The following is a 72,089-nucleotide window of genomic DNA, read 5'->3' on the forward strand; positions in this document are numbered from 1 at the left end:
CTAGAACTCATGTTATTTGATAGTGAAAGGGGGAATTGCTGAAGATGGGAAGGAACATAGGAAGGAGTGTGGGCACAGGAGCTGGAGCAAAGTGGCTACTGAGAAGGCTAACCCCAAAGTAGGAGCCATGAAAATGCCACTAGGAAGCCTGTTGCTTTCTATGCTACAAGAAAAAAATTAAAATATGTTAAATATTTGAAAGGAATAGAAGTTTTATGACAGTGAATAAAATGTTAAGGGGAAGGAATCAAAATATTTACACACCATCTTAGTTACGGTTTCTATTGCTGAAGAGACACCATGACAACAGCAACTCTTATAAAGGAAACATTTAATTGAGGGTGGCTCACTTACAGTTCAGAGGTTCAGTCCATCATGGCAGGGAGCATGGCACACGCAGGCAGACGTGGTGCTGGAGAAATAGCCAAGTGTCCTACATCTTGCAGACAGCAGGAAGTTGACTGACACTGGGAAGTATCCTGAGCATAGGAAACCCAAACCCCGCCCTCCACAGTGACACACTTCCTCCAACAAGGTCACACCTCCGAATAGTGCCATTCCCTTTGGGGGCCATTTTCTTTCAAACTACCACACATACTGAAAACAAAATGTAAATTTCAGAATGTTTTGAAAAAGCAAAGTGAAAATCAAAATCTGAGTAAATATGTGCCATACAACAGCAGGCAAAAAGCTCACACCCTTTCCCTGAAAAGAGTACATACAAATTAAGAGTTTTGAAAATTCAATAGAAAAAGAGACACAACACTCAATAGACGCAATGTACAGAAGACAAACAAATAGTCCGTTGGTTGTTTTTCTCATGTGTGACAAAATTGACAGAAGCCCTTAAGGGAGGAAGGGTTGATTTTAGTTATAGTTGAGACGACACAGTTCATCTCAGCAACTGGTGCCCTGCAGCATGAGCAGGAAGCTGCAGAAGGTGAACGCTGGGGCTCAACCTGCACTCTTTTTGCAGCGCTGAGATCCGTGTGTATAGAATGGCACTGTTCACATTTAGGGGGGTCTTCCCACTTCAATTAACCTAATCTAGGCTGTCCCTCATAGACATGCTCAGAATCTTATCTTTTTGGTGATTCTAAGTCCTGTCAAGTTGGCAACCGATACTAATCATCATGATCAATGAATATGTATTCATCATTTTAGGAAGAATAAATATAAAAATGGTGATATGTATTTTACATATTAAATAATTTTTTGAAGATACTATCTTCAGTATTGGCATTAAGCATTTTCAAGTAATATTTCTGAAAGCAAAATTGAAAATGTATTTTAGGATATTTTTAATTTTTTATATTTAACCAAGGGATTTCACTTTTAGGCATCTCTCACTAATAATATAGGTATGTGTTTTGAAAGTTTAGCCAACCCAAGTACCACTTTGGATGAGAGAAAATAATCCAATGTCTAACCAGAGGAAATACGTAAAATAATTATGACCCTAAATACTTTTTATAACAACTGATGCCTATATACTATGCCTATGACAAATCCACTTGAAACTGTGACTTTGGTTACTTGAAATCCTATTACTCAGAAACTACCACAAAAAGTTAAGGGGGCATACATATCAAAGTCCACTTATAGCATAATTATATACAAATTTGGATTAACCCCATGCATAGAACAACATAGTCATATGTGATACTGATGTTTATTTTGTTTGGTGTCCACATTTCTAAGGCATGTAAGGATGTTAAAAAAAATTGGTGTATGCTTTGATTATTGATTATTTTAAACATTCACATAAATAAACCTACCCGTGGTTTATTCCTAATCGTTATATTAAGCACCCTCATACAAAGTACAAAATGCACAAATACACAACACAGATACATACTTTAGAAATATACCTTATTCAAGCCATAATTAACCTCCTTTTCATAATATAATGAAGAATACCCTTTTTTATTGCTATACATCCCCAATAGAGTATACCATCCTATTACTTGATAAGAAGTTCACTTCTTCTGAGTATTGTAACTTAGTAATTTATTTACTTAACTGAGAATTACCATAATTGAGTGTTAACTACACCAGATATTTCAAATAGACTAAAATCACAAAGATGAATATGAAATTCAGGAGCATTTGAGACAGAAATGAAGAGTGAGGTATGTTTAGCAAAAGCTAAATCCACAAGGCAGCATACTGCACTGCTTGGAGATGCCTCTGTGTACTGCAGCAGGGAAACGTCCATGCTGCAGGTCAAGCCCACACACCACAAACCCACCATACTGTAGCTCAAGCCCGCAGGCCGCGGCTGGCCTGAGAGACACACTAGGAAGCTGTTCTCAGCTCCATTTTAGAATCCTTTTTTAAGTTCTCTCAAGTTTTAGGTGGAAAATCAAGCCAATACGTTGGGTAGCCAAGTGTAGACGGAAGTTTTCCTGTGTCCTGCCCGGGCCCTGTGGTCAGGATGAATCTCTTCCACCCACATCCTGCAGGCGCTTGGTCCCAAATAAACACACAGAGGCTTATATCAATTACAAACTATATGGTCATGGCCTATGGCTCAAGATTATTGCTAGATGGCTCTTATAACTAAACTCAGCCCATTTCTGTTAATCTATATGTCACCACATGTTCCGTGGCTTTACCTATGTGCCATTCATTACACACCACTCCCTGAACAGGAGGATGGTATCTCCTCGACCTCTGCCTTTCCTCTTCCTTTCTATCTGCTTGTATTTCCTGCCTGCCTCTAAGCTGCCTTGCCATAGGCCAATACAACTTTATTTATTAACCAATCAGAGCAACACATATTCACAGCATGCAGAAAGACATCCCATAGCACTGGCTATAACCAATATTTCTCTAATTTGACTTAACACATGCTCAACTGGAGGAAAATCATGCTTAATACTGGAAAACCTAGCCAACTACTTGGGGCTAATAAAGTTAAGTATCTTGGAGGAGAACCTACAATTATTGATTTTACTAAACCAGGATAATACCTAAGTACATTCTCAGTACTTGCCTTTCTACCCAAAGATAAGTAGAGTCCTCACCTCTCACCAAGGAAAATTCTCTTTGCAACAGAGATTGCTACAGAAAACTACAACCAATCAAAACCCATACTGTGGAGCCCAGTCCCAATGAATATACCTACAAAACAAGTGCACCCTCAAGGCTCAGGGGTTGTTGCAGAGGAGGGGGGTGAAGAGATTGCAAGAACCATAGAAGAAAGACATTTGCTGTGAGATATATCTCCTAATAATGTCAGAAGCTATACCTGAGCTGCACAAATGTTACCTAAACATGAGCTATACAAAAACAACAATGGACATGCCAGAGGGGATGGCAGAAAGCCTGTGAAACCTCAACCTTACACCAATAACTACAGGCAGCTAAGCAATGCAGGAAATAGGAGAAACAGTCCTCCCTAGAGAAGAGCACACCAACTGGCTATCCAATATCAAATGGTTGGCCATGAAAATAAATGTATGAATAACATTACATAGACCGAGCAGGGTATATTTAGCAATACATATGTATATACATATGTATATATTGATGTAATAACAATTAATGAAAAAAGAGATCATGAATTTGAAAGAAAACAAGAAGGGGTATATGGAAAGGATTGGAGAGAGTAAAGGGAAGGGGTAAATTATGTAATTATTGCCTAATCTCAATAATAAAGAAAAAATTTAAAGATACGTGCACATTCACGTTAAAACCTGATTTACAAATAAAGGTATGGGAAAGGTTGGATATCTTCTCAAAAGTTACTCAAGTAAGGAGGTATGGTACTTAACCTGTTTGGGGTCATTTTATGATGCCTGATTAAGAGCTGACTTTCAAGTCTGGAAGCATAGCCTCAGTTCTGACTTGTACTTGCTGTCTAGCCTTGAGTAAGTGTCGTAATGCTGATAAGTTTCAATTTCTTCTTTGGGGTTATGATACTGCAGTAATATGGTTATGATGCAAATGAATTTAGATGATAAATATAAAATGCTTTGTACAGTGTTACTATTTTGTTAATTCTCTCAAAACTTATATGCTGTTCTTAAATATCTTTTAAAATTATCTTTATTTGAGTGTTTTCCTACATGTACATGTGTGCACCATGTGTGTGCCTGATGCAGGGGAAGCCAGAAGAAGGCTTCAAATGCCCTGCGGTTAGAGTTACATACTGTTGTGAGCCTCCGTTTCAGTGAACCCAGGTCCTCTGAAAGAACAGTGGTTTTAACCACTGAATCATCTCTTTGGCCTACATGATTTTCACTATTAAAAAAAATGTTTTAGTATAAGTTCAAACATAGAGGAGCACAGAGTATCTGCTTCTGAGTAGCACTGATGGAAGATGTTTCTGAGGGAAGGGAGGGGGAAGGAAGAGACTAAGTGGTCCACAGGTATGGTAGTTTTTATATAATTGGCCCCCATAATCTCACAGGGAGTGGCACTTTTAGGAGGTGCCACTTTGTTGAAGTGGGTGTGGCCTTGTTGGAGGAAATATGTCACTGTGGGGGTGGTCATTGAGGTTTCCTATACTCAGGATACTGTCCTGCCACACCAACTCCATGTCATCCATGTGACATAAACAATTATGTGAATAATAGCAGATGGGAGATACGTGTCCCACAGGACTAAGCTCCCTGGAGGTCCCTGGCAGAGTGCCCATGTTATGCCTCCTTCTTGAAGGAGACGTGCTTCACAGATCATGAGCTCTCTGGACTATGGGTTATGTATAACTGCTTTTCTGATAATGTTCTAATTAATCTATAAAACACAGCCAAAATTAATGAATGCTTGGGTTGTGAACTATGGAGGAGAGGGGAAGCTGGACATGGATCTTATTTAGATATAGCAGAATGAGCTATTCTTTAAAGACCCCAAGCCGCTAGATAATAAAAAGTATAATAGTTCAGGCACTTCTAGGGAATGAACACTCACCCACTAGGAATCCTTTAGGAATCCCAACTAAAGTGATTTATGGCAAAAAAAAAAATTATCTCATAGGAGGCAGATGGTGGGCCCCTCCATTGAGGAAGTTCAGCAAGGAAAACTTAAGGACTAGAGCAGAACTCCTTCCCCTTACAGGAGTAAAAGTACAAGAGTCCATATTCCAGCAGGTAAAAAGGTTTTATATCAAAAGAGATATATGGTAAAAAACTAAAGAACGACTTAGGGAGGATCTGCAGCATCCAAATTGGCTAAGTGGGTCATGAGAACCAGAAAAGTAGAAGTGCATAATAAACTAGTGAGCGGCTGAGATAAGATGACGGACACAGCTGCAAGAAGCCTACACAAGTCTAGGGACCGTACTAAGTTTAAGAAACACAGACTGCTCTTTGGGTCATAAAGTTCTTATGGGTCTAGCGTCGATTAATAATTGTGTGCTTGCTGTTTTTTTAAAGATGATGTAATTGAATTATTGCCAAGCTCTTGTTGTTCCTTGTATGACTTGATAGTTTTCTTTTCTGTATATAAACTACTGATTTGCAGAAGTAAAATTGCAGCAGACTCAAACCACTTCTGAGTGTGTTGTCTGTCTGTCATTCGCAGAAACCTCGCCTTCCTGACTACCCAAGCCCTGGTCCACCTATGGTCGTGGTACCCCTGATGGGCCAGTCCACGGCACTGTCCAGTGTCTCAGTCAAATTCTTGTTGCCTGCAAAATGTAGGAATCTCAGCTACTCCTCCAGCACTATGTCTGCCTGCATGCTGCCATGTTCCCTGCCAGGGTGGATAACGGACTGGACCTCTGACACTGGCAGTTATCACCTCACTTAAATGTTTTCCTTTATAAGAGTTGCAGTGGTCATGGTGTCTCTTCATAGCAATAGAAACCCTAAGACAGGATAGTTTGCTAGAGTAGAAGTATAAAGGATTCAGAGGATTAGGAATTGGTAAGATAAGGTTTACCTCCTGACCTACTCTGGTGATGGGATGACTAAACACCCTAATTGTCATGCTAGAAACCTCATCCAACTACTGAGGGATCTGGATGCAGAGATCCATGGCTAGGCCCCGGGTGGATCTCTGGGAGTCCAATTAGTGAGAATGAGGAGGGTTTATATGAGTGAGAATTGTTGAGACCAAGGTTGGATAAAGCACAGGGACAAATAGCCAAACGAATGGAAACACATGAACTATGAACCAAAGGCTGAGGGGTCACCAACTGGATCAGGCCCTCTGAATGGGTGAGACAGTTGATTGGCTTGATCTGTTTGGGAGGCATCCAGGCAGTGGGACCGGGTCCTGTGCTCATTGCATGAGTTGGCTGTTTGAAACCTGGGGCCTATGCAGGGTCACTTGGCTCGGCCTGGGAGGTGGGGACTGGACCTACCTGGACTGAGTCTACCAGATTGATCTCAGTCCGTGGGGAAGGCTTTGTCCTGAAGGAGATGGGAATAGGGGGTGGGCTGGGGGGAAGATGAGGGAGGCGGGAGGGGGGGGGAGAACAAGGAAATCCGTGGCTGATATGTAGAACTGAATTGTATTGCAAAATAAAAATTTAAAAAAAATTTAAAAAAGAAGGTTTACACATTACTGTGCAAATAACTCCATTAAATTTAATTGCTGCAGCATCTACTAAATGTTTGCATTCCTCAAAACAATGATAAATATAATTTCTTTTCTTAGCTTAGTGAACGGGATAGACATGCCAACTACTACTTGCTTGGACTTGAAGTGAAAGAGAGACATATGTGGTTATTGGCTTGGGGAAGTGCTTACTCTAGAAATAGTGTTATTAAAAACAAGAACAAGAAAAAGAGAAAGGTATAGTTTTACCTTCATACACAATAAAATAAAATAAAACCCTGAAGGAGAACTTTAACAATTGACGAAGCTAACAGAGTCAAAAGGAAGGGTTAAGTATCCAATGTGGAACAAGAAATTAGATAGAAGTCAGTGAATAGAAATGTGTTGAACATGATGATGGTTCACTGGGTGGGGTGGGAGAGGGAGACATGACTGTTTTTCATAGTTAATTGTGTGTGGGTGGCTTTTTGACAGTAATATAACATTTCTTAGTGCAATACAAATCTTTACTTTTTAAAATTACCAGTAACTTATTGGGTTAAATGAATAAATTGAAATGAATGAATGATTCATGAACAGGCATTCACAATCTCTCCCTGCCACCTCTGCTTCCCGTTAATCTTTATGCTTCAATCCTGTGGGAAGTCTATTGCTTCATGGACAACCTTCCAGGAAGAAGAGGCTGAGACGTATGTATGACAAGACAGAAACTAGGAATCATAGAGAAAACAGGCAGGTGCAATAAAGAGAGTCGGGAAAGAAGAAGAAATAAGACAATCAGGAGGAATCACAGAGGAGTGATTCACTTTGTGAGAGGAGTGTGAAAACAGAGAGGAAGGCCAGAGGGACAGGCAGAGGTCCTGTAGACTTGGCTGGTGCGTAGACAATTGGAGAATACTTCCAAAGGAATTTATAAGTAACTAATTTTCTTATTATCCAGGAGATGGGCATGAAAAATGGAATTGGGTTTTATTATTTTATTTGCTGGACTATCTGGACAAACACACTGTAAGTTACACATTTACATGGCTTTGGATAGTAGAGCTCAGGGGGGCTTTATTTAATGGGCACTAGGGGAATAGATAGCAACAGAAATATTGAAGAAAGGAAAGAATAAGATAACCTCTGGCTTTGGATGTACAAAAATCACTAACCCTTACAACTTTCCATTAATTCCTTCACTGTGGGGCGGGAGCATTCATGTTCCATGATCAGATGCACAAGGGTCATGAAACTGCTTCAAGTATCAGTCAGCAAATACCAAAACTGCAGTTGTTTCTGTTGGGGATTTCAGGCTGATAGAAAATTGTATTACTGGACATTATATACTAGATCTAAAGACTATGTTAATAATTATTTCAATATGCAAGATTGTCTATCTGTACATACAGAATTTAATCATATTAAAAGAGAAGTGCCCAATTTTGTTACTATACTAACCGTTTCATGGTTTATTATAAAGAATGAAATAAAATGTAAATGAACTAGGACAAGTCCATGATCAAATAAATTAGAAAATGAGAGAAAATTTTATGATAATCAATAATGCAAGCAGCAACTTAAAACACACAAGATAGAGTAATTTTCCATTCAAACTTATAGGAGAGTGTTAGCAAGTATCTTTTAAAAAAATAATTTCATTCTTTGAAAGACAAAATAAAATGCCTCAGATCTCCTCAGAAATGAAACTTGTTTCTTTTCTTTTCTTTTTGTTAAACAGGTTAAATTTTATTGACCTCCCAGGTTTTTTAAAAAAAAATTAAATGTACAGATTATGCAGAATGAGTATGAAGAGATACAAATTAGTCATGCCCAAAAGAATGACTAGAGTACAGAGTCATCTTAATAAATACATATAAAATTCTTATGAAGATAGAAGGGACTGCCAGGTTTTCTGAGACACTTTTTAAAGTTATTCAAGGCACAAAATATACATCACCACGTGTATACACATTCAAGATTTTGTGCCTCTGATACAGCCCAAAGATTTGGTTCCATGACTATTATAAAACTAAATATACTGAATGAGATTTTGTTTCTCAGGTGAAAAATTCAGACTTATAAACACCAAGTAAATAATTACTCCAAAATATGGAGAAAACAAATACAAGCATTTTATTTTAAAAGGCAAACACACAGATGGTGTAAATCCAAAAGTTAACATGCTTCCAAGCTTCCATTTTGGATCATTTGATACCTATACAAGTCTATTCCCAGGAGCTTATGCATCACTTGTCTCTACTAAGCAAAATGATTCTAAAAATTAACATGGTTTTCAGTATTTAAAATCTTACTATTTATATAATAGCCTAGAGAGACCAATAATATCCAATAGCTTCAAAAGATAAACTAAGATAAGACTCTTAGACCAATGTTTGTCCAGGTCTGTTTGATAGATATGCAAGGAAAATATACTCATTATAATTTCTTATAAAATAGCAAGTAGGGAGTAGATGTAGGAGATGCAGAAGTGGAAAGAGAATTCAAAAAGTCCTTCTCTTCTGTGACTTTTACTTCAGAGTCATCGAAGAACAACCACTTCCCCTCGTATTCCTTTGAGCTTTACACTGCATATGGAATTTTGTTCTCAAATCCATTCATGTTAATGCCTGTTTGGTTACTGGATTCCTTGTTCCTGAAAGATGAGGGGAAGCTGCAGAGAAGATCCTTTGGCAAGTTATGAACTTATGTGCAGTTAACAGTCGTGAAACTTGTTTCTTGATCAAAACTTACCTTTGCCTACTTTACATCTGTCAGAAGCTGCTGCATCTGTAATTGTATCATTTTATACGTGCAAATATGGATTACTGTATACATATCACTTTTCCTTCCATTTTTTAATATACTATACAATGATTTTAAGGGATTCATAAAAACAATGTTTTTTGTAAACATTTTCTTTAAAATGTTCTGTGTCTGCTCACTGTCTTTCGGATAATGAAACTTCTTCCGTGTGCCTGTGTGCTGGGCTTGTATTTCAAAATATGGTGCAAGAGTGTGTACATGGTTTAGTTGCCACACACTATGGCAGCTGAGTGATACGCTGACATGACAAAGAGGCAGGAAATAGGGTATGCGTGTGGAGTGGTCTTCCTGTCTTTCCTCACGATTAGATAAAGGCAGTGTTAGGTCAGCAGTTCTGTGCTGATTTGGCAATGACTGGATGCTCTGATGTTCCTTTCTGGAGCAGGAGTGGAGGGCAGGCCACAGGAAAGGGATGGGTGACTGCAGTTAATGCTGACAGCTCAGATCTCACTGTTAGAGAACTGGAACACAGATACATTTGCTAGTGACCTTTCCGTTCCTGCTGTCAACCCCACAGTAATACTGGATGGTTTAACAGTGAAGGAGGAGATGGGCCAGCCATGATTAGGTAGTGTCTGTGTGTAAGGAGGGCTCAGTTCTGCCTTAGTCCCATGAACAGAAAATTAAGCTAAGCTTTAAGTAAATGCTATTATGAAACTGGACTCCATTATTCAATCAGTCCTTCAGCCCAAACTGACAAAGTACACATTGTGACTCAGGAGCTAGTTTGAGTCTGGGAATCCACAGCACCTTTTCATAATGTGGAATATTCCTGCTGTTAATTTTCATCCATCATTCCATTTGACTCTAAGAATGACTTTGGAGACCACCTGATTCTGGTTGAGTTCTCTCAAAAATAAGGCCATTGGGATTCATGTGGTTCATACAGGAAGTGCCTTCATGACAAACAGGATGGATAGACAGGGGCAGAAGCCAGGAAGGAAGCAGAATGGAGAAGGAGGGAAACTCAACAAAATGAGCTTCAGGTAAGGGACAAACTTAGCTGATGCTCAGAGAACTCCAGAGGAAACTCCAGAATTTGTATCACATCAGAGCTAAGAAACTGGCTCCATGCATCCTGACACCATTAGGTATGGGCCAGGGGCTTTCCATGGGGAATATGGCAATTGCAGGCGTCTCTCATTCCCTTTACTGGGCACATGGCCCAAGCATCCAGTAGTAATTCTCTGAACACTGTAAGTTCAAGCCGTCAGCTATGATGCACACAGAAGTTGATGGATGAGTATGTCTGTGAGACACCAGCCACTGCATTCTACCAACTTGGAGGTTACAAGAGGATATTAAAAGGACAGAATGTACCTGGAGCCTTGCTACCCAGTGTTGGTTCTGAGACTAATGGCAAAGAGTTCAATGGAAATCTGTTATTGCCCAACTTTGCTTCTGTTGCTATGATGAAACACTGACTAATGCCATCTTGAGGAGGAAAGAGTTTATTTAGCTTTCAGGTTATAGTAAGTCTGTCATTAAGGGACCCAGATTAGGAGTTCAAGGCAGAGTTAGAGAATTAGAAACGGAAGCAGAGGTCATATTATTGACTTAACTATGTTTTTTTCAGAGCCTAGGCCTGTCTGCCTAGGGATAGCATTCACTACTCTACAGTGGACTGGATCCTCCTACATCAATTAACAACTAAGAAACTGCCCCACAGACATTCTCACAGTTCTGATGGAAGCAATTCTTCAGTTGAGGTTCCCTCTCCCTAGCTATGTCCAAGTTTGTGTCAGGTTGATAAAAACTGACTCTGACAATTAAGAACTTGTAGAATCTTAGCTCTCATCAAAGACCCACTTATTCAGAATCTGCATATTAATATGATCTCTAGCACTTTGGAGGCAGAGGCAGGCCAGTCAGGAGTTCAATGCTAACCTTAGTTACATAGTAAGCTTGAAGCCAACCTAGGCTACATGGAACACTGTCTTAAATAAAGAAATCCTTGTGATCTGCTTATACATTAACCATTATGAAACTTGACAATAGGATGTTAGAAAATGATTTACTGACTTCTTTCACTGGGAAGAATAAATGTTCAAATCAGAGCTGCAAAAATGATGGACATGGCAAGTTCATTGTTAAGACTCTCTGGCTTAGAAGGTGAAATCAAGAGACAGAAGACACATTTTAGGCGACAGTAGCATAGTGCTCATGTTCCTATGCAGTGATACCATTTAGGTTTGCAAATTTTCCAGACTGCTACTTCCTCTGGAACTGATAGATTTCAAGAGGGATGGCAGTGAGCTTTCAGAACAGAGATTGTTGATCGTGATGGTAAATACAAACCCAGCAAAAAACAAAAATTATAGCAACATTCATAGCTGACCCTAAAATTCATGCTTTCAAAGTGCTTTAAGAATTCATAGGTAGGTCACCCAACTTAGAACTACATCACCTCTGAAGTCATTGCTTAACTCAGAAGGAGTGGAAGCCTCTACATTGGTCACCAGAAGGCTCTCCACGGTATAACATTCATTTCATTAGTCATGATGTATTCAGTCAGCTAACGGGAAATGTCACTGTCTTGGGAAGGCTGCTGTGGAAATTTTGGAAACATAATTAAAGATGGGAGACTAAGCGTATTCATTAAAACTTAGGTTTCTCATAAAATTACTCAAGACAATAATGAGTCTTCTAATTGGCACTGTTGTTTTCTTAAAGTAATAGCTTAGAGAAGGGGAAATGGAAGAGAATATAGCAATAACTTTTGGATGGTGGGAAATAAGTTTAATGTAATAAATGATAGTGAATTTACCACTATCAAGAAAATTGAGTCCTAGAAAGTAATCTATAGAGGTAGTTAAATATCAGTGTAGTTTAGTGGAGAAGGGCCCTGGAAGCTGAAGAATTCTTGCCAGTTACCTTTGACATGGGGATAAAACAAAGCAAAAATGGGAAGATGAGTAATCTAATAATAAAGCAATTGGAATCTCAGCACCACCTCACACACCAGTCAGCATCCTGCCCCTGACACCCCAACACAGCTAACTGAAGGTTGATATTGGATACAGTGACAATGAGGGTAAACTTTTGAATTGCTGTAAGCCAGAGGTAAGACCAGAGATTCCACAGTGAAAAGGAACAACAAGCCAAAGGTTAAAATCTGAATTTTACAGATACTAAAGGAGTCCTGAAATTTATTAGTCACTATCCTCCAGAGAGAAGGTCAGTCCTCATAGCCAGTCCAGTGACAAGTGCACTCTAGATGTCACAAAGAAACAGCCCAGCGCCGGGTGGTGGTGACGCACGCCTTTAATCCCAGCACTCGGGAGGCAGAGGCAGGCGGATCTTTGTGAGTTCGAGGCCAGCCTGGTCTACAGAGTGAGATCCAGGAAAGACGCAAAGTAAAGCTACACAGAGAAATTCTTATCCTATATTCAATCCTTTCCCCTTCTCTTCTTGGGTTCCCTTCCAAAAGGAGCATCCAGTTACGTTTGGGGGACTTAATCTATGATGTGAGGAGACTGGAAAGTTTCCACAGACATTCAAGCTACTCAGCTAGAATAAAAGAATGACACTAAAACATTTTCCAAGTTAGAGATGCTTTTTCCAGAAGGTACATAGGGTTGCTAGTGATAACTACCCAGAAGCAAGCACAGATGAATTAATTTTATCAAACAAACTTGAGAGAATACATTTGTAGAAAATGTCTTCTGTTTTTTTAAGAATACTGTTTTAAGGTACCCTTTTCCACACAAGCAGTATGACATGTCTTGTACAAACCAACCTGTATGCATTCAAATGAGTGCTCACAACAGAGGAAATGCACATCATCACAATATTATGGAAGGATACCAGGTCTTAGCAGTCAAAGAAAAGAAAATTAAATTGTTGTATACATACCAGGTTGTTACAACTTTTAAAATATTGTTGATGGGAATGCACTTGAAAAACCACAGCAGAGCCAGGTCTGGTGTACACTTAATCACAGCACCTGGTAGGCAGAGGCAGATGGATCTCTGAGTTCAAGTCCAGGCTGGTCTACAGAATGAGTTCCATGACAGCCAGGGCTATATAGAGAAAAATATGTCTCAAAAAAATTAAATAAAAATAGGAAAGCCATATCAGATCATGAAAACTAGAAAGAACTCAAATATACATTGGCATGAGCATGTATACACAAATTGTGATCTTGTGGTTGTTTAGTGTATTCAATGGAGTAAAAATAAAAACATGAACTCTAACAAGAAGAGCTGGCTGAGAACTGTTAAAACAGTTCAGTAGAAATACTGCTCGTCACCAAACCTCAGGTCTCTGGTTTGCTCCCCACAGCCACATGGCAGAAGGAGAGAAAATAAATAAAAACGTTTTAAATTGGCTGCATTTTAGAATCATAAGGTAAAATGGAACTAACAAGTTCTCTTGGTAATTAATGGTTTCTGTGAGAAAGAGAACCTGTTTTCTTCAGGAAAGTGGTCCCTGGTAGGCTACTCATACTCCCGCAGATGGTCCTATGCTCCTGAACATACAGACAAAACTAAGTCTACCTGATAGTTAAAATAAAAAAGAACAATCAGGAGTGATGGTGCAAGCTTTTAATCCCAGCACTATGGAGACAGAAGCAGGTGGGTCTCTGTGAGTTTGTGGCCAATCTAGTCTACAGATTATGCTCTAGGCCGGCAGAGCTACATAGTGACATACCGTCTCAAAACCAAAACCAAACAAAAATCTTGCATGAGAACCTGGAAGGGAAAGTCCCTTGTGTGATAGATGACTTTGAGTGGAAGGAATAAGAAGAGGCAGATTTGATCAAAGCACACTACATATATATAAGAAATTCTCTAACAATAAAATTTTTAAAGATCCAGAATATTGTACCTTCAGCTTTTAATAAATAATTTTGTTATTGCATATATACCAGGAAAAATGTTTATGTTCAAAGCTTCCTTAGAACAGGAATCAGGGAAACTAAAGTATATAGGGAAAATTATACTAAATAGCTTATACACACATGATGTACACACATGTACACACACACACTCACACACACACACGAAAAAGCTGAAAAAAAACTCTAAACAGGTATAATATGCTTAAAAATGTGCTTAGATTCTGAAGAAAGAAAAGAAAATGGATACAGTAATAGAAAAATAAATAAATAGTTTTAAAGTAATAAAATAATGTCTTTAAAGAGAGAGTAAAGCAGTGTAAAAATAAGCCACATAAGGATAGAAAATGCATAGGGCATCTGGATCTTCTATGTAGCTTTGTTGGCTTTGAATTTTTAAATGCTAATGAATAAAAAATGGCAGCTGCTGAGAGATATTGGATTGTGGGGAAAAAACTACTAAATTAAATCAGCCTATGTATTTTAAGAATGTCTTAACTTTGGGATGGAAGTCAGAAAATGTGTTGTGTTGGGGGAGAGGTTATACTTTTGTTTCCATAGGAAACAAAAAGCTATGAATTTCTTTGAAATTAATAAAGATTAGATTTGACCAGGGGAAACCTCTTGAAAATCTTGGCTTTAGACATGAAGGGGGGAAAAGGAAGAAAAACTACAAGACAGGTAACATATATACTGATCCCTTTACTATGGGAACAGCTCTGAGACTGGATGAAACATGATAAATCTTGTTGGCCACAGAGTCCTTATGACTTATTACATGCCATCCTTTCATATGGAGTGGATGGAGATTTATATTAAAGTTTGGTTATGCAGTCCAAATGGACTTAAGAAGTTGACAGATGCCTTTTACCTGCTCAAATATAGAACAGAGAATCATCTTTAGTTGACTTGTGCATATTGCACATTCCATACTGTGTTAATGTAGATATGTATGCTACCTTTAACAGTTCATGTATTTTAAGAGGTAAAAGGATCAGAAATCAATGAAGACAAGTAGCCAAGATGATCCAGCCTCTCAGAATGCCTCTGTTACAGTTTCCTCAAAAATCTACATCCAGAACAACAGCAAAGCTGTGAGCTGAGAGGGTTCGGCTCACAGACTACTGCAGTCAAGACTTCAGATAAGCTCCACACTTTCCCATCACACAAATACTAAACAAAAAATAATACAGCTAGGTCTCCCAGGACTTGATCATTACCTCAATTTTCAGGGTCCCCTAAAGATTCCATCACCCCCAGACAACAGGAAGCAGTCTAGAAAACACAATGTCCACAATCCCAAGAGATGTGGTGGGTGATTTTTGGTCATTCAGTGGGTTATGGATGTTCATCATAATTTGTGGGGTGGTGGTGGTTGCAAGTTGTTATTGGTCATGGTCAAGAAATAAACTAAGGAAGGGAGGTCAGATTCCAGGATCTCTTTCTAAAAAGAAAGAAAAAGAAGATATAGGAATGATAGCATAAAAGGATAGCTTATTGCATCTACTTTTAAACTAAAAAGCAACTATTAATCTGAAATGTTTCCCATTGGTATGGATTTTTTGCATGTTGATACAAATTTATGGTTATTTTTGTTAGAAGATATTGTATATATGTTCCTACTCTTGTTTAAGATATTTTGTCTATTGATACAAACTTAAGATTATTTTTGTTATAACATACTGTATATATGTTTATACTCTTGTTTAAGGTATTAGACCTATGTAGCTCACTTTAAAAATGCAATGTAAAGTTCTAGTCCTTGAAAGCTACTATTACAAACTATATAGGATAATTAAAATAACATTCGAACTTTTAATAAGAGTTTAGATGTAGACAGAAATAAGTTCTATTTAGCTTCATGTATTTTGACAGATAGGTTGTCTTCAAACATGACAAGATTGGACAGTCGTTTGAAACTTCTTCACAAAAAAGTCTGTCAGATATTCTAGGATTGTAGTCTAGACATGGTGGACTGCAACCTTAACCAGCAGAGTCTCCAACAGAGGAAGTGACCTATCATACCAGCCCATGTCTGCAAGACATTTTTGTGATTGCTAATTGATGTGTGTGAACCTAGACCACTGTAGAAAGTACCATCCCTGGGCAGGTGGACCTGGGCTGTATAAGAAAGGTAGCTGAAAATGGGCCTTGGAGTAAGCCAGTAAGCGGCATTCTTCCACGGTTCTTGCCTCTGTTCCTGGCCTGGCTTCTCTCAATGATGTGCTATGATGGGGAAGCAGAAGCCGAATAAACTTTCTTTTTCCCAAGGTGTCTTTAGTGGTGGTATTTTTCACAACATAAACAAAATAAAACAGACTGAAAAATGAGGACAGTACCATATAATTTTATGGCTTCACTTTGTAAAGAAAGGGAAATTCAAAGAAGTGTATTGGTGAAATTATTAAGGCCACTCCACGTAGTTAAAAGGGAGGTTTATTTTTTGGAATAACTTACAAGTGAAGGGATAGTTTACAAGGTCTGGGAAAGGTGTGGCGCAGTCCGGTGGTGTTCTCTGGAGAACTCTGCTTGGTCTACCTCCAGCGTCCAGGGTCCAGGAACCAAAGGAGCGCGAGCATCTGGATCTTGGGTCTTCAGGGTCCTCCCTTGGCCCCGCCTTGTAGGCGTGACAGTTACTGAAGCCTCAGTGGGGGCTGGAACTTCCAGCTCAAAGCTGGAATTACTACCCACTACAGAAGTGTCCTATATAAGATCCCACAGCTATTATTAGATGGCAGTGTAACACTCTAGTGGAGGTATTTGCTAGGGTGCTTGTATAATAGAAATAATGGTTTCAAGAATTTCTATGTCAGAAATTTTTCCTACCATGTAACCTATGTTATTTCATTTATAAGAACAATATTTTAGTTTTACATAAATGCTTCCAAATTATCCTACTTCATAATTTTTATTTTATTTTATTTTACAATACAATTCAGTTCTACATATCAGCCATGGATTCCCTTGTTCTCCCCCCTCCCGCCGCCCTCCCCTTCCCCCCAACCCACCCCCCATTCCCACCTCCTCCAGGGCAAAGCCTCCTCCAAGGACTGAGATCAACCCGTAGACTCAGTCCAGGTAGGTCCAGTCCCCTCCTCCCAGGCTAAGCCAAGTGTCCCTGCATAGGCCCCAGGTTTCAAACAGCCAACTCATGCAATGAGCACAGGACCCGGTCCCACTGCCTGGATGCCTCCCAAACAGATCAAGCCAATCAACTGTCTCACCCATTCAGAGGGCCTGATGCAGTTGGGGGCTCCTCAGCCATTGGTTCATAGTTCATGTGTTTCCATTCGTTGGCTATTTGTCCCTATGCTTTATCCAACCTTGGTCTCAACAATTCTTGCTCATATAAATCCTCCTCTTTCTCGCTAATTGGACTAAAACTTCTGGATTAAAATTATGATGTAGGAGATCCACAGCTAGGCCCTGGGTACAGCTCCTACTTCATAATTTTAATCCAGAAGTTTTAGAACTCATAAACATTACACACACACACACACACACACACACACACACACACACACGGTGGGGGGAGAGATACACATATGCATGCATAGATACATATGCACTTACGTACATATTCATACACATAAACATACATATGGCAGTGCATTGTGCATGACAGGAAAATGTTCTATCACTAGCTAGCACTACTGTAGCTTAAGGTACTATTTTAGAACTTTTGAAATGCAGAACATGTACTTACGTTTCCACATCAATAAAATTAGAAGAAAGAGGATCTTACTTCAAGATTATGATGACATATTAGAAAACCATGCAATGTAATTTCAACATGAGTCATGGATACAGGGAAGGGGCTCGTGACTCTTCAGCAGGAAAATGTGATGGTCAAAGTTTTTTTTAATTTTTTTTTAACTAATGTTGAAGTCTTTCAATTTTTTTCTTTTGAAATGGAGTTTGAACATTCAGGGTCAGGCAAACACAAATTTGTCATAGAGTAGGAGTGGTTAAGCACTCAGCTCTCAAAGATGGTCGCAAAGATATAAGTACTTAGACACAGGGCAAAGAATGCCTCTCTCTTGAGGAAATAATAGAGTTTTACCTTCATCTCTACCATCGCTACTTCACGGTTATGAGGCCTGAGACTGGCATACTGTATAGTCAGTTCTTAATCACCACACTCAGTGTTGTGCCTTGCCTGAAGTGAGAATACATCAGGGCAACAAGCGTTTATGGGTGTGAACACTGACCAACCAACCAACCAACTGAAATACCATTGCAGCTGCGGTAAAGCAAAACTCACTGAGAAATAATACACTTTGGATATTCCTTCCCTTGACTCAGACTTTAGGTCAGCAAGCACCTTGATATCTAGAACCTAGTAACAGGGGAAAATAGGGCACGACAAGTTCTGACCTGGCAGAAATCTGGCATGTTTTGATCTTTGCATAACTGCATTAGCTAGTCATATGAATGCCAAATGCATAAATCATTTCAGTGATTTTTTTTCTCTAAAGTTCATGTTCTTAAAACTCCTATGTAATCTATTACCTAGAATATGATTTTTTAGCATCTTCAGAACTATTTTTCCATATTTTTAATTTTCTGTATATGTGGTCAAGTGTTCAAAACCATAGAAAGACTAATGGGACAGCCTTCCTCTGGGACTCTGCTTTCTCCTAATAACTGTTTGACACTTTCACACAGTTATATAATAATTTTGGTCCTGTCCCCCCATCCTCCTCTCTCACCTTTTCTCCTTCCTGTTTCTTCTTCCCAACAAGCCCCTTCCTACTTCCACAACGTTTTCCTGTTTTGTAATTTATAATTTAATTTAGTTAAAATTTCTTGTCTGAGAGTGGGTGGGAAGTTACTGGAGCAGAGCACGTTATCAGTGGTTATACCACTGAAGAAAACAACCACCACGACCACCAGCAATCCTGTGTGGAAGAGTGAGCCCTCAGGAATGATGAAATGTCAGGGAGCCCAATTTTATGCAAGTCTTATTCAGATAAACACAGCTACAGTGAGACCCTGAGTGCAACAGCTACCTCATATCTACAAGAAATCTTTGTGCTGCACATCCTCCATGCCCTGGATCTTACACTCTTTCTGATACATCTTCTTCAGGGTTCCCTAAGCCTTGCAGGAGGTGACAGGTGATTTATTTGGCCCAGTTAAGGCCGAGTTCCCTCCTGTGGATGTGGCCTCAAATCCAATACAAAGTGGTTGGCTAGCCCCATACTGGTAATGATATTATTTGTAGTAAAGGGTACTTCTGTAGGTGGACTTTTCTTTCCTTCTGGCCAGTTCCCAAATAACCGACATGGAGACTAGATATTAATTATAAATGCTCAGCTGATAGGCTTATTACTAACTAGCTCTTATAACTTAAATTAACCCATTTCTATTATTCTGTGTATTGCCACGTGGCTAGTGGTTTTACTTGTCCTCCAGCATGCCTTGTTCCCTCTGTGTCTCCTGGTGACTCCTCTTGATTCCACCCTCCTTCTTACCAGCACCCTTTTGTGTCTGACTGTCCCACCTATACTTCCTGTCTAGCTACTGACCAGTTGGCTTTTTATTAAACCAATCCAAGTGACAAATTTTCACAGTATACAAAAGGATTATTCCACAGCATACTTCCTTCCTGATCTGTCATTCTTGTATCTCACAATATTCACAACTGTGTAATACTGTTGGTGACTTTTTCCACTCAGCAGCCTGCATAACACCTCCTTGCATTGTGAAAGCTAGCCAGTGTGGATGAAGCTTCCAGCTCAGTTTTAGCTTGATATCTCTTGTGACCAAAGTGTGGACTTTTCTTGTATTCTTTACTATTTACTATATTTTATTCTTGCTCAATACTCTCTTACTGCTTAGAACTTTGTGATCCAGCATCTGTGAGACCCTCACCTAAACTGTAGAGCACAGGATATACTTCCCACAGCCTTGTCGCCCATTACCACCACTGAAGATCCTGGTTTCTGTTCCTTTGTTGGTGGGTTCCTATGAGAATCTGACCCTAAAGTTTCCAGGGCTTCACAGCTACTTCCTAGGATTCAACCTGGACTAGAGTTTTTTCCATTTGCATAGAAGAAGAAGAAAAACAAAAGGTCCATTTTCAGATTCTCAGTAGTGATCTGGAAGACCCAAGTAAGACTCAGACATTTGCTTTTATTTTAGTTCAAAAACACTGAGTATACTCTACAACACATAGTATATTAAGTCTACTTGTATGCAGAGCTTCTTTTCACAGAAGTCTTATGGAGAAATAAATATGTAAAAGCAGAACTTAGATACAACCTAGGTACATTAATAGGAGTCAAGTAACAGTGATCATTAAAACTGCATGTGCCAGGTACTATGGTAAATACACTGTAGCATTTAACTTAATGTGATTAGAACTGTGTTAGTCCCTAGATGGCCTCCAAGTCATGTAACCCAGGCTAGACTTTATCTCATATTTTATGGACACATATTGAAAGACTTTAAGGAGAGCCATTGTGAGTCAGATTTATGCTACAAATGGATCAAACTTATCAGTTAAGGGTTCATGCTCTAAACGTGAGTTCAAGACTGGGTAAATAATTTAAACAAGAGAGAGAGAAGAAGTGATTGTGGTGATATATTGGTAATCTAAAGAAATAAAACTTGTCTGAAGATCAGAGGACAGAGCTAGCCACAGAGTTAGCCACAGAGGACAGGGCGGTGGTGGCACACACCCTTAATCCCAGCACTTGAGATCACACACCTTTAATCTCAATACTTGGGAGTCACATGCCTTTAATCCCAGCACTAGGAAGGTTGAGACAGGAAGTGAAATGACTGGGCAGAGAAAGGAATATAAGGCAGGAGGAGATAGGAATTAGGCCCTTTTGGCTGATGAGTCAGAGGCATTCAGTTTGAGGGTTTGTGGAGACAGATCTTTCTGGCTGAGGATTTGGTGAAGTGAGAAGTGGTGTGGCTTATTGCCTCTGATCTTTCAGCATTTATCCCAATATCTGGCTCCAGATTTTTATTAGAAGACTATTTAGGTTTCATGCAACAAGTGAGAGAGAGAGAGAGAAAGAGAGAGAGAGAGAGAGAGAGAGAGAGACAGAGACAGAGACAGAGACAGAGACAGACAGAGAGACAGAGAACTGACTCAAAATTATTTGAAATTAAAAATAGTAGAACTCAAAAAGTGGATTGATCTGGACATGGTAGCACAAGCCTGTTATATCAACACTCAGGAGGAGAATCAGAAGTTCAAGGTTATCCTTGGCTACATAAGAAACTCAAGGCTAGCCTTGACTGCATGAGGGACCCTATTTCAAAACACATGGAAAGAAGGGGTGGGAGGGAGAAAGGGACAGATTTAAAACAAGTAAAGGGTGTGGCTTTGAACTTATCTTGGTGACTGCTAGACAAAGCAAAAGTAAATGAGGAGAAATAGGTCTGGGACAAAAGTACTTAATGTTTTAGTTTAGACAGGTGTCTTAGTTACAGCTTCTATTGCTGTGAAGAGACATCATGACCACAGCAACTCTTATAAAGGAAAACATTTAATTGGGTAACTTACAGTTCAAAGGTTCAGTCCATTATCATCATGGTGGGACATGGTAGCATGAAGGCACATGTGATGCTGGAGAAGGAGCTGAGAGTCTTACGTCTTGATATGCAGGCAACAGGAAGTGGTCTGTCTCACTGAGTGTAGCTTGAGCATAGAAGACCTCATAGCTCACCCCCACAGTGACATGCTTCCTCCAACAAGACCACACCTACTCCAACAAAGCCACACCTCCCATTAGTGCCACTCCGTTTGGAGACCATTTTTTTTTAAACAGGTAAACCTGAGAAAGCTGTAGGATGGTCAAGTAGAGATGTCTATGAAGAGGCTAGAGTTTCAATTCTCAAGATGAGGGGAGAGGTCAAGACTGGAGAGACTTCTGGAGTCTTCAGTGCCCCTATTCTTTCTTCTCATACACATCAATCATCTTCCTGCCTCTCTTCTCAGTGCTTATGACTGATGACCAGGAATAATTTCTTTTTTCTCCTCCTCACTTTTATCCAAGTCTAAATAAAAATGTTAGGATTGGAAGTAAAGGGATGCTAGCCAGCCTGAGTGTGGCAAACATGGCTCTGTCAGGCCTTGCCCTTCTCCCCTCTTCCCTCTCTCTGCCTTGCTAAAAACTGTTAGATTACTCTCTTAAAGCTAGCAACCAAGGTCCATTCCATATATGGCAATTTCCTCCTCCTGAGTCTGACTATCAAAGTCCAGCTATCAAAAGCCTCCTTCTCCTTTGGCTCACCTAATTACCATGCCCAATTAAAATTAAACACTTCATCTTAACACAGGGTCCTCCCCTTTTAACATTTATAAACTGCCATTTGCCTGTGAGCCTTAACTGTCTCCTATCTATCCAGAGGCAGTCTTTTGTGCCAGCTTTTGGGATAAATGTCTCTTTCCCCTCTCCCTTGTCCCCTTCCCCTTCTCCTTGTCCTCTACCCACTGTCTTTGTCTTTTACTTCCTGCCCTTTGTCTCTCTGGGGCAAATAAATCTCCTTTGTGCTAAGAACTTGGTCTTGGGGTGTCCTGAGCCACTACTGGTCCCTTCAGGAAGGAGATGAAAATTCCAGCACTGAAGCAATATACAGACTGTTCTGCAACTCATTTAAAATCAAGGAATTTGCCCCCGTTATGTTACAGAGGGTGGAATCCCCATTCCATGTGTACATCATCTTTGTACTTTAGTACAAGTTAGCACTATTGATTGGTCTGATATTTTATCTAAACTTAAAAAAATATACAGAGATCTATGACAGAATAAAACAGAAGTAATTGATGTCAAGTTGTGGAAACACTGATTATTTGCTGGTAGTTCATCTTCTAAACGTATTTTATGAAATTTAACATAAAAATGTATTTCTTTCTTTGGGCAAACAAAAATGACTGCGGCAGAGTACAGTTATGCAAGAGGAACAGAAACTAAATTATGATTTAAATATAATTTATAAATAACGTTTGTGCATAAATTATCCATGAGGATAAGGTAGGTTGAATGATGAATGCAGTTAAGTCTATATGAGTCTAACATTGTATCATCCAGCCCGCTAAGGAAATACTTGATTGTAAGCATCCAGTTTCATCTATTATGTGACGGGTGAGTTACAGTAGGTTCTGAGGCTGTTCTGAAAGTGTCCCGTGCATGCTTTCGGCATGACAAGTCTTTGGGCCTTTATTGGTTTTCTCATGCGGCTGAATCATCGAATACTGGATCTTTGTTTCAACAGCTTCCCAAGCAAGGCATCCGTGTTTGGGCTTTTACATAGTAACAAGATAAATACTGGACCAGAAGTGCAACACTCCCTGACAAAACTGTTTCTTATGCAAACATTCTCACACTCAGGCTCGCCCAGGGCTTATCTTAAAATCTACAAGGTTTGCTGCTGTTGTTTTAGATTTAGAAGACTTCCTTTCTCTGGTCTGGGCCACCCTCACTCAAAGCCTTCTCAGTCCCATACTTATCTTCTTCACACACCCTGAAACTCCTTTCCTGCTCTCCTCTCACCTACCCTCTGTGCAGGAACTTAGATACCTGGCACATTTCTTCCTGAGCTACTAATGCGCTGTGTTTTATTGCTAACAGTAAAAGTAGGTATTTTTGCTGTTAAAGATATTTTAAAAATGTCAAGTGGAGAATGTTTTAGTCAAGAAAACCCTCAAATTTGCACTATAGAGGCAACTGTTTTTACTGGCTCCCTGTCACAGCAACTGCCAGCTAAAGCTTCAGAATAAATCATTTCATAGAAACACTATAGGTAGTTAATCCGGTTATAAATTAATAGTGTTTCAGTGTATCTGATTGAAAGTGATCAATAAAATAAGATCATCATGTGGAATTGTGGTATTGGTACCAGTGCATTTAATTTCTGTTTCTATATTGCCTTTTACATTCTTCTAGTTGTATATTACATGAAAGCTTTAGTATAATAACCAAATTTATAAGATTGTACTAATCTAGATGAGAAGGTGACTTGTAAACCTGATCATCAGCCACACTGTTATGTTGGCTCATGTTCATGCAATGGAGCCCTTACTTTACAAGAGATAGCACAGCAAATACTGGGCAAGCATCGTCTCATCTATTCTTCATCAAAGTCTGTCATATATGTGCGCATGTGTGTGCGTGCGGGTGTGTGTGTGTGTGTGTGTGTGTGTGTGTGTGTGTGTGTGTGTGTATAACACTACTTAACATATGTGCATTTTTTTTAATCTCATATGACAATAAGAACAGAAACTGGAGATTAAATGGTTTAGGGCACTGGCTTAGAGGAGCTCTGATATTAGGGGTATGGTTTAACAGCTGGAAAAAAATCAGCCTTACTCTCTGGATATGACATGGCTGCAGCTTCTTCTGGCTTCACATAATCACAAAATCAAAGATACTGACATGGCTGGTGTGTACAGTGACTGACATGGCTGGTGTGTACAGTGACTGACATGGCTGGTGTGTACAGTGACTGACATGTTGGTGTGTACAGTGACTGACATGGCTGGTGTGTACAGTGACTGACATGGCAGGGTTGGTGTGTACAGTGACTGACATGGCAGGGCTGGTGTGTACAGTGACTGACATGGCTGGTGTGTACAGTGACTGACATGGCTGGTGTGTACAGTGACTGACATGGCTGGTGTGTACAGTGACTGACATGTTGGTGTGTACAGTGACTGACATGGCTGGTGTGTACAGTGACTGACATGGCTGGTGTGTACAGTGACTGACATGGCTGGTGTGTACAGTGACTGACATGTTGGTGTGTACAGTGACTGACATGGCAGGGCTGGTGTGTACAGTGTGAACATTTATCTCGCATCTTCCCTTCTCATCTGGAACTTTTATTTTTTTTTTCAGAAAACATACCCCTACAAAATTCTCACAGAACTCAAAGTTCAGAACTGAGTATCTTTTGAGATTGAGGAGTATCTTAATAATATACAAATAAAATGAAGGGAATGGTTGCAGAGGAGGATTGCTTTCTGTCTAAGTGATTATCCCTCCCAGCTGTGTGGTGTTACTAGGAAAGTAATGCTTATAAAAGGTTAGAAATAGGTACAAGATTATACAACTAAAAAGTGGAGAAAGGGGAACTTAAGCCAGATCTTTCTAAATCTTTCAGAATCCCCACCCTTAGCACCACACTATGGGGCCTCTCTAGAGAAATTTAGCATTTACTCAACTCATCAAAAAAACGATTTAGCAAGAAGCTACTTTATGGTTCATATTGTTCTTGCTGTTGTAGGATAATCAAATTACCCTGAGGGATAGAAGCCTACATTTGTGGAAGCAGCTAGAATAAAGCTGACTGTTATACAATAGGCTCAATTCTAAAAGTCACATTTCTAACAAGAAGGAGTCCATTGAGGCTTATGGGAGTTAGAATGGGTTTCATGAAGCTGTACGGTACAAAAGTCACAGAACTGGACCAGTAGGGAAAAGTGTGATTATCTCTCTTGAGGAGGCTATCTTGAGTGAAATAAGTAAGGTGAGAAACAGCATAACATGAAAATTGAGTGAGACAAAGTGTGGGCAAAGTATACGCACACCTGATATGTGCAGGGAACAGCTGCTGATGTGTGGATGGAGGATGGTTGGAAAGACACTTAACTGTAGGGTGCTATCTGTGGGACTAAGACAAAAGGGGAATGAGCCCATCAGGCTGTAGCATCACCTGAGTATTTACAGGGAGAAAGAGCAGGACATAAGGGATGACCCAGCCTGTCGTCCGTCAGCCCAAATCAGCCTAAGTGTCCCTTTAGTTTACTTTAAGTTCATCTGTGATGGAAGGGATGTAGTTATTTTTTTTTTTTTTTTACGTGACCTCAGGTCTTCCATCAGATAAAAAGTGATGCTTTTCTTGACTTCCAGGCAGATACGGAAGAACTTGCTGATTGTCCACCTCCTCCTCTAACAATCAGGGTGTAAGTCACTCTCCTCTTCTGCGACCACAGACTGAAAAGGTAAGGGTCAAGTCTGGCTCTGTGGACACAGGTGTAGAGAGGCGCTCACACTGTCTCCATCTCTGGTCTCAGTCTCCCTGACACTTGAGATTTTCATTCCAAATCGAGGGAAAGTCATAGAGTCCTCCAAGTCCTGAGAAGAATCAGGACACCTTTCCATGTCCTTGTGTTTGTGCTGTTTTGTAGAAATGGTCAATGAAGAGATGAGAAGTGATCTGGAAAATGCGTTTTCAACTTTCTAATACATTCTAATGATATGAACATTTTTAGATTCATGATTACATTTAGTTATGTGTAATTTTTATCTTTTTTGTTCTTAACATTTTTGGTGTACTTAAAATGTTGATTTCCCCAAATGAGTGTTCAAGATTATAATTTCCAGTTAGCATGTGTGAATTTCTGTCAATTGTAAGTTAACATAAGCAGTGGGTTGCTATTGTTTAAAGTAGGGTAAGATCTATGGTGTAATCAAGGGCATATGAAAAGCTCTTTGGGTGTGTCCTGAGACAGTAAGTTAGAGTTGAGCCCAGAATTATTTAGGTTAATATTCCTGAGAAAATCAGAGTTTAAAATAGAGAATTATTAAAGGATGAAAAGTGTGTTTCTCTCTTTCTTCTTATGTGTGGAGGGTCTTTAGATTCTCCCTCAACCCAAAGGAAAGAAAAGATCACATCTTTTATTGCAAAGACCCCCACAGATGGTGGCTGTGCAAAGGTGGATTGGTTATTATGAAATTTAATACTATCATTGAGTACCTGTGAGAAATGGGAAAGACCCAAGTGTGAATGGTGCTGATTGCTGCTAATAGATTTAAATTGGAAATTGCTAAATTCTTGAATTTCTGAATGATGTCACACTCTCAAGTTGGATCTTAAACTGAACACTACAAACAAGCATTTCTTTTCTAATGATGTATTTATGAGTAAAATGTTGAATCATACAAAGAACACAAATTAAAACACTAAAAAAAGCTGTGTGGGAGGGGCACAGCCCTATAAAACCAGTCATTACCTCGTCTGCACTGTGCCAGCTTTCCAAGGAGCATTTCCTTCTGTCAGCTGCTCACTGGATAAGGAGGTAATAGAGTGCTTCAGTAATCCCTGGCCATCTGTAATGAGTCCAGCCTTTCCTTTTCTTTCTCCCTTCATAGTAATATTTTAATATATTGGCCTGTGTAGAGGGTGAGTAAAAAATGGAACATGTTTTCTTTTTAACTTGTTTAAGTAAAGATATTTTGGGTTAAGACTCAAATTAAATTTATGACTGCTTAACTTTGACTCTCAGAAGACAGCAAATGTCTATGTATCACTAATATAATTGAAATTGAAATGTACGTTTATTATACTTTCAATTTTAGTATTATTGAACAGGTTACAATATGTATGTTTTATAATTGCTATTGTTTTGATATAAAATTAGACATAAAAGCTACAAATATTAAAATATTTATATTCAAGCAACTGAAATAATCATTACATTAGATATAAATAAATGACATTCAATTTTCACCTAAAATTAACAGCCTGAAACCATAAAAATTAAGTAGCAATTTGGATCAGGACAATCCAGGATCATGATATATTTATTTAACTTAGTTCAGTAATGAGTCAATTTTGTGAAAGATAAATATGAAATAAATTAGCTGACGGGCTTACCGAGGTAGCAATTTAATCTCTAGTGAGCAGATAATTATGAAAACTATCAACTAAAACGCTGCTCCCAGCTTCTGGGAAACTTGTTTTATTTTTGATTGGATGTTTTCTTGCTACCATTGTTTTATCTTAGTTTTCATTGACTTTTGAAATCAATTTAAAAGCATTTTCATTATGTGATTATATATAAAAATATTTGAAATGCTGTAGCAAAATCCACCTTAACATACAGACCTGTCGTAGAGACGGAGTGTGGCGGGTGGCGAGGCTGTAGCACCTCCCGAATTCATCACTTCTGCCAAGTTTCACTCGGGCATTTGCCAACTTGTATTGCAGGAACCAACAGAAAGAGGAGAGAGCCCAGCCCAGCAGATAATTTCCATTCGTTCTTACTAATGTTAACAATAGTGTCATATTTGAAAACATATGGAGTTCTATGGCTCATTATACTGTTAGGAAGCTCATCACATGTGTGCCAGTTTGGAGAGGTTGTGGTACTAACATCATGCCGTGACCTCAATTTCATTTTGTTGGGGATCATCCCATTCAAACATAAGATCTGGGCTTGTCTGAGAGCCAAGGCATACTATGTGGATATGTATACTAGTCTGAAGCTTTCAAATATTATTTGAAGAATTTGTAGGAGAACCATAGACTCTGAACTGAATTAGTCCTGAAATATCTACATCTTCACATTTTCATTCCTATAGCAGAAATTCCAAAGGAGATAATGTATGTGATTATTTCCACTAAACAAAATGTAGCAGATATAATTAGGTAACCGCACTAAACGTATCAACTATTATTTTTATGTAAATGTAGTTAACAGCACATCATTAGGAAACAGAACTCCAGGACAAGGGATGCTGCTCAGATGGCAGAGTGCTTTCCTAGCAAGCATGAAGCCCTGGTTCAATGCCTAGGACTGTATAAATCAGGCTTGGTTGCATATATGTGTAATCTCAGCACGTGGGAGTCAGACAAAGGAGGATCAGAAGTTCAAGATCATTCTTGGCTACCTGCTGAGTTCAAGGTCATCCTCTCTAATACAAAATAATTCAGTTTGCTTAGTTCAAATTTTTCTTTTTTTAGTTGAACTGGGTATCTGAACACAGGTCACTGCATACCTGGGTCCTTGGGTGGGGATGGGTTCTTAAAGAAGTAAATAGATCTGTGACAATTTTACTCTGCTTAGTAACGTCTGGTTCTCTGTCAAATTATCCAGAGTCCTAATTTAGTATTAACTGCCCTTGCTGGTGATCGGCTTTGACTCTTGCATCCTGTTAATGCCTAAGTGACTGACTGACTTCTAGATTGTGGCACAGACTGAGGAGCAGGAGCGATCAACATGTACTCTCCAGGCTGGAGCTCTTATTTGAATTGTCACACAGAGTCAGAGGAAGATTTTATTCATAATTTTCAAATAATTTATTAAGGAAATCTATGCATGGAGTCTGATTAATTAAGTCACTGGAGCAGAAGTTGTTTTCTGAACTACCTACCTTAATCTGGCATCCATGATAAGACAAGAAGGAAAGTAATACTGTTCTCTTTTAAATTAATAAACTTTCTAGGAGGAATGCGGACTCGCTACTTTCCTCTTTTTATTTCCTCTTTCTAACATTTCTCAATATAGAACTTCCGTAACTCTGACAGCCATAGTGAAGCGTGCATCAGCCTGTCAGACGTTCAACCACCTGGAAGTCAGGGGCTTTCTGTGGCAGATCCCAGCCTGTACCCTGCAGCATCACAGTGAGCTGTGGGACCTCACAGCAGTTGCTTAGCCTCCAGGAGCTTTAGAGAATGCCCTCTGTGTGACAGCCAGTCTTACCCACCTCTGAGGGTCACTACAAAATTTAACAAAAGGTCCAGTGAGACGCATAGCCTGATGACCTGAGTTGATCCCCAGAACCCATGTAGAAGTGGAGGAAGACTGGCTCCATAAAGTTGCCCTCTGACCTCCACATGGCCCCATGACCCGTGTACCTATGCTCACACTCATGTGCCCCTTGTCCCAACAGTAATAAGTTAAAGGAATACAATTCAATTTATTATTTTGTCGTTACAAAATGCAATTGCATTATGTTAGAAAAGACAAATTTTGGAGCAAATTCTTCACACTTCCACAACACTTCTGTAGACAGTCAAGACAGTAGCTATGGACTTGTTTCATCCGTGGGTCTTTCCACTACTCCCCCGTTCTGGAAAGTCTTTGTCCCAGAAGGTTTACAGAGAGATGAGTGCTGTCATTTTTTGTTGTATTTATGTATTTTGGTAATTATAGGTTATTTTAGAGTATGATGAAAGAACAAGAGAGAAGTAGGAAGATAGTGACTTCCCAGCATCTCTTCCCACACACACACCCTTGGGTGTGTCCAAACATCCAGCTGCACACAGAGCCTTAAGTCATGGAAGGCAAGCCTGTCCTTTTTTAGATAGCTATAAATTAAGCATGTTGTGCGATTCCGACATGTTGGATTATCCCTGAATTCCTGTGGGAACCTGGGTTTGTGTGACAGGAGAAGTGAGTGCTAAAGTGAATTCCCCAGTCCACAGGAAATCCTTTCAGAACAAGGCTGAGGCATGTGAGGTGAGCATATGGTGGGGATGGTAGGATCTGGATGCAGATAGCAACCCTCAAACAAGCCTATGCACATCTAAATGGAGAAATTGAAAGATTGTCTCACCTGAACCCAAGACTGTGTACACATGGCACCCATTTGGATATGTGTTTTGTATTCTGCATATGCACATATTTGTATGTGGTGTGGGTATGTGGGACATGAACAATGGTGAAACATGGAGGTTGAGAGTGACCCTGGAGGTCACGTTCCCGGCTTCAGTGTCCTTTCCCACTCTTTGTTATTGAATGGCATGGTCAATTGGCTTTTGTGCAGTACCAATTTCTTCCTTTGTACAGAACTAGCAGATCTTTTCCTCACAGGATTTCAGGGAGGATTACATGATTACAGAAGTAAAGTGTTTAGTACAGTTTGGTGTCTTTAGTCTGCTGGGCCTAACATGTAGAGAGTAAGAATTAAATTGAATGTTATTGTTATTGCTATTCTTATCATTATATGAATATCACAAAGTGTCATTCCTTATTATAAAATTGTTCATCATATCTTCAGGATTGGCCACATAGTCCACAGAGTCTGGGGAAAATGGAAAGTTCGGGTTTCTTGTTTAAAATGATTCAGATTTCAAAATGGTGACAGGGAATGTTATACCTGGGCACTGTGAGCTGCACAGGGATTGTGACTCTCAGGTACTGTCACCTTCTCTCATTTTGTCCCATGAAGGGAGCACAGGAAGGGTGCCATAGGGGGGACACAGCCTGTATTCCTCTGCTGACTTCACTCTCGAGGCCCGACTGTCATTCAGAGCTCTTTTTCTCTCCTCACCGTCCTTCTAGAGAGAAGCAATGGAAGAGCTTTCCACAGCAAACACCATGTTTGCCCTCAGTACCCTCAAGTATATAGAAAAAACAAACTCTGCCCAGAACATCTTTTTCTCTCCGTGGAGCATCTCATCCACCTTGGCCATAGTTTTCCTCGGTGCCAGGGGCGACACTGAGCAGCAGATGGCTAATGTAAGTTTGCTTTAAACCTCACATCGGATCCAATGTTTTTTGAATTGAACTGTAGGCTTGTTCTTGTTTTGTGCTCAGGTCATCTTGACTCTGAGAAAGCAGGGATGGTGGCATGATTGTCATCACGACGCAGGTTCTGTAAGTTTAAACCTGTAAAATGTCTGAATCAGGAAACTCCTCTGCTGCAGATAGCAGAAGGATGTCAGCATTTCTACAAGGATGAAAATAGCAGCTGTCAGAATCTTCATTTAATTCAGATCATGCTCAGACTTTGCAAAGCAGGTGTTTTGTGTGCTCCCCTTCACTTGGTTTCAAGCCAAATATCATTATACAGATGAGAACACTGGCAACCTGTTCCCAAGAGCACTATGGTCTCCTAACTTCCAGCTGAGGCTCCCTCTTAACTTCCAGCTGAGGCTCCCCACTGTGGGTGGAGTTTGTTCCCTTTCTTATAAAGAATGTCTCCTGATGGTCTCAAGCCAGGGTCACAAAGAAGGAAAAAGCACTGTGGCTTTGGTGAGCATACTCACAGAAATACATACATAGATATGTCTTTAATGGGCTTCCCCACATTGTCCACTATGAAGCTGTGTCTACACAGTGGGGCTGGACATTATAGATAGCCAGTCTTCAAAATCAATGTGGACAGCATGTGAAGCACTATTGCCAGGGATTTATGTGTCAAAGTTTTGTCTTCTTTCCTTGATGAATGGACAGAGATTCACACAGGGGACCCTTCTCCAGACTTTAGAACTACTTAAACTATATACTGCAGTACACCTAAAGATTCATACAAAGTGTTACAATTTCTCATGATCCTGTTACTTGCTAGGTCAGAGACCTGAATGTGGAAATCATATAATTAAAATTTCATTGCATCCATATGCATGCAAATATTAAGAATGTATGCTTTGAGTTCAAGCGCGCATTGTGCTTTCAGTCACACCAAATTGCCACTGGCTCCTTCCTGCTTTCCCACGAGAACTGTGTCTGAGCATAAATACGTTCTTCTCAGGAACATGGTGACCCTCTCAGGGAAGCCTCTTTTCAAGTACACAGTTTCACACAGACAACACGAGCCAGCAGGTCAGGAGGGGAACAGGTTCCTCTCTGCGCCAGTGTCGGTTTAAACATCACGTCTTACAACAAAACTCAGTTGTTCAACCCTGATGGCAGAGGTTGTGTCACACTTCTTCCTCTCTACTGTCTTCGCCTTGAAAACCCTAGCAAACCGCGTGTTACAAAACCGTAGAAAGCGTTAGTGCTCTCAACTTCCAAACGTAAGGGGCCAGGAGGTGCGATACAGCTAAGAGTAGAAGTCTCAGGTGAAGTGCTCGGGGTTAAAACAATTTTGATACTAAATGGAAAGTTCTCCTAGTGGTCACTCTAGACAGAGACAGGTTTCCTGAATCAAGAAAGTTGTTTCAGTATGTGGGACCATGCAATTTTCTTATAACTCTGTTGCATGAAGAGAATTAAAAATTCAAGTGCTAACTTGATTGGTTTCTAAATAAAAAGAAATAAAAATTTCTTTAGATTAGAGAAGAAGCATAGGCTGTAACAACAGCGTGGTGTTTCCTGCCTCTCTCCTAGATTAAACAATGGAAGACTTTCATGTGGTAAATGTTGTCGTTGCCCTCAGCTGTGTATGAAGGCATTAAAATCCTCTGAGTCTCATTTCTCATCTACAAAATGGAAAGAACCGCCTATAACTTACAAGGCAGCAGTGAAGATGAGAGAATGTGTGAGGCATCTAGAAAAAGTAATTAGAGTAATAGGCAATTCTTATTAATTCTGACTATAATTCCTAAATGACCTTTCTGAAAACCTCTCAGGAACTTACATCACTCAGCATCCTGTCACATGGATGCAATGATTATCATATTCATTTTACAAACAAGAAAACTAGGACATCAGTTAAGAAATGGTAAGCTGGATGATGCAATATTGTTATAACAGAAGGAGGAAACAGAATAGAATGGGTAAACCCCTAGAGAGCCAGAACTACAGGAAATCACTGTGTAGGCAAGAGATGCCTGCCATGCTGTGCTTAGTATGAGCCTGTGGTCCTGTCCCAGCCAGGCTGCCTCTTTGGACCTCTGCACAGGCCAGAGTCACCTCACATTCCCATTTTAAAGAGACACCACTCCCACTGAGGTTTTCTGGGATTCAGGGGGCCTCTCTTCCTCTCCAGGAGAACCCCTGCTTAAGGGTCAATTGCTTTTGAAGGAAGGAAAACCAGAAATCTGTACAGGGCCCATGGCATATGATCTGGCAAGCAGAGAAAGGTCCCCAAATACCTACACTTTTCTTTCTAGTCTAGAAATTCACCAACTAGCTAGATATAGTTGCCTACTTCCTTACAGAGCTCCAGTTATGGGCCAATTTACAAGTTGGTTTCCTCTTCACCAAAGGCCTTAAAAGGAAGTGTTTAGGGTCAGAGGTTCCCAAAGACATTAGAGGTAGGGGCCCTATGAGTCTGAGTCTGGAAGAGTAAGCTGGGCTGGTGGCAGCTTGTGGAGAAGGGACCTGAGACAGCTTTACAGAAGTCAGTCTTTACCTACTGCCTTCACTGGGCTTTATGAAACTACGTACTCACAGTGTATCAAATACTTGTAAATTGCCCCCTGACATAGGTATTAATTTCTCTCTCTTTGCATATAGTGTGTGTGAATATCTTATCTGGGGTGATCCTTTTTACTATTAGGTTACTGATATTCATGTTAAAGCTCACTATGGCTTCTAACTTTCCTCGGCTTAAAATGTATTTATTAGGAAAGGCTACTTCAGAGAAGAGGAAATGAGTTAGTTCTATTACTTTCTTTAAAATATTAAAAATAAAAAATAAAAATACAGTATTAAAATAATGGTATTTTTCAAGAAAGTTTGTGGGCTGGATGGAATTTAGATGATTCAGGGTAGATTTTATAAATCATCTCATAATGACATTGATTTCTAAAATGTCCAGTGTAGGAGTTAGCATCAAGTACTTCATGGATGTTTATGACACAGAAAGTATGTCTGTGCTTATTTGCCACATACAAAGATGGAGAGCCAGACATAGTAGCCTCCAGAGCAGTGGTTCTCAACCTTCCTAATACCTCGGCCCTTTAATACAGTTCCTCATGCTATGGTGACCCCCCAACAATGAAGTTATTTTCTTTGCTTTTTCAAAACTATAATTTTGCTAGTTATGAATCATAATGCAAATATCTGTGTTTTCTGAGAGTCTCAGGTAACCCCCGTGAAAGGGTCGTTCGACCTCTAAAGGTTGCAACCCACAGAAACACTGATCTAGAGGTACCTGAGCCAACGGCTTGAAGTGAAGTAATTTTGCATAGCCATGTCATCACTCCTCCTGATTCTGACTGCAGGTGCTACACTTTAACGAAGTTGGTGGCTATGACATCACCACGGGAACCCCAGAGAACGTCAATGGCTGTGATTTCACACAGCAGATACAAAGGAAAAATTATCCTGATGCTGTTTTACAGGTACCTGGGCTGGTTCTTTATATCTCTTTTGTATTCTATCTCTAGCAGCTTCTTGACTCAAAGTCATCGTTTTGAACTGAGAAGCAATGTAGCAGAGTTCTCCCATTCGTAGGAAGAACACCCAGACTTAGTGCTGTGATAAATATGCTAAGGGCATCCAATAATGAGAAGCAGAGCCAGGACAGCATCCAGGCGTGGCAAAGTTTCAGCAATGGTTGTCCCTCAATCCTATCACGTTCTTCTTACATATGTATATAATATACATAATATTGTTTATATGTCAGAGTATTTATAGATAATAAATTATTTATTCTGAAAGTGTTCTTTGCTATGTTACAAGAATATTTGAATAAGTCCATAGGTATGGATGGAAATTTCACAAAGAAAAGATATTAAGATGTGGTAAAGCATAAACCTGGTTACTGCATGAGAATTGAATGAATATACCATGTGCTTACAATCTATCATCTACCTGTCAATAATCTATTATCTGTCTAGCTATCTATTACTTATTATCTACCTATTATCCATATGCATCTACCTACTACATACCTATCATCTATCTTTCATCTACCTATTAATTATCATCTATCTGCCTATATTTACCTATCTGTCATATCTATCTATCTATCTATCTATCTATCTATCTATCTATCTATCTATCTATCTATCATCTTGCTCTCATTCTCTGTTTCTATCACTCTATCATTTATTATCAACTTATTATCTGTCCATCCATCTGTCTCTATTATAGGTAGTAAATCTATTCAGCCATCTATCTATTATCTATTATACAAGGTAATACTTTTGTCCCATATGCTATCCCCTTAAAATCAGCTGCCTAGTTATATTAGGAAAACTGTGAAAGTGTAATCTATTGGTAACCAATTTACATGGTCATGCCCATGACTAGATTATGGGGACATGCCTCCTGAATCCTCTTTCCTGGTATACTGGTGGCTCACTCACCCATCACTTGGTGTTCTGTGGGATAGAGGAGGTAGAGAAAACCTATGTGATGTTTTCTGAAATACCAGAGATCTCTGTCTTGTACTCTAGCTCAGTTGCTATTGTGACTAAGTCTGTCTGTCATACCACTTACGGCCTCTATCTAAGCTTAGCATTTGATCTCTCATTTATTTTGTGAATTTTTAAAGCTCTGATCTTCTTCTACAGAGGTTACCTTGTAAAATGAGAACTTATTAAGGATATATAAATTTTGGTAACATTTCACTAGAGTTTCATTGATAACTTCACAACTGACAAGTAAAATTACACATATGCAGAGTGCATGAGGTAATGTATCTATAAATTGTGAAAGAATTACCACAATCAAAGAAACACATTGATCGCATATGCAGTCACTATGTGTGTGTTTGGGGGGAGATAAGTCCATTTAAATATATTTTTAATCACAAACTTCAAAAACAGTACAGTCTCACTCATTATACTCCTAATACTATGCTTTAGATCCTCTGAGTATATTCACTTTGCAAAATAATGAAATTTCCTTAGAAACACCAGAGTTTACAAACATCAAAGGAAACTGTCTTTCTTCCAGGCTGTGGGGTTCCTTATTTCTAATGAATACAATCTATAGACATAGTAGAAGTCTACAATAATTAAAATGTACTTTTATAGCCTTCCTGTGCCACATTTCTATACACGTTTCTGCTTTTTCGCCCCTGTGGGGCATTGAAACAAGCTTGACTTGACCTTGCTGTGTTGCCGTGGTGAGCCTTGAACTTAGTATACCCTGCCTCTCCTGGGGTCAAAGGGAGGAGCCTTCACTCCAATCTTTTTGAACAATATTCTCATAATTTTTTCCTCTAATGGATTAGAAAAACATGCATGGGAATAATATTTTACTGTTGTGGTGAGAGAATGTTATTGCATCAGGATTCTTTAGTTACTTGCACTGTGTTATAAGTGAAAAAATCATCTTTCTTTTCAGATACAAGCAAGAGAGAAAATCCATTCATCCTTCAAGTCTCTCAGCTCTGCAATCAACATGTGCTCAGGAGACTATTTATTGGAAAGTGCCAATAAGCTGTTTGGGGAGAAGTCTGCCAGATTCAAGGAAGTAAGTGAAGCTTGTCACTAGAAGGGCTGTTCCAACACCAGCAGTGAGGTCAGTTTCAAACCACTGCTCCGCAGTTCCTAGGAGCAGAAGCAGAACTGCCAGCGGGTTTTCAGGCTGGCCTCTGTTAGTCTCGGCCTTTCTGATGAAGGTGTTCCACGCGGAGATCAACACATTGTGACAGTGATGTGACTGCTCTCCCCAACGATATAACAGCTGTTCTCCTCTAGTGCCCCAGGCATACTTCTGTTCTTATTCAGCGTCTTTAAGGCAAAGGGCAGAGAGAGTTGGTGCGGGAGAGAACGTAGGGCTGGGCATCGTCGGGTCTCCACTCTCCCTGGTCATTTCACCTCCCACTCCCTCCATGTCTCCCTGTCTTTGTTGGAGCCTGTAAGTCACCACACCTCCCTTGTTCAACATATGCTGTGTGCAACATTGGGTGTTTTGTTATTTTAAAGGAATACATACAACTCTGTAAGAGATACTACTCTGCAGAGCCCGAGGCAGTCGACTTCCTGAAGTGTGCCGAGGAAGCTAGAATAAAAATCAACTCCTGGGTCAAGATGCAAACCAAAGGTAGACTTCTTTTTCTTCTCTTTTTTTCCCACATAGAAAACTTTGATGTTTCTTTGAAATCATCCTTGGATTTCACCCTCATTTCCTTAAAATGTGTCCAATCAATTCTCCTTCACCTCCTTCTGAGTTGAGTAAGTCTCAGACTACAAAAAAACTTTGGAAAACAATATAAAAAACTCCTCCAAATATTATAAAAATTTATACTTTATATGCAGTATTTATACAGTTTCTTTTATATTTTTTATTATAAAACCTAAGCATGAATTGTGTTCTCTGCAGGTGAAATTCCAAACCTGCTACCCAAAGGCTCTGTCGATGAAGACACCCAGATGGTACTGGTGAATGCTGTCTACTTCAAAGGAAAGTGGAAAACTCCATTTCAGAAGAAACTCAACCAGCTTTATCCTTTCCGAGTGAACTCGGTATGAAACAAAATGCATTTTTCTAGCATTATTTTAGAGCTTCAGCAAAGGATACAGAAAACTTAGAAACTGTTCATTGATTTTCTACAACTTGCTAGTTACAGCTTATGAATGCTGGGCATTGGCTCTTTCAAACTACTAAGTATCATTCAGTAATTCCTAAGAGGTCTGGATTGAAGTGAAGACCATGGCTTTATAATTTATGAGTATGCTTCATAATTCCACTTGCCTGGACTTAAATGTTGGCACTACACTTACACTATGACTTCATCTGTCATCCATTTGTTCTGTTTTTGATCTTTAAAGCTAGAATAATATCTAGTTCAAAAGGCTATTGTGGGTATTAGTAGAATTTATCTAACTTCCTTTTTCATTTTAGCATTACTAATTATTATTATTATGATGATGATGATGATGATTATAACTATTATTATATATCTTACTAAATATTGGTTATAAAGTAAAAAAAAAAAAAGCCGTTAAGTTTGAGGACCTTCTCTAAAAATATCCAAATAATTTGCTTTGTTGACTGAGGAAAATACATCTCCTTAGCACTGAGGCAGAAACAGTTAGTCTTTTAGTCTTGCTGTAAATCTCTTAAACATCTGAGAATTGACTTTCATATTTTACTTTTTAACAATATCAGCATGAGAGCATACCTGTTCAGATGATGTATCTACGTGAAAAGCTGAACATTGGATACATAAAGGACCTAAAGACTCAGATTCTAGAGCTTCCTTATATTGGAGATATCAGTATGTTCCTGATGCTTCCTGATGAGATTGATGATGCGTCCACTGGCTTGGAGCTGGTAATGCATTACATTTTCAACTGTTTTAAAATCTGGCAGCATATTATCCTTTACTCAAAATGAGCATCTGTGCCTTGAAAATAGTGTGTAATTTGTTGATAGAACATGTGCTATTTCACAAAATTTCAAAATCTTAAACTTACGATGTATTTGCTACCATCTTACAAAACTTGTCCTGTCCATTAAATTTTAAACATAGTAAAGTCATTTAGTTGCTTATTTTATTATGTTTTTTAATTGTTGAGATTATAATTACAACATCTCTCCCTTCTCTTTCCTCCCATCAAACCTCCCTTATACCCTTTCTTGCTTTCTTTCAAACTCATGGCCTGTTTTTCATTAGTTATTTCACATGTTTATATACACATGTATACAAATATGTAGTCTTAACTACAGCCTGCTCAGCCTATATAATGTTACTTGTATGTATGTTTTCAGGGCGAACCACTTGGTATTAGATGACCAGTCGGTGTGTTCTTCCTTGAAGAAGATCACATCTGTCACTCTCAGGGTTCTCTAGTTGTCTGTAGTTCTTTGTGTGGGGTTGAGGACTCATGTTCTTTTGGATTCTTTCTGTGTTTTACTAATTGCTTGAGAATCTCATACATGGATGCCATTGCCTTGATAAGATTCAGTACTTACCCTCTGTCCTTCGACTCCTTCCAAACCCTCTCAGCACTTGAACCTTACTGAGTCCACTATGTGCTGACAGAATGTGTGTGTGTGGATATAAGACTATGCCCTGGAACACGGACAACCTGTTAGGAGCCCTATTCATGAAGAAAACCAACTCTCCCTCCCGTAGTAGCCATCAGTATTTTTTGGATAGCAAGGCCATTGCACACATCAATTCACAGAATCATAACACAAACCCTGCAAAAGATCAAGACAGCCAAAATAAGCGTATGTATAGAGAGGGGCTCATGAAGCCCCACCTCTGATAGAGCAGTAATTGGCAATAATATGAATATGTATTTTGAGGTAGGGTCTCACTATGTAGTGCAGGCTGGCCAGGAATTCACTTCTGTAGTCCAGAATGGTCTTGAACTCACAGAGGTCCACCTACTTCTGCCTCCAGGGTGCAATAATTGAAGCCATGCACCACACACTCAGCTTTGCAACTGATTTTTTAAATGTTATTTATTATCATTTTTATGCTTATGGCTGTCTTGACTGCATGAATGTCTGATTATCACATGTATGCAATGTCCATGGAGGCCAGAAAAAAGCATTGAATCCCCTGGGACTGGAACTACTTAAGGTTGTGAGCTACCATGTGGGTGCTTGGAGTCAATTCTGGGTCCCCTGGAAGAGTAACCATTGCTTCTAACCACTGAGCCATCTTTCCAGCTTCTTGGCAATTGATGTTTATCATTAGACTTTGAATTACCTTTCCTTCTTTCTCAAATTCACTTTTTTATTTGTTCTTTATGCTTCGCAGCTGGAAAGTGAAATAAACTTTGATAAATTCAACAAGTGGATCAGTAAAGACACAATGGCTGAAGATGACGTTGAGGTCTACATTCCTCAGTTCAAATTAGAACAACATTATGAACTCAAATCCATTCTGAGAAGCATGGGCATGGAGGATGCCTTCAATAAGAACAAGGCCAACTTCTCAGGAATGTCCCAGAGGAATGACCTTTTTCTTTCTGAGGTGTTCCATCAAGCCACAGTGGACGTCAACGAGGAGGGCACTGTAGCTACTGGTGGCACTGGGGCAGTTATGACAGGGAGAACTGGTCACGGAGGCCCACAGTTTGTGGCAGATCATCCCTTTACTTTCTTTATCATTCACAAAGGTACTAACGTGATATTATTTTGTGGTAGACTCTCCTCACCTTAAAAGGGAAGACCTTATTTATAAATTGTATTTTGTAGCATAAACTATAAGTCTCAGAATTGTTTCTGCAAGTGCCAAAAGTTTAGAGACTCTGTTACACATTTCTGTACTTCTGCTGTATACTAAGTATAAACTCAAAAGTAACTGTGCTACTGCCAATGATGCTTACAGACAAGTCTATTAATTACTTTGTTTACTAAAACCAGATAATGTCTATTTGTTCATCCTCATTATTGCTTTGTCTGTATAGCTGTAGTTTTTACAGTGTTATTTATTATTTATATAATGGTAGTTTTACAAATTATTGTCCTCTGTCTAAAGAAACTAACACTGAAGACAGGTGATCAGACAATTTTCTATTTGAAGAAAAGCAACCATTTGATCTAATAATGAAGCAAAAATGGGAGTCCTTACATGCTCTCCCCAAATAACTATCCAAACAAAAGCACTTATATTTCTATCCTTGTATGTCATATGTGTGTCTGCAACTCATCTGTAATTAGGAATATGTAATAAGTAAGCAGCTTACTTACCCACAGTTATTTATTGTTCTCTATTAGTTATGTAGAGCACATTACTTATCAGTCCTCGTTTGTTAGTCTTCTTTCCATTACTGTAACAAAATGCCTGAGATAATAAAGTCTAAAGATTTATTTTGTCTTATTTTAGAAGTTTTAGTCCAAGGTTGGTAGGATGGTTATTTTCGTGCCTGTGGTAAAACAGTAGACTGTGGTAGAACGTGTGGGAAACAGTGTTGTTCACTTCAAGGATGTGATACAGAGGAGGAAAAGAGACTAGTACCCCTAAGCCCTTATGACCAGAGATCTTGACTCTACATCAGGCTCTGCCTCTTAAATGTTTCCACTACCTTCTAATAGCATCAGTCAGTGGACCAAACCTTTAATGCATGGGACTTTTGGAGACATTCCATATCCAATCTCTAGCACTTCAATTCCCAGGAGCTAACCACAGTGTATCACTGGAAACATAGAATAACAGACAGCAAAAAAGAGCAAAGAGCATACCTACTGGTCTTGCACAAAGAGCCTGTAGTAAGGGTGAGTGGGATGGTGGACAGCTGGGATTTTCTCTGTTAACTTGGCACAAGGTAGAGTTATCTGGAAAGAGGAACCTGATTTGAGAAAATGCTTCCATCAGCTTGCCTATAGGCAGGTCTGTAGGGTGTTTCCTTGATTAGTGATTAAAGCAGAAGTGCATAAACCATTGAGGATGGTGCCACCCTGAGCAGGTGGTGCTGACTTCTATAAGAAGGCAGACCAAGCAAGCCAGGAAGCAGTCCTCCTCCATGACTTCAGGTTCGTGTCCTGCTGGAGTTCCTACTCTGGACTGTGACATGGAACTGTAAGCTGAAATAAACCCTTTCTTCTCCAAGTTGCTTTTGTTCATTTCGTTTTATCACAGCACTAGAAACCCTAACTAGGACAGATGATGTCTTAGTCACTGTCCTATTACTGTGAAGAGACACCGTGACCAGGAAAACTCTTATAAAGGAAAACTTTTACTGGGGGCTACCTTACAGTTTCATTATTATCATGGAGGGAGCATAGTGGCATGAAGTCAGGCATTGTACTTGAGTGGTAGCCAAGAGCTTTACATCCTGATCCACAGGCAGAAAGGAAGAGAGACCCTGGGCCTCAAAGCCCACCCCCAGTCCCACACCTCCTCCCACAAGGCCACACCTCCTAATCCTCCCCCCCCCGACAGCTCATCATCTGGGGACTAAGTGTGTGAATATATGAGCCTACAGGGCCGGTCTCATTCAAACCACCGTAGCCTGGTTGTAGAAAAATGGATCAGAGGCCCTTTCTCATAGCAACAAAGACATGGCAATTCAGAACATTTTATGTCAGAGTCCTCTGATGTGTCCTTTGAAGGAACCAGATTTTTTCGAAAACAATTAAAATGTACTGTTGGTGAACACTTACTCTTCCTCTGTCTTTGTGGTACAAGCGATTGAGCCTGTTACCTCACACATGCTAGGAAAATGTTCTATCACTGAGCTTCAACCCAGTCCACGTATTTTGAGACAGGGACTTACTAAGTTGCCCAGGCTGGCCCTGAACTTGTAATCCTTCTGTTTTGGCTCCCTGAATAGATAGCATTATAGGCCTGTACCACCAGGTTCCACTACTAGTTTTTTGTTTTGTTTTTTATTCTGCCCTAATAGGAAACAAATAACATACAAGCATGATACTATTGATAGAGACAGTATATTTTAAAAATAAAGATTTTAATTAAGTGGGAAAGAAATACAGAGGAAGTTCAGGGAGGAAAATGAGAACAACTTTGTCTCATGACTTTTACAAGGATGAAACAACTTGGTTCATCCAGGAGAATCTAGATATAAATGTGTTTAATGTAAGCAGTGTAAACAATTAGAACAAGTCTTTCAGCTAAGCAGCAATGTAGTCCAAGTTACCCTGCTGACGTGCTATCAGTCAAGGCCAGTGGTCTGTCTATGGAGCCTCTGCACAATGCATTTAGCTAAAAATAGAGCTGGATGTGGATAATAGTATCTGCTCTTCACAGGCCCAGGAGGCAGCATCAAATTTTCCTACCACAAATATTATTTACTGTGCAATCCAGATCAACTCTCCACAGTGGGCTCTGTCCTGGTCTTCAGTTTACCAGAAGAGATATACACATGAATGAAAAGCAGAAATAGCAAGGCCATACCAGTGTGTGGCAAGCCTCCTCTGGACTTTTTTTTCCTTGGTGTTCTCATACTTCTCTTCACTCTTATCACTGTTCCTTCAGACCCCTGAAAACGGCACTGGTGCTCTATTGCTTCTTCCTGTGCCAAAAAAAGAGTCACCATATGAAGGCTACTGGGGGAAAAAAAGAAAAGCAGAAAATGATGAGCAATGTCCCACATAGCAACAGTATCCAAAGCATTAACCGAAGTCTTGCTCCTCTTGATAACAGAATTGACCCTGATCCAACTCTCACTCTGGGATCTGTTCTAGCATTCCAAACAAGAACAGAAACAGGCTTGTGTGCTTCTCACAGAACACTTCAAGAGAAACCTTCCCAGACCAGCACCAAGTGACGCAGGAATAATGGTTTCCAATTTGTGGTCCATTATTATTCCACTTGAAACTATTCATTTTTAAAAAGAGACATAGCAGTGGAGACCATGTTGATTGCTGTCAGCTAGCCACCTGTAGAAGGGATTTAGCTTGGAATGTGTGAGTTAGTTTGTCAGAATTCATGTCTCTACATGCAGTCCCATGTGGAAAATGTGTGTCATTAATAACTCAGAAAAGAACTCTGTTGTCTGCTGCTCTGACTTATTTGAACTTTTGCCCAAGATAAGCCTGAAAGGAAGAGTGTGCTGGCTTGTGAAAGGGAACCAAGGGTGGGGCTCAGAAGAAGGAGGGGCTGCAATTATTTTAAGTTTTTTCAGTTAAAAGTTACCTCACTCTCCAGCCACAGTCTCTTACTAAAGGAACAATTTGCCAAATCTGCTCCCGGAGAGGGAAATAAGGTATTGTAAATATTTCTTTGGTTAAAAATGCTTATCTTTGTCTTATTGTAGTGCTTAGCAAATTACCAAGACTCCAAAACTCAGGATAATAGATGAGGTTCTATTTTTTCAGCATTTTTCTGTACAAGTCAGCTACTTAACTTTGAACCAGTTTGAAGTTTGATTGACTAAGAGGAAGACAATTTCAAGGAAGCTTCAGCTGTTCCACTTGGAATTGTGAGAAACATGAGTGGATTTCTTTCCTCCAGTCATGTTTCAATTTGCCAACTACTGAGTTGTATATGCCGACTTAACAAAGGGAAATAGAGCGTTCTTAGAATAATTGAATCCCAGTCTTTGCAGCCCTTCTGATGGGGTGGGTGGACAGTGTGAACTTTGATAAATGGAACTAATGGTTTGTTCATGCCATCTACATAACTCATTCTCCCACCTATCTGCATTCCGTGTGCCCTTAGCTTCTTTCACGGCTGTGGAACATCTGAGCCCCTGAGCACACCTTACTCTTTAGAACCACTCCAATATAATAACTCCTCAGAAGAGGGCTCTGGGAAACAAAGAAGTCCTGGGAGGCAATTAAGATGTTGTCTTCTGTTATGTGAAGTTTCATAAAGATTCAGCATTGTCATCAGTAAAGCAAGAGATCTTGGGTATTCTTTCATGGGACAAAAACAACTGCATCCCTGTTGTTGCCTCCTCTGTTTCTTCCTCATCCCTCTTTTATGCTTCTTTTGCTCCCTGTGGATCCTATATCACTCAGTCTTGCTCTTACCATCAAAATTCTACAGACCATTAGCTTCATTGACCCCAAGACTTGTATTCATAGCAGAGAGAATAGGGTTGCACTTTTCACTGTTCCGTTAGCTATACATCATTAGTCAGTTCATCTAACTTCTCTGGTCCTGAGTTTCTTAGGAGATTAAATTGGAGTATTGGACTAGGGTGGCTCTAAGGTTCTTTCCAAGCTCTTATGCTAGAAGCATGTTTGCTTATAATGGTGTTTTGATGGATTTTAATGATCTTTTCCTTAGTTTCTTAATGTTCTCTTCCATGTGTATAGTTAATATGATATATTTTTATATATCATATATATATTCAGTTTGTAACTTCTCAAAATTTCAAAAGAGCAATTCATTTTGTAAATGATACAGTAGGGGGATGGGCAGATAGTTAAATCAATAAAATACTTGCCTCACAAGCATGAGGACCTGAGGTTGATCCCCAGAACTTAGAAAAAAAGTCAGGCATGGTGATTCCCATTTATAATGGGGGTTGGTGATAGGTAGATCCTTGAGGCTTGCTGACAAGCCAGTCTACCTACTTGGTAAATCTCAAGCTAGTGATAACCCTGTCTGAAAAAACATGGTGGGCATCTCCTGAGAAACAACATGAAGCTTGTCCTATGGCTCTACATGTATATGTACCCACAAATGCTTCTGTATACACACACACACATACACACACATGCACACACACACACACACGCACACACACACACAAAGAGACAGAAAGAGAGGAAGGAAGAGATACAGACAGACAGATAGACAGAGACAGACAGACAGAGACCCAGAGAGAAAGAGACTAAGCTTCTGATTGTTCAATACTTATATCTAAATTATTTTCAATAAAAACTCATCTTAAAATTCTGTACCTTTCAGGAACTATTTTTGACTGTTGGATTAGGTGGCTAGATTAATGATTCGTTATAGTTGGTTTTTAAAGATGCGAGCTGTCAGAGAGTTTTCTCTCTTGTGTGTTCTGCTGTACTCAATACGTTACTGGTGAAAGTAAAGATAAGAGAATATTAACTTTTTACACAAGACTATCTCTCTTATTAGAGAAAAGTACGATTTTCAGGAAGTTATTGTGCATGAATAGTGTTGTTGTTGTTGTTTTTATTCTTTGGCACTTTGAGGGGCCCACCACCCAGCTCCCAAATAAATCACACAGAGGTTTATTATTACGTATATGTTCAACCTTAGCTTGGCTTGTTTCTGGCCAGCTTTTCTTAACTTAGATTATCCCATCTACCTTTTGTTTTGTTTTTGGGGTTTTTTTTTTTTTTTTGGTTTTTCAAGACAGGGTTTCTCTGTGTAGCTTTGCGCCTTTCCTGGAACTCGCTTTGGAGACCAGGCTGGCCTTGAACTCACAGAGATCTGCCTGGCTCTGCCTCCCGAGTGCTGGGATTAAAGGCGTGCGCCACCATCGCCCAGCCCCATCTACCTTTTGCCTCTGGGTTTTTATCTACTTCTGTATAACTTACTTTTACTATTACTCCATGGCTGGCTGTGTAGATGGGTGGCTGGCCTCTGGAATCCTCCTCTTCTCCTCCTTTCCTCATTCCTCAATCCTCTTCTCTCAGATTTCCCCTCCTACTTATTCTCTCTGCCTGCCAGCCTGGCCTATTTCTCTCTCTTGCCCAGCTACTGGACAATCAGCTCTTCACTAGACCAATCAGGTGTTTTAGACAGGCAAAGTAACACAGCTTCATAGAGTTAAAAAAAACGCAACATAAAAGAATGCAACACATCTTTATATCATTAAAACAAATGTTCCACAGCATAAACAAATGTAACACACTTGAAAATAATATCCCACAACAAATAAGTTATATACTAAGTGTAATCTGCATACTGAGATATAAAATTCCCAGGCCTTGTGATGTTGCTTGCTCTGCCCTTGCTGGTTAATGTGCTTTGCAACAGAACCAGGCATTTTTATTGTGAATATACTTCATGAGTTTTAAAAATATAAATTGTATAGTCAAAATGTGACCTGAATGAATATAATCTTTAAGGAAGTAGTTATTTCTAAGGTGATATTTGTGTGAGAAGGGATACTGGCAAATGTCCAAGGATTTGTGAGAGTGTAAAGTAACCAAAGGAAGGGGTTATGTTTCTTCAGAGTATTTACCGAGGCCTATCCTGAGACTTCATAGTGGGTAGAAACCACACCTTGGGTGTGACCCTGAGTCTGGGAAGCTGTTTGGTCAGGTGTAACTTTATGTGTGGAAGGGATTTCAAAAGAATCACTTAAAAAAAAATCACATGAGGTCATGCTGTAACCCAAATCCACACACACTTGTCTTTGATTCCAGTTTTTGACCACAGAGAGATATCCTGACTTTCCCAAAGCCTTTGTTGTAGATTTCTCAGTAGAAATCTGATGTTGGGACAAGACTCAACTCTACACAGCACAGGTACTCACAGAAGGTCCCAGGTATAGGCGTTTGGTATCAATCATTTAATTAATTTGAATATTATTTGACTATAGAATAATGGTAGGTTAAAAAATATATATTTAATAGATACTCAGTTTTAAAGGCATTTTAAATAAAAATTCCAGGGCAATTAGAAGTGAAATTTAGAAGATGAATGTAATATATGTAATATAATGTAATTTAATAATATAAAAATTGGAAAATTTTAAGTTCTTTTGTTAAAGAAAAGTGAATAAGAAAAAAGGGAAAGTACTCTTAATTTCTGTTTAAGAATTTCCAATTTAATTGTGCATAGTATCAAATTAAAGTAAATAATACTTAGTGTATCCCAACAGTAAAGACTATATGTAAATAATAGAAAAGTACCTATACATAACTACTTGGGGCAAAGTGCTGAACTACATGCTGTTGGGTATACAAGGCAATATATGAAGAAAATATTATTCCAAAGGAGCTTGGAAAGACCACACAGAGGCATAAAAGTAATAAACGTAAAGGAAATGGAAAAACTGTGCCATGGCACTCAGCTGACAACTGGTCATAATCCAGCTGTTGTCTGGGGCACGTTAGCCCAACCCTTTAAGGTAAGCCTCTTACATTCTGTGTTTTTAAGTGTTAGAATATATAAGACAGAAGCGGTGAATGGATAGAATTTTGTTAAAATCAACTCAGTTCTTAAGGATAGTTGTATCCCTGTTTGGACAGATGCTTTTACAAAAAATAAATTAAATGGAAAATATTTAATATTTGTATGTTCTCTTTCTTATGCTTTTTATAGATACCCAATGGCTTCTCTAGCAGTATCCATCAACCAGTTTGCCTTGGAGTTTAGCAAAAAGCTAGCTGAATCTGCTGAGGGTAAAAATATGTTCTTTTCTCCTTGGGGCATCTCAACTTCCTTGGCTATGGTGTATTTGGGTACCAAAGGTACCACTGCAGCCCAGATGTCCCAGGTGAGTGGGAAAACTCCACAGTCTCAATGCTAAATGAGATTTAATGAAATCTAATTTAAAAAATTTCAGTTGGGTCCTCATTTTACAACAATATCTCTCAAAACATTTAGAAAATTATGTCCAATGAAAGAAATCCATTTGAATTTATTGTTTGGGGCCAAGTGTGGTGACACACGACCTTAATCTCAGCAGGCAGATCTCTGTGAGTTCAAGGCAAGCCTGATCTAAATAGCAAGTTCCAGGCTAGTCAGAGCAACATGGTAACATTGTGTCTCACCAAAGGGAAAGTTGATCTTTGGAAAATTCTTTAAGAACTTGTATCCTCCAGAAAAATAAACGATGAGGTCGTACACTTTAGTTTAGAACCAAACAGTTTTATTTTGATGATAAACTTCTTTTTAAAACTAATATTCAGACTTTAAGTAATAGAACTATTCAGCATCACTCTGATAGAGAAAATTAAGGAAGTCTAGCTGTATGTAGTGGCTCACTCCTATAATCTCAGCACTTGAGATTGAGGGAGGAGGAGAGCTATGAGTAATAGACCAGCCTGTAGAACATAGTGAAGTGTATGTCAGCCCAGACTGTAAAGTGAGACCCTATCTTAAACAAAACAATAACAAAAGAATTCTGTTTTCATGCTTTGTTTGGTCACACCTCTGTTTAAAACCCAGGTGCTTGTCTAAATCTAAAGAGCTCAGAGATAGTACTTAAATATGAAGATCATATTTTGTAAGATAAAAATACATCATTATATAATATACATATGTAGTAAAATATATGCCAAAAAGCCATATGTACATATATGTGAATACAACTAAACGATTTTTAATTGGTTAACAAGGCTCACCTACAGATTTGTTTTTAGGTAGATTCCATTTTGAGTTCATTTCACATGAATATATGCCTGGGTAATGCTTGTGCATAATGTAACTCTTAATAGCTTGCAGTGAGTCTAATGCACTTGCTATGCACCTAATTATCCTAGGGCAGGTGGTCCTTACTCCAGTCCGTCATCTCCTGGTACACTGTGGAACAGTTGAGAGGAAACAGGAGAAGAGCATCCTTCCTGCCAGCTTTCCAGTGAAATGCTGGGGTGAACGTGAAGGTTATGTCTGTATATATTGAGTTGTGTTAATGAGAAATAAAGCAATTAACTAGAAAAAGAACCCAAATCCCTGATTTTTCCAGATAATTGGAGCAATAGTAGTTTTGATTAAGTTACCTAAATGATGGTATCAATTGAACACTGTGTCATTTCATTTTTCCTGTTTAATTTATACACTTATTCTGGGGTACAGCGTGGTAACACATTTATACAGTGCATAATAATGATGTTTTCCTCCCCTTCAACATTTGCACTTCTGTTTTAGGAAGCTCTGAAGGCCTGTCTTCTAATCCTTCTTATAATATAGAATAGATCATTGTGAACTGTCTTCACCTTGCTATGGGGCAGAGTAGTCAACCTTATTGCTGTGGTCTGTCTGTACTTTGGTACCAGATCAGTCTCCCTCCATATTTCTCCCTATTTCCATTGAGGATATAGAGACAAAACAAACTCAAACCTACTTTATTCTAATATAGTTTTTACAGCATATACCACTCTGACACTGGATGTTGGAGGTGTTCTACATAGTATGTACTCAAATTCACTAAATTCTGGTACATTGTACCCACAAGTATCATTAGATCCCACAGATGGAGGCTTGGTCTCCAAGGTTTCTTCTCTATTTCAGATTCAGTCAGAGCTCTGGGCTATGCTTCTGATTGAACAGCCAGCTATAAACCAAAGTTCCCACAACACCTTCATTAATCTCAGTTAATTTGCTAGTGTGGCTCACAGACCTCAGGAAAATGCTTATTTATTGGCTCATTATAAAGAATACTACAAAGGATGAAGATGAAGAAAGGGTGAGGTAACGTATGGAGGACAAAGGCTGACAGCTTCCATGACCTTTCCCAGGGCACAAACCTCTGGAGATCTGCAGATCCTCACCTGCTTTCTGAACCCTGTCTTCTGGGGTTTTGGGGGACACTTGATTGTGTTTTTGAATGATGACAGTCATGTAGAAGGATACTGGGCAGGAGTGCATTCTGAGGCTAACAGACTGACACTGAGGAAACCCAGACAGGCTGGCTGTCCTGTTTCCTTGGTTCCTTTATGCTGAATTCATTCTCTAGGTATGGAGCAAGTGATCTTTCTTGTTTGTTTGTTTGATTTTCCTAAGAGCATCTATCAAACAGGAAATGTCAGAGGATGTCTTGATGGCATTGTCACAGTTGAAGTGTCTCTTATCCATCTTGAGGAAGAGAAACTGGTATCTAAGGCTTGGATGTTAGATGGGAGCAGGTGAAAGGGGCCAAGAGGAAGCGAATGCAGGAGGCACAAATGTTGTTCCATTCTGTCCTAATGTTCTAGTCACTTGGGAAATAATAAATAATAAATAATAAAGGTTGTGACAATTCTGTGCCAGGAACCTAATTAGATGAATTAGAGACAAAAAAATCATATTTCATACCATCTGTTAATTTCTATGAAATAAACTTCATAAGTTTCCACGTATGGGATCCTGGTTCTACCTTTGTTGCCACAAAATTCCAGGATTTCCTTCCTTTATGCATGAAGTATATACCACTGTAAAACACGTCTTCTCTCTACATGCAGGTGTTAACTTTAGTGGAATTGTACTCTGACACTTATCTCTCTTTGGAAAACAAGAGACTTTTACTTCAGGATATTTCCAACGTTGTTACAAATATCCTGACGTGTATGACAATGAAGTCATGAGTAACTCGTTTGTTTTTTATTTTGTTTTTCCAGACAGGGTTTCTCTGTGTAGCCCTGGCTGTTCTAGAATTCACTTTGTAGACCAAGCTGGCCTGGAACTTACGGAGATCCTCCTGTCTCTGCCTCTCAAGGGCTAGGATTAAAGGTGTGCATCACCACACCCTGCCACTAGAAACTTAAAATAGATTTTTAAAAAATTTCTTTCAAAGAGCTCTTGAGTCACTCTATTTACATTATATAGTTCAATTGGAACCTCTTTGTTCAGTTATTTATGTTCTGTGTTCATAAGAATTACTGATTCATATTTACAGATATGTTATTTCATATGGGTACTTCTCTGCAAAGTGTATTCACTTGCTTTTTTATTGAAATTGTAGGTACTTCAATTAGACAGAGGCCGGAACTTCAAATCTGGCCCCGATAACGAAAAGAAGAGAAAAATCGTATGTATATATTTAGTATCCATTTGACACTTGTGGAGGGTTACTTCTAATACATGTATTTTGTGGTCAGTTTAACCAGTCCCTTTCTTGGATTAAATATATTGGGATATTTTTCAGAATCCAGAGTGTCTGTGTTTTGTAGTAGTCCTGATTCCTTCTTGTCTTATCTTCCTTTTTATCCCTTTGAAAGTTTTGTTTGACTTTTGAAGTTTTTATAAGCTACCTGTGAAGGAAAGGTACCTTCATTAAGGTTTTATACTAGTAACATCAAAGAAAACATTTTTTATCTATTTTAAGTAAATTGCATTCATTTTATGCTTGCAATACACCAAATAATTTCACTGAACTATAGATTAGTCATATATTATTTGACTTTTGTTCAACGCTTTTTTTCTAATCCCCTTTCTTATAAAGGAACTTAACTCAGACAAGGTTGAAGAAATATATTCCGATTTCCAGACCCTTGCTGCAGAAATCCTCAAGCCTGGAAATTCTTACTTACTCAAAACAGCCAATAGGATATATGGGGAGAAAACATATCCATTTCATAACGTAAGTGTAAATGTCTTTTGTTGATTAATGGAAAAAGAAAAGGCGAGCAAGAACCAGCAATAAAATACACATTTCTCTACGGGCCCCAGAGAAAATCTTAATGTGGATAGTATTTCCTGGTAATCAATTATTTTACAACAATTGTGAATGCCAAGTTCTGAAAAAAAGAAACAGTATTGGGTCTGCCACAGGAATGGCTCCTTGAGCTAACATTTGTTTCACAGGAAAACATTGAGTGATGTAATAGCAGGGTAGGACTGAAGGAGCCAAAAGTGGTGTGTAGGACTGTGACTAGAGGTTGTCCCTGGGAACAAAGATGACCTTGAGAGGAGAGGAAAGGGAAGTACCCACAACAGGATTTTAGAGATTTTGTCAATATGGAACATGAAATGATGCCAAGTTCCTTCTTTTGCTGATGGTTAAAATCCCACCAGTAGTAACCATGGTGACCCTGTCCCATTAAGACTCAAGTGCTCCTCAGAGTCCAGTCAGTCATTTTCTCTGTTAAGTTTGTGCATCACATCATTTGAAAAAGATTAAAGAGTAGCAGACTCAAGCACAGAAGGGCAAAGAGCAAGCGGCTGGACAGGACAGATGAGAAGCAGTTATTCTGTGTGGTTTCAAGCGTGTGATGGTTGCCACATCAGTGAGTTCTTCAAGTCTTAGGGCCTTGGGCTTTATTAATCCAGAATCCACAAAACCATCTAGATAGAGCCTTAAAGACAGTCTCATTACTGGCAGGCTTTTGGAATCCTACTTGACTCATTACCAATAAAAAGTTGAGCTTAGTAGCACTGTACTCAAAACAAAAGGGATACGGGTATCTGCATACCTTCTTATGAGTCTACAGGTGAATCAACAGAGTGTAGTGCCTCATATTTATGTTTTATTTTTGCTGGATTATAAATACCGATGCGGACCTCACAACCTTTAAGCCATGTCTTGGGGACAGGATGAATTCTTACAAGTTGTCCAAGTAAGCAAACTGAAGGACTCAACACCGCACCTCCCCAGGGAAAGCCAGTTATGTTCCCATGGTGGGTGCTGCAGCAGCTGCAGCCTGAGTTACAGCTAGCTGTAATCGGTGCCTGGCGTGGAGTATCAAAATGCCAGAGACAAGGTGTAGCAGGAATCTTAGAAGGTCTTATTAATAAAAAGAAACCTGGAGCCAGGTATTGGAGTGAACACTGAAAGATCAGAGAAGCAGAACAAGCCACAGCTACCTCACCTTGCCAATTCCTTAACTGATCCTGTTTTCTCAAACTGGAAGCCTCTGTGTCCTCATCTGAATGGATCTCAGCTGAACTGCTGCTCAAAAGCCTAAAAGCTTAACCAGGCTCTAGTTCCTGGTCCTCATGCCTTATATACCTTGGTTTCCTGCCATCACTTCCTAGGATTAAAGGCGTGAGTCACCATGCCTGACTGTTTCCAGTGTGGCTTTGAACTCACAGAAATCCAGGCGGATCTCTGCCTTTGGAATGCTAGGATCAAAGGTGTGTGTGCCACCATTTTCTGGCCTCTATATCTAGTGGCTGTTCTGTTCTCTGACCCCAGATAAGTTTATTAGGCTTCACAATATTTTGGGGAACATAATATCATCACAACAAGGCCTTGCCCACCCCCTCAAAATGACTGGTGAGGCCTTTGGCCTCACTTCACATTGTCTGGAAGAATATAGTTTTCTTCAGGTTGCTGTAAGTTTCTGTGGCCTTAGAGACCACAAGCAATCAACTTGCAGACCCACTGGTCTCCTGTGTTCCCATGCCTTACACAGAAAGCCACGCCCAACTCTCAATACCATCTGGCCACTGGGTAACTTCTGTGATTTATAATCTTCTCTTTTCATTCTACTCTCAGTTCCAGGCCCGAATAAAACACAACAAAAAACATACATGCAAAGTAGCATTGTATGGACTGAGCAGGTTGTGTTTATGTATTCAGGAATATATATGCATATACATATACCTACGTGTATATAATAACAATTAATGAAAAACAAAGGCCATGAATTTGAAAGAGATCAAGGAGAGGTATATGGGAAGACTTGGAGGGAGGAAAAGAAAGGGGTAAATAATGCAATTATAATATCAAAAATAAAATAAATAGTATCTAAAAATAGTCCAGAAGGGAGTGCCAACCCAGAACGATGGGTAGGCAGCTTTTCCTTCTCTACCTGGCGTTCTGTATGGTGGTTTGAAGAGGATTACGTTTTTATTTTAACAGATACCAGGAGTGATGAAATAGAGAGAGGAGGTGCAGAGTGGGAGCAGGTGTTCTCAATTGATTTTGTTTTAAATAGTGTACACAGCTTTGATGGCTCACTTTTGGACAAGTTGTACAGAAGCAGATTTTATCTATATCTTTCAGAAATATTTGAAGGACATGCAAACATACTTTGGTGCAGAACCGCAGTCTGTTAACTTTGTCGGAGCTTCTGGCCAGATCCGAGCAGAGATCAACTCTTGGGTGGAAGGCCAGACGGGAGGTGAGCTGTCATCCAGTGCACATCCAGGGCTTGCTCCAGGCGTCATCTTATTTGTATGAAATTGTGCCATATCCCTATGTATTTCTTTAGTAGAACTGTGGGACACATGCAACATTTTACTGGTGCATGATCATTTATTGTTAGTGTTTGGGGTACAAAAAAAATTATCCCACTATAGCTCTGGAGGCCAAAAGTCAAAATCCATGTGTCTCCAGAGCTGTACTTGGTGAGGGAGGGGGTGTGTGTGTTTCCCTTGGCTTGAGGTGTTTGCTGGCAATGTAGAACAGTTCTTTAGTGAGGATGTATCATTCTTGTCTTTGTCTTTGTTGCACCTAGACTTCCTTGAGTCTCTTTTGTGTTCCCGCATGCTCTCATTGTTTCTTATTTAATGTCTGTGTTTAAATGTCCTTCTTGGAAGGCATGAGTCATTGGCCTGAGGATTACTTTAACTCAGTATGACATGATCTTAACTTGATCTGCAGAAATTCCCTTTCCAAGTAAAGACACATAATATCAGGTCCTGGGGCTCAGAACGCAAACATTTTGGAGGGGTGGAAAATTGAACATACAATGATCTCCTCACAAAAAATTATATTCTTAATATTATCTCAAAAAACAATCAGATAAACTCAAATTGAGAATTTGAGAGCATTCTGCACAACAAAGGGCAAATCTTTCAAAGGTGTCAAAGTTTTCAAAAAAAACAATGGACTGTTCAGAATAAAAGGAACTACAAAGAAATCACAGCTAAGTGTGCTTGAGATGATGGTCTGATTTCTGGCCCAGGGGAAAGGAGAAACTGATGATTTTGAATCCAGCTTGTTAAGAGCACTTCACTGAAGCTAACTTTCTGTTTCGGATCCTTGGCAGACACCAGGTTCTGTGGCTTAATACTAATTTAGTAAGCTGGGTGGCACATATTTATAATCTCATCCCACTGAGATAGAATCAGAAAGATTATGCATTTGTGGCCTGCTTAGGCTACCTGTTGAGTGCTCCATACTAGCCTTCGGCTACTTAAAAAGATGTTTTGTCAAACATACAAACAAATAAACTAACGATCTAACTAAACCGATGTTTATAGATGTGATATAGCACCAAGACGCAACTATATCTTTCCTATTATCTATTGCTAGGAGAAAAATATATTGCCTGTGAAGTAGTGTAAGTCAACATTCATAACAAATTTTCATTTGTTTTTCAGTTCATTTTCTTTGTTAACCATATTATCTGCAAACAATAACTTCGTGTCTTCCTTCTATGTAATCAGCACCACATTTCATTTTCTTGCTTTGATTCATGAATTAGCATTTTAGGAAAAACTTTAAGTTACAATAGTCCTCAAAGACTGTGGAAACTGCTATGTATTTGTTTACTGTAGCTGTGAAATGATGATTATTGGAGAAGTTAGTATATCATTTTTCAAGAATTTCTCTCCCTCCTCATGGCTCTTGAGAAAAAGTGTACTACTAAATTGTTCTATTTCTGAAATATCTGAAAACAGACTTTTAAAAGAAAACTTTGTTTCTAGAAAAAAATGGAAATCTGATTATCTAATTAAGGTATACATATTCCACTAGCCATTTTGAAATCTGTCTGTTCTTACAGGTAAAATTCCAAATCTCCTTCCTGACGACTCAGTAGACTCCAAGACCAAGATGGTTCTGGTGAACGCCCTTTATTTTAAAGGGGTCTGGGAGCATCAGTTCTCAGCGCAGAACACCACTGAAAGGCCTTTCCGAATAAACAAAGTAAGAGCTGGCTAAAAGACACTGAATCGTCACATGACCGTGTTAAAACAGATCCTATATTAAATCTGCTTTGTTTCCTAATGGTATCTTCCTGTGTCCTGGCTCTTATTAGAGAAGGAAAGACTGGGCTGGAAGCTTTTTTGTTCCCATCTACTAAACCATCCTGCTGCATTGCTTTTCTCTGAATACAGTCTATTTGCATAACTTATCACTTCATGCTACTAAGCACATGGGAGCTGGGTAGGGTGGGTTTTATATTTATTTCTCAGTTGAGAAATAGAGGTAGTTAAGGAAATGGAGGTGTGTCTGAATTAAACTTTCCAGAATCAAAGATTATCCCACTATAAGGTCTATTGTTTCTACTAAGTCCATTATTTATAAAGAGGATGTGTATGTATGTATGTGGGGTGGGGATGATACAAAGTTAGAGATAGATCTGAGAGATTCTGAGGACTGTCAGTTTGCCATCACCATGACAAAAATACAACTAGAAAAAAGGAAAGATGGTAGCCCATGATTTCAGAGTTCTAGTCCATGTTCACTTGTCCCAGCAAACATTGACGCAGAAAGCCAATCATGAAGCAGTTACTCACTTTATGGCAGGGGAGGAGTAAGCAGTTGGAGGGAGGGGAAGGAAGAGAGAGAGAGTGGGAGGGGGAGAGACAGACAGGCAGACAGGCAGACAGACAGACAGACAGACTAGGGTCCCAATAGTCCTGAGATCTAACCTCCTTACTAAGCCCGCCCCAGCTCCTACAGATCACAGCATCCCTGCAGCATCAGCAGCTAGCAACCAAGACTTCCAAGACTTCCACACACGGCCTTTGTGATACACTTAAGACCCAAACTGCAGCAGGCTAGAGTGTAGCTGAATCAAAATGTTGTCAGGAAATTTTTTCTCACTTCTTTTCCCCCACTGAATTTCTTCCATCATTTTTCTCACTGGCTGAACTCTAGATTTTTTCTGTTTCTAATCCACAGTGGACAAACATAGCTGCTTGCAGCATCTCTTGTGTCCTGGAGAATAGGCTGAGAAGCCTCATTTTAAATTCCTAGAGAGAGAACCTCTTAGCACCTCAAAGCCAGCTGACATAGAATGCCTTAGTTGCTGATTTTAACAGTGAGATCTGAAGAGGACGCTAGTTGGAGCCCTTGTGTGTACCCTGGAAACCATCACTGTATCTCAATCAATGGCCTGACTACAAGGCCTCCTCAGCGTGTGCTGGAGGCCTCCTGAATGGCCTCTGCTCCACATTCAATGGTAAACAATATGTCTGTAACACTGGATTGCAGAAAGTTCCTTGTGGTTTCATTTGCAGTTGATTTTGTTTAAAAATACTTCACATGGGGCTGGAGACACGACTTATCAGTTAAGAGCTCTTAGTGCTCTTCCAAAGGACCAAGGTTTTATTCCTAGCACTCAGTGGGGGAACTTCTGTCTGTAACTAGAGCTCCAGGGGATCTGATGCCCTCTTCTGGTCTTTGTAGGTACTTGTACACATTTTAACAGAAGTCCCTTGTCTGACACTTTACAAATTTTTTTTCCTAGTCTATTGCTAAGTTTTTTTTTTTTTTTTGGATGCATTTCAGTTTTTAAGATACTGAAAATACTTTCTAGAGCTCTCAAATGTTTGTGTGTAAAATTGCCCTTAATTTCTGGATCACTAGCATTTACATGGTTTTCATGTGTTTCTGCTCCTAAGCATTTGGTAGAATTTACTTATTATGGCATAAACAGGTTGATCAGTAGATGTTACAGACAGGAGCTCCCTTGCTTACTATCATTGATATTGTTAGTAGAATTTTCCAGAAGCTACATCAGGAAGACTTTGTCTTACTAACGTCTAAGACAAAGAGAAACAGGATGAAGACTGATGAAACCTCTTTTTTGTGACTTTGTTGTTCGTTTTTACAGACTACGAGCAAACCAGTGCAAATGATGTCATTGAAAAAGAATCTTCAAGTCTTCCACATCGAGGAGCTGGAAACCATAGGCCTTCAACTCTACTATCAGAACCGTGACCTCAGCCTGCTTCTGCTGCTGCCGGAAGATGTGAATGGCCTGAAACAGGTAGATACATCAGTCTGTCTGACATAAAATGGATTCTGTGCTTTTTCCCTGGGCTTTAAAGGGAAAAGCGTGTGGACTTGGCCTCCTTGCTCTTAAATTTCTGCACAGGAAGGCAATCAACTAACACACTTTAACCCCGGCTGCTTTCTCTTCAAACAGTACTCGTACTCTACAAAATTCTATAAAGTTAATATTACTGTTTTTAATAAGTTATATAACTATAGACATTTCTAGCACAAGATGGGCATATACATAGCCACATGTACACAGATATAAAGGCTCTTATCACAAGTTTGGATCATACATCGGGTTGCCTTGGATCTTCTTAGGCTAGTAGAAACTACCTAATTCAAGATGAATTTTTATCTAGAATTGCTAATTTTTTATTATATTAAACAAACCAAGATGTTATTAACCGTGTCTTTCTGTTTTTAAAAGGTATTTCAATGTTAAGACTGTAAGAATAGAGTAGAATTACCTTTGATAAAATAAATTAGCCACGTCATCTTAAAATTTCATCTAATTTCATCATAGATTGATGACAATTTCCTTATACTGTATTATTTGGCATATCAGCAGATGGAAGTTAGTAGAACAGAGTGTTTACAGTTTGGCCTGACTTTTAGAACCCTGATAATTCATTGTTAAGCAGGACATGGCTTGTAACTGGCTGAGGGACTCCAGATGGCAGAGGGAGAAAGCAGAAATAGTGCCTGGATGACTTGGTTGGGGTGCAAGAGTAGTCTGGATGGCCACTGCTTGTGGAAACCAGGTGTTTACCTGCAGAAGAAACAGCTTGTGGGAACCTGGAACCTGCATAAAGGGCTTTCCTGTTTAATAATCCTTGTTGTACGAGGGGGCGGGGGAACGACAGGACTACATCTTTGCATGGAAGCCATTTGCAGACCCACTTCAGAGTGATGTACACAGAAACTCTTGGTGAGGATTAACTTCGTTTGTGGTGCCTCAGATCAAACCCAGGGCCTCTGTGTGCTAAACAGGCTTTCTAGGCTAGAACTGCATCCCAGCTCCAAATGAATCTTTTTAATTTTCATTTTATTTTATTATTTTGTGTATACGGTGTTTTGCTTGCATGTATATCTATGCACTATGTGTGTGCAGTGTCTGTGGTGACCAGGAGAGCATATTGGATGTCATGGAACTGGAGATATATAGATAGCTGTAAGCCATCATGGAGGTGCTGGGATAAAAATCTGAGTCCTCTGGAAGAGCAGCTAGTACTCTTAACCATTTCATCATCTCTCTAGGCCCAAAATTAATCTTTTTAATCACTTGCATTTATACATGAGTACATATATTCTTAAGTATAGTGTGTTCCACAATTTTTTAAAAACTTTTATTTTTATCAAATAAAAGTCTTCGGGAGAAAAATCTTCACCCCTTACCATCTCCATTTAGGCCAATCACCCTATTAAGCCTGACCATATCATGTGTCTAAGCAAATAGACGCAGAAATGGAACATTAGCCTCTCTTACAATAGATAGCCTGTCTTTCTTTGCCTAGAGTCTAATTTTTCATTTGTATCATGCTCTTCATGTTAGTAGGTTTCCATGGCTCTGCTAGTATAAAGACAATATTTTTACATTGCTTTTGAAAATGTGTGAAACTGTGAAGGATGGGAACAGTAAGGCCTGTGTAGATTGATTACCATTGCAATCATAATGAGTTACTTCTTAGGAATCCAGGGTCAGAGGTGAAGATATTGTCATATATCAATGTGTACCTTCACAAGTATGTCACTTACATTTAATGCTTGGGTCTACAAAGCTCCCAAATGAGCACAAGTATATGGCTTGAAACAAACTTATCAATAAAAGTGAAATCTATTTACATATACAATTAGATGTATGTACACATTCATACATTATTCTTAGAACTTTTAAATTATAAAGAGGAGTAAAGGTATCATACACTCACTATAAAAATGTACTCATAAGATTTGGAGGGTTTCCCCCCTTTTCATTCTTTCTTGACATAGCTTATAATATTGTGATTATAAAGTATAGACATTTTATTTTATCTGAGCTTTTGTTTTCAACAAACTGTTTCCCATGTTAAGGAAATGAGAAGTTGTGCCCTGTGTCAGTCAGTTTATTGTTGCTGGTACTTTACTCCTAACAGAAACATCTTAGGAGAGAAAAGATTGATTTTGCTCTTGATTTCAGCCCATCCTGACAAAGAGGTTATGGCAGAGTAGTTCACATCATGGTATGCAGGAAGTTCTAGGCAGAAGGGGCCAGAGTAACACAGAGCCATCAAGGACATGCATTGTCCATCAGGCACCACCTTCTCCAATTTTGTCACATCTCAATAGATTATTCAGAGTTTGAATTTATCCATAGATTAACATGTTTATTACATGAGAGTCCTCATTATCTAGCTCTCTGTATAAATGTTCTCACGGATACAATCAGAACCATGCTTAATTTATCTGTTAATGGCTTCTAATCCAATCAAGTTGAAAACAAAGACTCATTCATGTCCTAACAAACAACTTACACTACAGTATGTGCTTTGTGTATGAACAATCCAAATGCTTGGTTAGATTGGGATATTTTAGTATAATTGACATCTTACATACTATGTTAGAAGTATTTTCCTTTCAAAATTAAGTCTAATTCTTCTATTTCCTGAGAGCTGTTATCTATAAAATGGAGACTCTGTAGGTCAACAGCAAGTTTTCATCACTTTACCAGTGGATTTCCAAATGTGTGTTTTGCTTCCCTAAGTAGAAAGAGCAAATAATCTCCTCTATGGCCTTTTTCTCTTTCTGATTTACTGACTCTTCTTGGGTTCCAATCTTGCAGCTGGAAAGAGCCATCACTTATGAGAAACTGAATGAGTGGACCAGTGCAGACATGATGGACACCTTCGAAGTGCAGCTCTACCTCCCCAAGTTCAAACTGGAAGAGAGTTATGATCTGAAGTCAGCCCTGAGCAGTATGGGGATGACCGATGCTTTTAACCAGAGCAAAGCTGATTTCTCGAACATGTCTTCAGAGAGAAACCTATTTTTGTCCAATGTTTTCCACAAGACTTTTGTGGAAATAAATGAAGAAGGCACAGAGGCGGCAGCTGGCACTGGAAGTGAGGTTGATTTTCGAATTAAGACACCTTCCATTGAATTCAATGCAGATCATCCATTCCTTTTCTTCATCAGGCACAACAAAACCAATAGCATCCTTTTTTATGGAAGATTCTGCTCTCCCTAAACTTTGCATCTCTTATTTAATATAAACGTCTGATAGTATGACATAAACAAACAGAAACCAATATCATGAGATGGAAAAGCATTCATTACAAAATCAGCCCATAGTCTATAGATATTTCACACTCTAATAGTAATAAATGATCCTTGAAGGAATGTGTTCTGGTGATTCTGTCATGTCTAGATAGAGAATAGCATTCAGTTTATTTTGCCACACACAACATTTGTCTTAGTGTGACTTTTATTCATGTTGCAGAAATGCTGTTGATGAATGCCAGCACTTATGTACCAAACCAGGGTCTCCTAATATGGTTGGCAGGAATGAAAACTCAGGCTGGGTTAGAGGGATCTCAGTAAGACTGAGGCTGAGACAAGTTTATTACAATCAATCAGACTTTTATACCTTTATCAGAAATAGAATACAGTAATGGTTGCCAGGATCAATACAGGTGCAGTTGCATGGGTACAAAGGTGCTTGCAGGCTATATAGGGAATACCAGATTCATATCTAAACCAAATTGTAGCATGAATCTTAAAAGATCTTATTAATAAAAACACTCAGAAGCCAGATGTTGGGGTGAATGCTGAAAAATCAGAGAAACAGAACAAGCCACATCCAACCTCACCTTGCCAATTCCTCAGCTGATCTTGTTTCCTCAAAGTAGAAGCCTCTGAGTCCTCATCTGAATGGATCTCAGCTGAATTGCTGCTAAAATCTTAAAAGCTTAAAAAGCCTAGAAAGCCCCTAGTTTCTGGTTCTCATGCCTTATATACCTTTCTGTTTCCTGCTATCACTTCCTGGGATTAAAGGTGTGTGCAACCATGCCTGGCTTCTTCGTCTATCTAGTGGCTGTTCTGTTCTCTGACCCCAGATAAGTTTATTAGGGTGCACAATATATTGGGGGACAAAATACCACCACAACAAATTGTCTCCTCAAACTTCTATATGCTTTGCTGACTTGTAGGGAACTCAGAGAAACACAGGCCAGCCTGAATGCATTACTGCCTGAGGGAGTGCCCTGTTTTTCAGTAACTGAAAGTCACACAGTGCCCCAGGAGCCATGGACTCTAACCTGAAATACCTATGATGCATACATTTCAAGGTAGCTAGACCAGGCCAACTCCATGATTCCTTGCAATTCTCACTTTTTACTTTTTAATTTCAGGGTATACAAGTCATTTTTCAAAGCAGACATGGAGTAGAAAATCAATCTCAAGGCTATAATGCTTCTCAATATACTAATAACAAAATTCTCACAGTTATTCCCATGGACCACAGTTTAGGAGTCAAATTAGAGACAAAAACAATGACCAAATATCATTGCTAGGTTTTGCATAGGGTTGGAGGAGGGTAATTCATTTAGCTTTGAACATTGAATAGTTTATATATTTCACCATACAAGCCCTGAACATTGATACTCAAATTGTTATGTGACCATCTTTGCCTGGGGAACAACATGATCAGCTATGGGGAGACCCAGAGCCTGAGAACCATTAGTGTAAACAGGGATGTTGTTCTCTTCCCATTTGACAAAGTGAAGCACAGGCGGACCAGGGGCACAAGTCCAATATGTGACAGCAGGAACAGATGCACTCAACAGAGACATTATAGCGAGAAACAGCAGTCACGTGCTTCCCTTGAGATTCAACAACTCTTTTCCCTCAATCACTAGTTTCTTCACCTGAATCACTGTTGGTAGAGAGACTCTGTTCCTACTGGTCTGAGGACTCTGTCACCCTCTTCTCTCCCTTTTCTTCAGGAATACCAGGAATAGAAAGATACCAGATCAAAGGCCCAGAAAATATTTTTTAACAAAATCATTGAAGAAAAATTTTCTAACCTTAAGAAGACATGCCAGGCGGTGGTGGTGCACGTCTTTAATCCCAGCACTTGGGAGGCAGAGGCAGGTGGATCTTTGTGAGTTTGAGGCCAGCCTGGTCTACAGAGTGAGATCCAGGAAAGGCACAAAGCTACACAGAGAAACTCTGTCTAAAAGAAGAAGAAGAAGAAGAAGAAGAAGAAGAAGAAGAAGAAGAAGAAGAAGAAGAAGAAGAAGAAGAAGAAGAAGAAGACATGCCTATAGATATACAAGAAGTGCCCCGGACTGGCCCATCGGGGGGTACCATGACCGTAGGAGAACCAGGGCTTGGGTAGTCAGGAAGGCAAGGATTCGGTGAATGACAGACAGACAACACACTCAGAAGTGGTTTGAGTCTGCTGCAATTTTACTTCTGCAAATCAGTAGTTTATATACAGAAAAGAAAACTATCAAGTCATACAAGGAACAACAAGAGCTTGGCAATAATTCAATTACATCATCTTTAAAAAACAGCAAGCACACAATTATTAATCGGCACTAGACATATTCCTTCACCCACAGAAACTTTATGACCCAAAGAGCAGTCTGTGTTTTTTAAACTTAGTACAGTCCCTAGACTTGTGTAGGCTTCTTTGTGGTTGCAGCTGTGTCCTTCATCTTATCTCAGCCGCTCTCTAGTTTATTATGCACTTCTACTTTTCTGGTTCTCATGACCCACTTAGCCAATTTGGATGCTGCAGACCCTCTCTAAGTCTTTCTTTAGTTCTTTTACCACATAACTCTTTTAATGTAAAACCTTTTTACCTGCTGGAATATGGACTCTTGTACTTTTACTCCTGTAAGGGGAAGGGGTTCTGCTCTAGTCCTTAAGTTTCCCATGCTGAACTTCCTCAATGGAGGGGCCCACCATCTGCCTCCTATGAGATAATGTTTTTTTGCCATAAATCACTTTAGTTGGGATTCCTAAAGGATTCCTAGTGGGTGAGTGTTCATTCCCTAGAAGTGCCTGAACTATTATACTTTCTATTATCTAGCAGCTTGGGGTCTTTAAGAAATAGCTCATTCTGCTATATCTGATTAAGATCCATGTCCAGCTTCCCCTTTCCTCCATAGTTCACAACCCAAGCATTCATTAATTTTGGCTGTGCTTTGCTTCATAGATTAATTAGAACATTATCAGAAAAGCAGTTATACAGAATCCATAGCCCAGGGAGCTCATGATCTGTGAAGTACATCTTCTTTGAGAAGGAAGCATAACGCAGGCACTCTGCCAGGGACCTCCAGGGAGTTTAGTCCTGTGGGACACGTATCTCCTATCCGCTATTATTGACGTAATTGTTCATGTCACACGGACGACATTGGAGTTGGTGTGGCGAAGAAGCTTTCAGAATACCAAATAAATTGGACCAGAAAAGAAAGTTACCCCACCATATAATATTCAAAATACTAAACATACAGAACAAAGAAGGAATATTAAAAGCTGAAAAGAAAAACAGCCAAGTAATATGTAAAGGCAGACCTATTAGAATTTCACCTGCCTTGCCAATGAAGACTCTAAAAGCCAGAAGGGTCTGGACAGAAGTCTTGCAGATTCTAAGAGATCACAGATGCCAGCCCAGACTACTGTACCCAGTAAAACTTTCCATTATCATAGATGGAGAAAACAAGATATCCCATGACAAAGTCAAATTTAAACAATATCTATCCACAAACAGCCTGACAGAAGATATTAGAAGGAAAACTCCAAGCCAAGATGGTTAACTATACCCATGAAAACAAGAAATAATCTTATACCAGCAAAACCAAAAGAAGGGAATCACACACACACACGCACACACACACACACACACAGCCACTACCACAAAAATAACAAGAATTAATAATCTAATAATAAAATATGTGTTTTCTGATGGTCTTAGACTACCTCTGTGAAAGGGTCATTTGATTTCCCAAAAGTCAAATGACCCACAGATTGAGAATCCCCTTTTATTTTTAAAAATTTGTATTTATTATTCTTACATAGAATACATCCTGACCACAGCTTCCCTTTACTCCATGCCTCCCCTCTCCCACAGATCTATATCCCCTCTGCCCCCCTAGAAAAGAGCAGGCCTCCCAGGGACATAAACTGAACACTGCACAACAGGATAAAATAAGATCAAGCACAAAAACTCACATCAAGGCTGGGCGAGGCAACTCAGTAGGAGGAAAGGGTCCCAAGAGTAGACAAAAGATTTAGAGACAACCCCACTCCCACTGTCAGGAATCCCCCTAAAATACAAAGCCGAAAACCATACCATATATGCAGAGGACCTAGCACAGACGCATGCATGGACTGTGATTGCAACTTCAGTCTCTGTGAGCCCCCATGATCCCTCTTTACCTAATTTTATGGGCCATGATCTCCAGATGTTTTTGACCCCTCTGGCTCCCACAATTCCTGTTCTCCCTCTTCTGTGTGGCTCAAACTGGAATCTTGAGAAACAAACTATGCCAATACCTGAAGCAACCTAGGCTTAGGTTGCCATCTGGTGGCACAAGGAAGCATTGACTCTGAGTTAAGAATCCAACATTTTTACAAAACAAACACAAAGCAAGCTAGGTGGCAAAGACCATGGTAACTATTGAACTCCTCAGTGCAAAGGCACAGACCAGAACCCATAGGAATTAAGAGCAAATAGAGAACAGTGTACTCTTAAATGGAACAAAGAAGGCATCGATGACTGATGCAAGATGGGACGACCAAGTGCTAAAAACAGCTGCCTTGAAGAAAGAAGTCAACTCTAAGGTAATGCCAACAAACAACTCAGAAATTTAACAGAGATTAAAATAATATCTAAAAATATCAAACAGAAATTGTAGAGGAGCGAAGCACAATTAATGAGCATTTGAAGAGCCATAACAGCAAAGTACAAGAATTAATGGCACTCAATATGCTGTAAGCCACACATGGTACTGGAAACCCAGCCAGCACTCAACATGCATGGTATTGGAAACACAGCCAACTACCCAGGGCTGCCTAGTCAAGGATCTTGGAGGAGAACTTACAACCACCACTTTACTAAACCAGTATAATTCCTAACTACAATGTAAATATCTGTTTTTGTACCTACAGATAAATATAGTCCTCACTTCTTATCAAGGATGCTTGATAAGCCACAGACTGTTACAGAAAGCCCCAACCAATCAAAATCCAGAGATGTGGATCCCAGTCCCAAAACAAGTCCTGCACTCAGGGCTCAGGGAAGATGGCGGAAGAGGAGTGGACAGATTATGAACCAGAGGTTCAGGGACTTTGATGTGAGACTGTTTTCTTGGTAATGTCAGAAGCTACAACTATAAAGTCTCATCAACATGACTGCCCAAACATGAGCTGAGCAAAGACAGCAGTTTTAGATATGCCAAAGTAGAAGGGAGAAAGAGCATGAAGCCCCAACCCTACACGAAGAACTATAAGCAACTATGGAATGCTCAGAATGGGAGAAAAGTCTTCCCCAAGGAAGGGCACACCAAAAGATTACCCAATAGTAAAAGGTCATCTCTGAACACACACAAACAAGTAACATTATACACACTGAGCAAGTTAGACTTAGGAATGCATGTGTATATGCATATATGTACTTGGTAACAGTTAATGAAAAAAGAGACCATGAATTTTGAGAGAGAAAAAGGAGGGTTTGGAGGGATGAAAGTAAAGGGGAAATGATGTAATTATATTTGAATCTCAAAAATAGAAGAAACATTAAGAAAATCAGTGGCTTGGAGAAAACAAGGTATTTAGAAATAGTTAAAAGAGGAAAGGATAAAAAGAAAGGAAGAATCATATGAAGTATTCGAGACAACAGCAAATAAATCACAAAACAACAACACAAGCAATAAAATGATCATAATTAAGTCCCCACTCATCATTGGTTGTCTTGATTATAAATAGACTGAATTCCCTAATTAAAAGACAAGACCCAATTATATGTTGCCCTCAAGAAACATATTTCACCTATATGGATATGCATATATTACAAATTAAAGTGTAGAAAAAATATTCTATGCAAATAGAAACCAAAACAAGAGCAGAAATGGTTATATTTTCATTTGATAAAGTAGGCTTTGTGTTAAGATCCATTGTGGTGGTTTGAATGAGAATGCCCCCCATAGGTTTATACATTTGAATGCTTGGTCCTCAGTTAGTGGAACTGTTTGGAAAGCATTGGGAAGTGTGGCTTTGTTAGAGGAGGTGTGTCACTGGGGTTAGGCTTTGGGGTTTTAAAAGCCTCAGCCAGGCCCCATCCTATGCTACATTCTTGTGAATCTGATGTAATCTCTCAGCTACTGTTTCAGATACATGTCTGTCTGCCTGCTGCTATGCTTCCTGCCATGATGATCATGGACTAACCCTCTGAAAATGTAATCAAGCCCCCAATTAAATGTTTTCTTTTATAAGTGTCATGGTCATAGTGTCTCTTCACAGCATAGAGCAGTAGCTAAGAAAACCATAAATGATAACAAAATACATTATATAATGGGAGGATTAACAACTGTGTGTATACTCACCCAACACTGGAATGACTAAATACATAAAATAAATACAGAATGAAAAGAGAGACAGATGAACATTGCATATTTTCTCTCATATGTGGATCTTAGCTTTTTAGCTTCAGGTATGTATGCTCCATTTGGAAAACGCACAGAGGTGAGGTAACTAGGAAAGTACCATGGGGAGGAAGGAATCTTTCAAGGAAGAATATATGAAATATAATGCTATGAAGGGATAAAGGGGAGAAATGGATCAGGAAGGATTCAATAGGGCAACATATGGAGGGTCTTTTGAAAAAGCCATATAAAAAGCTATTTCTGTAGAAGCTTTCCAAAATATATACATATATAAAAAGAATTTAAACTGGTTTATTCTATAATAGAGGGGAAAATACCTCAACTAGACACCAAACACTATCAAATAAAACCCCAATACCAGTAATTATTTGCCCTTTTTGGGAATTTTGGCCAATCAGTTGCCATAGACATCCGTGAACATTACAAGTTCCAAGAGATACCCACAAACATTGCCAGTACTCTTGGTCACCCACGGAACTTGTTAGTAAGACCCTACTGCTAAAAACAATGCATACTTGAGTCAAAGTACAAGGAGACATCTCCTGGCACTCAACTGAAAGCTTCATCTCTACTGATTAGTATTCATAGTGCTGGAAAGTGCTATGCGTGCACTATTGGACTGGAGAAGTAGTCACAGTGATTGTGACAGCGTGCATAAGACCCACGTAAGATAAAGCCATGATAAGATACTAGCATGGAGAAGGAAAGGTAAACATGAAATTCTGCCAGTAGCTAAGGAGCTTTTGCCATTTGATCAGTGATGGGGGGTGGGGGGCGGTCTTCAATGGTATGATATGTGGTATATTGACCACACTTCAGAACAGACCCCATGCCCAGGAGTGGACTTGAGGAGGAGAAAGACAGAAGAGAGAGAGAGAGAGAGAGAGAGAGAGAGAGAGAGAGAGAGAGAGAGAGAGAGAGAATGAAGTTGGATGGGTAGGGAGGTGGAAGAGAAAGATGAATGTGATCAAAATACAGTGTATGAAATTCTCAAAGAATTAATGTAACATTACTTTTAAAAGAATACCAATACCAACAAATGCACATGTGGATGCAGGGAAAGAGAAATCCTATTTTGGGGAGTATAAACTAGTGACGCCACTTTGGAAATCTGTATGAAGTTTTCTCAAAAAATCATATGATCCAACTATGTCACTTCTGAACCGACATCCAAAGGCCTCTATACCATAGTACAGAGATATCTATATTTGTTGCTGATTTATTAACATTAACTAGGACATGGAAGAAGCCTAAAAGTCCATCAATTGATGAATGGATAACACAAATATGGTACATACACATGAGGGAAATTTATTCAGAAGCAAAAAAATAAAATAAAATAAAATTTACAGAGAAATGAATGGAACTGGAAAAAAAAAAAAAACGATAATACTGAGTAAAGTTTCCCAGGCCCATACAAGTGCCATGTGGTCTCTGTCATCTATCAATCCTGACTCTGACTCTTTAGTTCTGGATGTTTAACATGGAGTACTTTGAGAAAACAAGAAGCTAGGAAAGGGACTAGGCAGGAGATGGGGTTGCCTTAAACAAGGGTAGAGTAAAACATAGTAAGAGGGAGGAAAGGGGATACTATGTGTGGAGTGCTTTAAGCAGGGAAAAGGCAGAGGGAGAGAGAGGGAAGATGCTGGAGTTGGCAGATGGTGAGAAGGAGAAGAAGCATTCAAGATAAAGGGAGTATGAGGAAGCTGTATAGTAGCCGCTGTCTTGTAAAACAAATAAAAATGCAAAAGAACGCCTGAAAGGGACTACTTGTATGGTTGGATGGACAGCTTCTAGAAGCAATGAGTTACTTACCATAATTTCCACTCCCGGGGGGAGATACCTCCACAGGGTCTGCCTAGGAGGTCCAAAGGGGCCCCAAATTAATATATGCTCACACCCATCTTCTTCATTACTCACCAGAACTAGAAGATGTTTCAGAAGACAAAACACACATTTGTTAAAAGATATAGAGAAAGAGGCTAGAGATGAGCTGGAAACTCCCTGTGTCCAGTGTTCAAACCACTGGCGGGTTCTCAGCAGTTGCTGGGGAAGGAAAGGTACCATTTGACTTGGGCGGCTGTGAAGGCTAAGAAAGAAAAGGCAGTGTGCTGGACAAGAAATGTCCGCCTGTGAAAATGGGGCTGGATTGTTGTTCACATAGGCAACTGCCCACTTAATGGATTTTAGTCCCACTCCATGCCTTGGTGGAGGAGAGACTCATGGCTGGTACAATGAACCTGAGTGACTACCAAGTCTGGGGTGATCATAGGCCCAGGTGGGGAACATGTGTTTAAATAAACGGGCAAAGCATCAATCACAGAGACAAAAGAGGTTCCCTGCCTTGTTCACAGAAGCATCTTACAGTGTGAATGGTGCTGGATGCAGAGACTCACAGTTACCCAAGAGGCTATGAAGAAGAAACTTTTGTAACCTCAGCCTTAACCAGGATATTTATAGCACCCTCTCTAAGGCTCGGGGAGCATTGCAGAAGAAGGGATGGGAAGTGTAAGAGCCAGAAGACAGAGTGAAAGGCTGAAAAATGCCATCGTCTAGACTTGATACGACCATTTTAATCATTAGCTCACAACATCTGTGGTTACCTGCACTGCCCCCTCCCCCACAAGACTGGCCCGAACAGCAATCACTCAGGGACAGGGGAGGAGCTCATAGGGCCCTACCTTTACTACTGAACTATTGGCTGTTCATGAGATTTTTGTCAATACACTCATAGAGACATACCTGTGTGCATCCATTTGTGTGCCCACATGCGTATTAATAAATCTTAAACAAACAAACATCATTTCCTTAAAATTAAATGACTGTTTTCAAAGCACTATAAGAAGGAATAAAGTTGAAATAAATGTGATAACTAATGTGTTGTTTCTCTGTACTAGATTCTGTACCAGGTAGATTAAAAATAAGCATAAAAGAGAAACACATCGCTTAGGAGGCAGAGCAGGCAGATCTCTGTGAGTTTGAGGTCAGCCTGGTCTACAGAGTGAGATCCAGGATAGCCAGGGCTACACAGAGAAACCTTGTCTCAAACACACACACACATACACACACACACACACACACACACACACACACACGTGCATGCACACCTATGAGGGGAAAGTCATGAAGTACTTACAATCAGATAAACAAAACAAACAAGGCAGATTAAAGAAGATGATCTTTGGACATGTGAAGAGATGCTTAGCAGGCTAATAAAGAATGCACTTGTCACTTAGCACATCAGTAAGATCCTTTGACAACAACACTGTTGGCAAGGCTGCAGAAGGAAGAAAGTGGTATTTTTGGTGAGCGGGTAAGAAATTGATAGGTTCCTTATAGGATGGAATTTGATAGAAACACGTGTAATTACTTGTGGTCATGTTCTTAGAACTTAGATTAGGAGATGCTTCTTCATGGTGCTGGAATTTCTCAAGGATGAAATAAAACTTGGGTAGCAGGGCCTTGGTGATGTCTGTCTGGCATCAGCAGGACTCCCAGCAGGGGCATTTTGACTGTGCACCACTCCAAATCCACCCTATCAGAATCTGATACCCAGCAAGGCTCCAGGGGCTCCATCTGTGCAAATCTCATTAAGAACTTCTAGTAATGTCTGGCTTTGGGTGTTGTTCCCACGACACTGGACTTATCAGCTCTGGAGCTTTGAGAAAGTGTAGCCTGTGGAAGCTTTTCCTGAGGTTCCCACTTCCTGATACTCTTCTGCTTCTCTAGGTCCCTTGGTTCCCTGAAGGTTTGAATATGAAAGTGGCCCTGCAGCAGAGGCTGGGAATGCAGCTGGACATGCTTCTGACTAGGCTTCTAGGCTGGAACCACCAGAGGAAGGTGAGTCCCTTGTCCCCCAATGCCTGTGGCCAGTCAGTGATACTCAGTACCACTAGGAATTGGATACACCCACCAGTCACCCCAGGAGGAGGTGACTAACCTGGGTGGCAGTCTGAATCTCAGGTGTTGCAGTTCCAGACCTTTTAGCCACAGGTGACCATGCAGGTAGCAGAGCCTTGGAAATTCCTTAGGGGAACAGGAGCTCCACAGATGGCATCCCTGTCCCCAGTTTT

General features: G+C 39.5%; 2 protein-coding genes across 2 annotated transcripts; both read left to right on the plus strand.

The window, feature by feature from the left end:
- Nucleotides 1-31,196: 31,196 nt before the first annotated feature.
- Nucleotides 31,197-41,169, plus strand: Serpinb2 (serpin family B member 2). Its single transcript, XM_059281019.1, has 7 exons — nt 31,197-31,364; nt 34,739-34,858; nt 36,813-36,941; nt 37,397-37,514; nt 37,794-37,936; nt 38,583-38,747; nt 40,189-41,169. The coding sequence occupies exons 1-7, from the start codon at nt 31,197-31,199 to the stop codon at nt 40,591-40,593; spliced, it is 1,248 nt and encodes a 415-aa protein (XP_059137002.1). The 3' UTR covers nt 40,594-41,169.
- A 2,874-nt stretch (nt 41,170-44,043) lies between these two features.
- Nucleotides 44,044-61,715, plus strand: Serpinb10 (serpin family B member 10). Its single transcript, XM_059280842.1, has 8 exons — nt 44,044-44,098; nt 48,094-48,268; nt 51,434-51,499; nt 51,914-52,051; nt 54,419-54,536; nt 56,145-56,287; nt 58,203-58,358; nt 61,188-61,715. The coding sequence occupies exons 2-8, from the start codon at nt 48,101-48,103 to the stop codon at nt 61,590-61,592; spliced, it is 1,194 nt and encodes a 397-aa protein (XP_059136825.1). The 5' UTR covers nt 44,044-44,098; nt 48,094-48,100; the 3' UTR covers nt 61,593-61,715.
- The last annotated feature ends 10,374 nt before the right edge of the window (nt 61,716-72,089 follow it).

This window comes from Peromyscus eremicus, chromosome 15 (genome assembly GCF_949786415.1).
Source record: "Peromyscus eremicus chromosome 15, PerEre_H2_v1, whole genome shotgun sequence".
Classification (NCBI taxonomy): domain Eukaryota; kingdom Metazoa; phylum Chordata; class Mammalia; order Rodentia; family Cricetidae; genus Peromyscus; species Peromyscus eremicus.

Bases quoted from the DNA above. Each gene is read 5' to 3' on its own strand.
- Serpinb2 (XM_059281019.1), top strand. From the start codon at position 31,197: ATGGAAGAGCTTTCCACAGCAAACACCATGTTTGCCCTCAGTACCCTC. The intron at 34,859-36,812 runs GTACCTGGGCTG...CTTTCTTTTCAG, and splicing joins ATCCTGATGCTGTTTTACAG to ATACAAGCAAGAGAGAAAAT. The intron at 38,748-40,188 runs GTAATGCATTAC...TATGCTTCGCAG, and splicing joins CGTCCACTGGCTTGGAGCTG to CTGGAAAGTGAAATAAACTT.
- Serpinb10 (XM_059280842.1), top strand. From the start codon at position 48,101: ATGGCTTCTCTAGCAGTATCCATCAACCAGTTTGCCTTGGAGTTTAGC. The intron at 48,269-51,433 runs GTGAGTGGGAAA...TTGAAATTGTAG, and splicing joins CTGCAGCCCAGATGTCCCAG to GTACTTCAATTAGACAGAGG. The intron at 58,359-61,187 runs GTAGATACATCA...CCAATCTTGCAG, and splicing joins ATGTGAATGGCCTGAAACAG to CTGGAAAGAGCCATCACTTA.